This window comes from Calidris pugnax, unplaced genomic scaffold, assembly GCF_001431845.1.
Source record: "Calidris pugnax isolate Ruff unplaced genomic scaffold, ASM143184v1 scaffold28, whole genome shotgun sequence".
Lineage (NCBI taxonomy): Eukaryota > Metazoa > Chordata > Aves > Charadriiformes > Scolopacidae > Calidris > Calidris pugnax.
In genome coordinates, this window is record NW_015090842.1 from 5688815 (window position 1) to 5760903 (window position 72089).

General features: G+C 39.5%; 1 protein-coding gene across 1 annotated transcript; it reads left to right on the forward strand.

Moving 5' to 3' along the window:
- The first annotated feature begins 19458 nt into the window (after positions 1-19458).
- Positions 19459-55952, forward strand: CDYL2 (chromodomain protein, Y-like 2). The gene is made up of 8 exons (XM_014942140.1): positions 19459-19546; positions 26085-26143; positions 26628-27222; positions 36044-36261; positions 43227-43399; positions 48101-48311; positions 49051-49194; positions 51399-55952. Exons 1-8 carry the CDS (start codon positions 19459-19461, stop codon positions 51555-51557), a joined length of 1647 nt encoding a protein of 548 aa, XP_014797626.1. The 3' UTR covers positions 51558-55952.
- Positions 55953-72089: the final 16137 nt, after the last annotated feature.

Here is a 72089-nt window from a genome sequence, read left to right on the forward strand (position 1 = left end):
AATAATGCAGAGAAGGGCCACCAGGGTGTTGCACGGTACGGAACAGCTGTTGATGACAAGACCTTACAACAGCTTTCTGGCCAGCAGAAGAACTAAGAAGCACTTGAGTCTGTGCACCCAGAAGAATTAATCAAGGAAGATATGAATGCTATGGAGAAGGGGACAATTAGTTAATCCAGTGATAAACGCTATTTCTCATTGCACAAGAAAAGGCACCCAGCAAATGAAAGGATTAGGCAAATAACAGACAGAGGAGGTACTTCTTCACAGTATTTAAATCTTGGAACTCATTGCCATGGGATGTTGTAGAAGTCGGAACTCTAAATGGTTTCGAAGAACAGCTTCTTGGAGGATAGATCCCTTTATGCCTTTCAGCACACACACCTCTTAGCCTACCTGGTTCACAGAGAGGAAGCAATGAAGGGCAGTCATGGTGGAGTGTCCAAATATCAGTACTGGGACCTGGGTCCTACAACAGAATCATCACTTATTTGAAAAGAATTGCACTCCCTGCTGATAATTTATAGATTATTGTTAGCATTGTCAAGAGAAAGGTTGACAATGAAGAGCTGGATGAGAGCAGCTGAAATACAGTGTTTATAAATGCAAGGTAATGATCAAAGGAAAGATAATCCTGACTATACATGCATAACAATGAGCCCTGAAGAAGCTGTTACAATTCAGGAGAGATCTTGGAATCATTGTGGAAAGCTTTTGGGTGTGTCTACATTTGTATTTTAATTTGGATCAGGTGCATGCTTTTTAAGTGAATCTCCCTGTGATCCCCATTTACCAACCACCGTTTGCAACATGGAATTCTTGTGGAGAGCAGCGACCACCCTCCCTTCACTTGAAACTAAAGCAGAAAATGTGTTGTAGCTCCTAATGGGTGTCCGGTCCATGGGACCAGACTACTGCTTATCAGAGAGAAACCTCAAGCAAAGAGAATTTTGGATGTTATTAAAAAATGCAATTGAGAACGAAATGGAAGACGATCACCGTCATGTCACTGGGTGATACCATTGTGCTGCCACATCTACAGTCCTGCACCCACTCCAAGAAGACCACAGAACTAGAAATAATGCAGAGAAGGGCCACCAGGGTGTTGCACGGTACGGAACAGCTGTTGATGACAAGACCTTACAACAGCTTTCTGGCCAGCAGAAGAACTAAGAAGCACTTGAGTCTGTGCACCCAGAAGAATTAATCAAGGAAGATATGAATGCTATGGAGAAGGGGACAATTAGTTAATCCAGTGATAAACGCTATTTCTCATTGCACAAGAAAAGGCACCCAGCAAATGAAAGGATTAGGCAAATAACAGACAGAGGAGGTACTTCTTCACAGTATTTAAATCTTGGAACTCATTGCCATGGGATGTTGTAGAAGTCGGAACTCTAAATGGTTTCGAAGAACAGCTTCTTGGAGGATAGATCCCTTTATGCCTTTCAGCACACACACAAAAAAAAAATCTCCAGAATCTAGGAGAAGTAGGAGAGTCGAGCCAGAGCAGCACTTACTCTACAGATGCCGTTTCCTGAGCATCCGGTGCTAATTTCTATTAGAATATACAACACGTTGAGCGACATGGACCTTTAGCCTGACCCCATATGGCAGTTCTTAGTTTTGTACTTACTACTGTCATTAAACAAACATAGGTATTGACTAAGATGTTGATACGCTCTGCAGAGATCACAAACATACTTGCCTTACAAGTTGTATTTTGGTATTCTAATTGCTAATCATTGTCAATTAGTGTCCTTGCAAAGGACAAATCAGAAGAGTGGGTTCAGTTTCCGACACAGAAAAAGTCTGTTTCTGCTTTAGACACCTCACAGTCCAGACCTCCAACAAGATGCACCAGAGGTAGAAGCAACCAGAAGAGCAGAAGAAGGGAGGAGTAACATGGAATCAAACACACATAATAAAAATGACGTTTGGGCTCATTGCCATGGCTCTGGCTAGTAACTGGGGTAAAAGAGAGGGATAAACTAGTAAACATTTGAGTGAAGGCTTGGACTGAGGCAAATGGTCAACTCAGTAGTATTAGAAAGTTATATTAACGTAATAAAATGTTTCTAATGACCAGAACCAGCTTTCTCCTGCTTCTATGGGAAGAGCATTTCAGCATCTAAAAGGGTTTATCCACAACTTTTCTGTATTTACATTTTTGGATGGTCTTAGTAGCCTTCCTTATTGCTCTACAGGGTTATTAATACACATTTATCAATCTTTAAAGGACTTACCTGAGTATACATTAAAAAGCTACTAAATTTTAACAAACTCATCAAGTTGCTATTGTGTGGGGTTTTTTCCAGAAATGGTGATTATTAATATACTGAAATATAAACAGTCTAATTTTTAACTGAGCACTTCAACTTGCAAAATTCTTTCACAGATACAAAATTACCTTTTTTTTTGCCATCACTTTGCAGTCACTGCCTTGGGCAGTGATGATGTAAACTGTTCCTGGGTGTTAGGCTCACTACAGAGGAGAGAGCTTTGCTTATGTAGCTTATTCATGGGCAGTGATGATGTAAACTGTTCCCGGAGGAGAGAGCTTTGCTTATGTAGCTTATTAGTCCCAGTAATAAGGGAGATATTACAAAATAAAGTCTGACATTACATAGGTTTTTAAAAGACTACTTTGTAAAATCTGTTTGACTGTGCTGATGGACTTTCATTTCAATGTTACGCAGTTGCAATTTGCTCTAATAATATTTTTGAAGCCATTAAATCATTTCCTTTTTTGGAGAAGGGACTGTTTTGCTAATTATAAAATCACATTATCACGTTAATGCACCTGATGAATTTGTCTGGCAGAAATCTTTTTTTGCGATAGGTTTCAGGTGTTTTAGCACAGGAAATCTGACAGGAAAAGTGCTGGGGAATTCCTGCTCAATATGGGTCACGTGGAAAGGAAATACACAGTAATGGTTACCGGGCTCAGGAATGGATTCTGAGATTCTTGGACTGCAAAGATGTTGATCACAAAATTTTTTGGTAATTAAGTAATGTAAGGGAGGAATAGCAGACTCCAGTGCAAACAGGAATGCATGAATTTAGGATGACACAGCATGAGAGAACCTTCTTTGATGAGAAGGGGTTGAACTTAGCTCAGAGGAAGTAGCAACCTTTTAGGTCTCACAATGGTACAACACAACAGTGTGGCTTCAAATTAAATAGGAATATGACTCAAGTATCAAAATCCACACAGGGAGGAGGATGGAGACTATTTGGATCCCAAATTAAGTAGTAGGAATTCTAGGGAAAACTACATTTATGTACTAAAAATTCACATGATTGCAGGGGAAATAACCTGGATGTTCTTGAAGGAATAAATACTGGCTGATGAGGGGCAATTACAACTTTGTGATTTGACTGCAGTAACTGGAAGCGAGACTGTGATAGAGTCTGGGTGCACAGACTCAAGCTTTTCACAATCCAAAAATATGAATAGTTGAAAAGCAGCTTCTACTCTTGTGTAATTAAACATTACTGCTGGTTCATAGTTTTCTTCTATGCTGAAATGTCAGAACCGATGTACTGTAACAGTCAGAACAGGAGATGGTGGAGGTGATGAGGAATTTAACGATGTTTTTTCCAAGTAGTCACTGTTATATACCTGATACTCCTATATGCTGCAGATTAATACATAATAGTATACAGTATTTGCATAGTCAGCAAAATACACCATAGTATGGAAACAGTGATAAAAGTAACAGGAAACTGTAAGAAGCAATAGGTACCAGCTTCAGCTCTTTGGCAGCAGCAGAGGTGAATTATTTAAAAAAAAGAAAATTAAGTTTTTACAGTGGAAATGCAAAATGACTGCTTTTCTGTCTTTATATATAAAAGCAAAGTGTGAAACACGCAATTGAATTACAAGTTGATAATTCAGACTCCAAAACTTCGTAACACTGAATATTCCCATTAGTTACCTTTATGGGCTGATAATGTCTTAGGTAGAATCAAAGCCATCATCAGGTGTGCACTGATGATGCAGTAGATGCAACAGAAACCCCAGAAAAAGCTGTATTTGATAATGTATTTTTATACATACCAGGGAAATAGCGGCCCTTTTACTTTACACCCACAGAAACACTCGTGTTTCTTAATAAAATATAAAGGGTGGGGCCCTTGGCCAGATTTTATAGCCTTCTCACTGCCGCGTTTTATTTGCCTCTTGGTGTCAAGAATGGCAATCCTCAATTAACTGGGAATCATGGGTGTCTCAAAGTTGTTGGGCACCACAGGGCTGAGCGATGCCTTCAGAGCCCAAGTGATACGGATCAGCTCCTTCCTCTGACTTCCCTTGGGTTTGGAACCTGCTGTTTTGTCCATAGTACTGATGTGTTAGTACCTTTAAGAAGCTTGAAGTATAAATTCACCATCAGAGGCCGCGGTGGGACCTGACGGCACCTAAGGAGTATCAGAGTGCTCCACCTGTCCCATGTCCTCAAAGACCGTTTGGAGGCCGCTGGAAGGAGTTTCATCCACTGCCCTCCTGCCCTCTTCCCTGCTGCCTTCTCACCACTGCCTTTCCTTGCATGGCCATGCACCTGCATCAGGTGACAGATTAGAGCAGGAGTGCCAAGGTGGCCTTGTCATCTCTCCCTGCTGACTAAGGCCTATGCAAACAGCGTGTTGCGTGGCATTTATCAAATGGATCAAGATAACAAAAATTCCAAGCTCCAAGGAAGACACACTTTGGATTATTATTCTTATCAGTCTTTCATTACACTGAATGCACCTTCATTGAAGACCAGCGTGGCTCAGCACGTGGACTGCCTGGTGTGGTTCATAATCTTGTGTGAACTGTTGTTCCTGCTGCCTCAGAAAGCTTCAAGGAATTGCGAGAAGAATTGATGGAAGACTGCTCTTCCTCCCAGTTGAAGAACACCTCCCCTGGCTTTGTCATGAGCCCCACAAAGGACACCAGATCTTTTTCCTGCATGGTTTGACCATCCTACGCTTTGGCTTTCTGACATGACATTGCTTCTGGTATTCGTAGTGAGTGCCAGTGATACCGTGTTCCTCGCCCTTAGAAGTGGTATCAAATATTGCAGCGTGTGCCTGGTTACCACTTATTGACAACCTGCTGCGGGCTGGGATTTGAATTGTTCTGCAACTCTGCTGCTGGTATTTTTTATGCTTCATGCACTCATATCAGATACCACTGACAACCCGCCGCGTTCAGAAGACAAAGGCAGGTCTCCTTTTAACATCAACTGGACCTTCTGTGTGCACCGTGGATGATACAGTTTTCCTCCCCTGCTATTAACTGCTGCTCTTGTAGCCTGTTTAGTATACAGGGGGAAAAAAAGTCTTGGTTACTGATTAATTAAGATATCTAAGCTGCTCTTTTATTTTGGATATGGAATCTGCATTAGCATCTGCATCTTAGAGAATACACCCCTTGATTTTCTACAGTCCAAGATAGGTGTCCAGCGTACAGTTTGCAAACCAAGGACAACATTCTTTAATGCCCCAAGCCACAAGGCAGAATTCCTTAGGTGACTGAAACAATTTCTGCTTGAACTTCTGTAAAATTTCTAGATTCCTTTATTCATTCTAGATTTTTGTGCAGCTCAGAACAGCTCTAACAGAACGTTCCCTCAACATCTTTCTTACTCCATGTCCAGCTGCTGTTGCTCCCTTGGCCACCAAAAGGCACCCATTCCAAGCTCCCAAGCATCTCCCGTAATCAAAAGCCACGGTCTGGTGGCAGTTGGTATTTCAAAGCACGGGGTTACGCAGTGAGGATGTTGCTTAGTCCTGAGAATTGCCAAGGTGTGTTTTGGATGTGTATTTAAATGCATACGCTTTTACAGGCATCGAGGGGATATCTGGGGATTGCCTACAGATATTTAGTATTTGATATATCACTTATTCAAGATTTGGAAAGTGCTTGAGTAGTAAGCCTCGGGGTTAGCAGAGGAACGGCATGATAAGCCTTAGATCTCGCAGAAGAACTGATAGCAAGACCTACCTATTCATTCCCTCTCTGATTATCCAGCAGCGTAACAGGGCTTTGTGGTGACAGATAGAGTGGAACTGAGGGAGGCAGAGGATGAACCCAACCTGGTTTACAGTCAGGGTATCTTTTTTTTTTTTCTATTCTTTTGAAGTGACTAGTCTTCGGCTCCGTTTCTGAGAAGGTGACTTGAACCTCTGACTCAAACAGAGACCTCTCTGAATGGGGTAAAGCAGTAGCTGCAGCATTTCTGGGACAGGAACTGCAGCCTGTCAGGAGCACGTTCCCCTTCGCAAACGTGGTGGCAGCTGCTTTCGATCTGTGGCTTCTCACTGCTATTGTGTGAGGGAATCACACTCTCTGAGTTTCAAGGGCCACAACAGAGAGGAAGTAAAGCTGTGGCTCATTTAGGACTGGGTGTTATTTTAATGAGCTTAATGAATCCTGTATAGGACTGAGAGTTTCTTTGGAGTTCGGGGTCCTGCAAAGCAGCGCTCTCAATCTGACCTTTGAGCCTTGAACACGATGGAGCTCTCAAAAACTGCACCGCTTCAATGCCGCACCAATTTCAGCAACATCCACAGCCCCAGTGTACATAGTTCACCCGATTTAGCAGCCCTTTTCAGCATCAAGTTGATCAGACTTCTCTGAACGGAGCTTACATGACATTGTGCTGCAAATGGCTTCCAGTGCCCCAGGTCACCACATTCCCAGATGTTCACAGAAGTCCAGGAGGTCCATGCTCATGTAGAAACAAACTGCTTTGCTTTGTGAAATAAGCAGCCACAGAAGATAAGGAGTCGGCGTTTTTATTAACCAAACTCATCACATGGTTAAAGCTGAAACATCCATGAATGTTAATATTGTTCTTGTAAAACACGACTGGCAAGGATTCATTTCATGTGCAGTGTGGACACTGACCTTCAAAGGGCAAAATTCATTGCAGCACCATTTATCTCCTTTTTAGCAAAGCAGGATGGAAGGAGATCTCCTAAGTCATTAACTCTACAGTCAACTCCTCATGACAGTCAGCCATGTCTTATAACCACTCTCATCAAAAGAAGTGGAGTTTCTGGATCAGACTCTGTCTGACACCGAGCAGGGTTCTCACCCTCTCCTCCCAAAGTTAAGGTTGCTTTTGGAAAGGATTTCTAACGCCTGTGTCCCTCAGTGGTTAGGACTGAAAACGTGCTGGAGGAAAGACTCAGTCAGCCAGCAAACTCTCAGGCCTCCTCGGCAGAAAAAACATTCACCATAGAAACCTAAAAATGACTCAGGGTGATGAACTGGTATCGTTTTAAAAGAAAAGTACTATCACACCTATTTTCTGCCTACAGTACAGTTTTATTAATGGAAATGTATTGTAAATTATATATTCTTGGACAGTCTACTTTGGAACACTCAAAAACTAAGAAAATTACTGCTTTAATACCAAAAGCTGAGAAATATGGTAGATATACCGAGAAAATTAAAAGCCCTAGGGCTAAATGTTTTTATAGAAATCATTTAAAAAAGAGAACTTCAACCAGGTTGACCTTGCTTGTTCCAGTGCTGGAGCGGGTTGGTTGCAGGTAGCTGTGAGCACAGCACTGTCTCAATAACATACCAGGATCTACCTGTGGTGTAAGGCTTTGTGACTTCTGCTAAGACATCATCTCTAGCTTTTGACTCAGATGATTAGGGCAGTGTCTGATACGCTAGGTTCTACTGTCACTTACAGGAATGTAACTTATGTATATTTAAAAAATCCATGCTATTCTACTATTTGGTAAAGCTGTGTTTCCCCTCCTTTTTCATGAAGCCTTTTGAAAAGGGTTTCAGGTATCTAAAGCCAAAAGATACTTGAGGGTCTGGCTCTTCAGTCCAAATAGTCACAATTTTCCAGAGTGCTCACAGTGCAAAAGGTTGTGTCTCTCTCCCAGCAAAATAAAGGCATCCCAGGACACAACAGGACTGCTGTGCCTTTCCTCATCATAGATCTGTGCTGCTCCTTTGCGTGTGTGTGGAGCTCAATAAAGTAGTAAATGTCCTGGGTGACATATGGATAAGGCAGTCACTTTTCTTCACCAGCGGGGACATACAATTTTGGCAATATGTACTGTGTTTTCAAGATCATTCCTGATCCTAAAGGGCTTGTTCTACTCCGAAGGCTCTAAGGCTCTTCCTCTCTGCTCAGCCTTTTTCTGTGCTTTTCCCATCCCGTCTCTTTGTGCTGCTTGTGGAATTTCCCTGGATGTTCCCTTGCCTTTGGGAAGTCACCCGGCAGCCCCGCTGCCCATCTCCAGCTCTCTGACCCACCACTGCCTCTCTCTGCTGCTTCCACCCACAGGGAAGTCTTGAAAGCAGGGCAGAGAACTTAGCAACAAAATTAAGCTTAATATGTACAGCTTTCGTGTAGGCTACTAAAATATTACAAGGACAGGGAAGTGTAGGTCATGGCCTTTCATCAGTGACTGAAACTCTCATTCATACTGGGCTGCCCTGGACCAGTGAGCTCATGTACTGCTGATGCAAACTGCTGCCTGGATTTACCCCGTGGAGTTCCCTGTCTCTGAAATGCAGAACTGGCTTATTTTAGTAGAAATCGATTCACTAGTTGTGAATTTCAGTTGAGAAAATCATGTAATTTTTGGTTCGCTCTCTGCTCTGAAGTGACAGCAGTTCTTCTACGTACCCCAACAGTTTCAACAAACTATTTAATAAGTTTGAGGTTGAGAAGAAAATGCTCTTACTTCTTCATTTCCCACAACACAGCTCATGGTGAATCACTTGTGCCTGGTGAGTGGTTTCTCAAGCCAACTCAACCAACTCCTTGCTTATTTTCAGACACATGTATGCAAAGGATACTAACCCTCTTGATAAAAAGACTTGAAAAAGACTTGAAGACTTACTTTACTAGGGTAAAAATATATACAAACCAGTAAACTCAAAGTATCTAAACTCTTTCTTACATTTGATTAGTGTTTTATATGCCTGCTTTCAGAACATTCCTGAAGTGTTCTGGTTTAATTTGTTTAATTAGTATTTTTTAATTCATAGCATGTGGTTTTAAAAAACTGAAACACTGAAAAATTAATCTTTTAAAGTAGATTATTAATTTTTACAGCATGTGTAACTTTCATATATTACTTCTTCTTAAGGTTTTGCACTTACCTAGTATTATGACTCTAAATAAATTCAAGTAAATATTTAGCACGTGAATTTCTCACAAGCGAATGAGGCTGTTGTTGTCCTGTTTCAGAAGGGGCACAGATTTGTGTGGATGTAAAGCAGTTTGTAAACAGATGTGGGTAATTATATAGTCGTATGCAACGATCCAAAGAGAAGACTCTTCTCTTGTCCATATGACTGAACACGTGGGTACAGATTTAAGACAATAAGTAGTAAACTTTTTGCATGGCAGCAATAAAACTGGGGAACAGAACTGAACACTGCACGTCTTCCTTACATTTAATTATTCCTTTTTCTTTAGTCAGAATTGTGCCATCTTTAAGAGATGCATTATTTTTCTAAGTGATAAAGCAAAGGAAATAAGTGACTTGTATTGATCTGGTGAATGCAGTTCTTATAGTCCGTGCTCTTCATAAAAATGTTCTTCCTCAAAATTATATGAAATAACATGAATTTGAACTTTAAACACAAGTGATGAACCCTAACACTTATGATGAAATTTTGGAATATGGCTTCTGAAGCAGCTACAAAATTTTAGACAGAGCCATCACATTAGCACCAAAATTTTACAAAACTTAAAAGAAATATGGAGACCATCTGTTCAGTTAGCTGCAAACCACTTTGCAGGATTTAAGGTCTGGAAAATGAAATTATTTAACAGAGATATAAAAGGTGCCAGTGGCTGAAAGTTAGAAATGAGTCGCGCTTTTTAACATTAGGATGATAGCATTTTATTTATAGCACTCCAAAAGACTCACTAACAGCAATGCTGTGCTTTCTGTGAATCAGTTCAAAGGGCAGCGAAGCTGGTGAGGGGTCTGGAGAAGAAGTCTGATGAGGAGAGGCTGAGGGAGCTGGGGGTGTTCAGCCTGGAGAAAAGGAGGCTGAGGGGAGACCTTATTGCTCTCTACAACTCCCTGAAAGGAGGGTGTAGCCAGGGGGGGTCGGTCTCTTCTCCCAAGTCCCAGGCGATGGGACAAGAGGAAACAGCCTCAAGTTGCACCAGGGGAGGTTCAGATTGGAGATTAGGAAAAATTTTACACTGAAAGAGTTATTAAGCCTTGGAAAGGGCTGCCCAGGGAAGTGGTTGAGGCACCATCCCTGGAGGGATTTAAAAGCCAGGTTGACATAGTGCTTAGAGACATGGTTTAGTGATGGCTTTTATCAGAGTTAGGTTGGACTAGATGATCTTAAAGGTCCCTTCCAACCTAGACAATTCTATGATTTTCTAATAGGTGGTGTTTAACTAAATCAGAATTTGGGACCTGGTGCAGAACTGCTGAATGAAAAATGTGTCTGTGTAACCCAAGACAGGCTTGATGGATAGAATTGTCCCTTCTGGCCTTCAAATCTGTGAATCTCTAAGTAGTGCCATGGCAGACAAATAATCAAGTCTGGGCCATCACACTGAAAAGGAACATTGATTCCTCTTAAATGGAAGTGGCATCAGTACTTCTTTGGTGCCATGGTATATAAAAGTTATTCTAGATCTGTATTCTTTCAAATCTGTATTCTAGATCTGTATTCTAGGTTTTTTTCAAAATGTTATCAAGACACTACATCCCAGAACATCTGATAACCACAGACTAATCATTTGTCAAAAAAAGAAAACTTTGGTCACATTGAAAAAACTGTTGTTGTGTGGCATGTCATTCACTCTGGAAGGTCACTATTATTCTAATAGTTTCATATTTTTCATTTTTACGATTATACTACACAGTAAACACCTAAAAGACAGAAACCTCAGGCTCAAAGACGCAGAGTCGCTTTCACAATTATTATTATTAGAACATTTGATGAACAGGATATTACTAGCTTTTATTTCAGGCAGTGGTTAAAACCCTGCAGCATTAACAGAGCCTTGGTGACCGACTGTTCAAGCAGGAGGTCTAGTGTGTGAATAAACTGTAAGGTGCACGTCACTCTCATGTACCAATGTTCAGTACTTTATACTTTTAAAAATAACAAATTCTTTCAGACTCTAAGCCTTTAGAATGATAAATTTTCTCACTGTACATGCAGTATATTTAGATTATCACAGGATGCCATTCATTGAACAATGCCTCCAATTACTAACATAATTAGATCTCATATTGCTGACCTATGAGTCCTGTAACTGGACAGGCATTAGATGGGAAAGAACCTAGATCCTAAAATACAAATTCTGGGGTAAAAGACAGCTTGACAAATCTCTTTGTTCTCTAAATATCTACCATTTAAAAAATGAAGCCAAATAGATTCTCATGTTGAAGAAAAAATGCAATTATGTTCCTTACACAAAACTGAAGTGGCTTATTGATTAACTTGGACAGGACTCTCCACTGTTAATACGTATAGTATTATGAAGGGCTTAAAAAAACAAGGGAGTACATCACCAAACAATTGAAAGTGGAAAGATTTCAGACATTATGATTATCTTGACTAAAAATTATTTCATATTATATGGCCGTCAGGGGAAGTTACTAAACAGCTCACAGTGCTCCTCTGAGTAAGAAAAATTTCCAGCAAAATGTAGGAGATGTACAGGTGATTTATACACTTTGCTCTCCCTTCCTGTCACCTTCAGAAGACTCTTTCCAGCCGTTGAGGGAGAAACTGAAGGATGTTCCCCATTCGTTTTTCCCCAGTGGCTGTCACGTAAATAGTGTATATCCTTACCCATCTTGTAGAGTATCTCAGATTCCCTTTAAAAGCAGTTTGCAGGTGTGAACTCGCCTTTTAAAATCTGCGCTGCCTGTTTGTAACTGTGTGTATTAATGGAATCAACAAGGCAGAAATGGTAAAGATAATGTAGCATACGGTACCGCCTGTGTTGTATCTGCCCTGGACTCACAGCGCCTATTCCGAACGCTGCATGTGACATCCAACAGCCAAGGGCAAGGTCTTTTCCAGAATAACAGCGAATTTTTATACTGCAAAAGTAACATCTTTGTCTTTGGGGCACGCTAGGCAATCGTTAGCATGGATCTGACAGACACTCTGTACTAGATTTTGTGATTAGCATATTCTGACCATTTAATTTTCAGAACATGTAAAACATTATGGTACACTGCATATTAAAGGAAAATGCTCACTGCTCCGAGCTCCACCTGTTACACTCTTAAATAATAGTAATGATCATTAGTATCCATTTAGTAGGATAGATTTGCATGGTGCTTTGTAACTATGAAAATAACATTTTAGAGAAGTAATTGGGGAAATACATACTCTCTAGGGAAATTCTCCGATTACTTAAAGACAACTATCAGTTTGTTTAAATTCTTCTTCCATGACCACCTCAAGTTTCTTGTTTCCTTGGAATTAAACCAAAAGCCTTAACCACGTGCATATCATCTTGAATTCTTCAAAACATTAAAGAATTTCTTCTTTGTATCTAGAAGGCAAGTTTAGATGCATTCTAGATACCTTATCAAGTTTAGTCAATATCCTTAAAAATGCTCCAAAAGGATGAGGTTTATGTTTCTTCATTAGGCCACAGTTGGCAAACATAATGAAAGCAACACTCTCCCCAATATCCCCAATATTTGTCAGTATTTCTGTTGAAGTAGTAAGAATGTAAGAGTCCTCAATCATGTGTGTTACTGTTTATTTCTATGCTATTTTTTTTGTCAGGATTTCTGTTGAAGTAGTAAGAATATAAGAGTCCTCAATCATATGTGTTACTGTTTATTTCTATGCTATTTTTTCTATGTATGTCTTCCTGCACAACTGCTCTTTGGAGAAAAAGACAGGTTGATGTGTGATCAGAAATTCCTTAGGTCAATCCAGAGCCATCTAATCCAGGCGTATTCTTTTCTCCCAGCAAAAGGAAATGTGTGTTCATCTTACGAGTCTCCCGAGTGCGTTAGGAACCTTTTGGTCTCGTAAGGACATTATACTGCATGATCTACTACCAAACTGCTAAATCCAAGCAGCAGCAAACACAGATACTCAATGCGGATATTCGGCACAAGTGAATTTTGGGGTCTTTCCTATTTTTGTATCGGTCACTGGGCTCCCAAACAGGTTTCCTTCATCAAAATTTTCATTCTGTAGACTGCTGTATGTAAAAGTTATTTTAGTGCACCTTTCCCATTTTCAACCTCAGGCGGGAAATCACTTTACAGAGAGGGTGTTCTTTTCAGATAAGGCACATGAAAATGAAGGGAGCAGCTGAGGCGATGGGGAGAGTTAGAAACAGAAACTCAAGAGTTTCAAGCCCCATCTCAGCATCGTGTCCTGGGGAGCGTTCTGTTACTATCTCTGCACAAACCTCCAGGTTAGGTACAAGAACTACAAGTGTCTTTATATTAGCATGTTTCCTCTTCTCCTTGGGCTAAATGGATGGTGACTTATCCCTCTTGGCCCTGTATTTAATTCCTTCATATGAAGAGCAAGTATATAGCCACTATCACAGAGCATGTTGTATGTTCACACCCCAGCTTAGCCCATTCCTTGTTCTGCTTATACTGTAAATACTGAGTGCTCGTACAAACACTGCAAATCCACTGAATAACTACTTCACAGTGTATCTCAGTATCAAAAAATACCCATTTAATGACTAAGAAAATCTTTTTAACCTTGTGATCAGCTGACCTTGGTCCTCCACCCCATCTCTCCCGTGTACATCTCGGAGAGTAGATTGCTCTTGCTGTATGACCTGAAAGTCAACAAACCCTGGTGGTATCAGGGCAAGGAAAGAAGGAAGTTCAGAGCTGCTTGTGGAAAACTCCCAGCTGCCTCGTAAATCTCAACTCAGCTTAATTGAGTCAGCTCATATACCCACTTCCACAGATTGCACAGAACTCAGTTTTCCTATTGGAGCTGCTTTTCCAAGTGGAAAAGAATTAATGAAGAATCAGTAAATGATGAGTAAATGTTTTAGGCAAAATGTATGTATCCTAGAATCATAGAATAATTCAGGTTGGAAGGGACTTTTGGAGATCATCTGATTCAACCCCTTGCTTAAAGCGGCACCAGCTTAATTAGGTTACTCAGGGTCTTGTTCAGTCAAGTTCTGAGCATCTCCAAGGACGGACATTCCACAGCTTCTCTGAACATCTGCTCCAGCATTTGACTACAAGTTTAGTTTGTGCTAGGGATTACAGCGAGGACAGCAGAAGATTATCATGGACTCATTAGAATTAGAAGACTAATTAGGTACGAGATTCATAAGTGTCTCTAACAACTTATTAGCCATTTGTTAAAACTCCTTTTTGGTATTTCACAAACCATTTGCATGTGGGATCTTAGTATTAAATGCGACCCAGAGGTTTTTGTACTAAAGTGTGAATTTAAGCTTCCATTCCTAAAGTATCTGGAAAACAGGACGGGTGTTGGAGCACCAAAGTGTGTTGGTCTGGGCACTAACCCTCAATTAATAGCGAGCAGACAGCTGCAGCCTGCCCCAGCTTCCCTTTGTGACTGGCGGAGTGCCACGGAGAGAACATACACTGCCCTAATCCCACCGAGACAAATGTAGGGAATAAATCTCAGAAACCCTACATTTATAAAAATATAGTGCCCCATTCTCCGGAGGCGCATGGAACAAAGCCCTTTGCCACATCACTGCTGTAAATGCATCCAGGAGCAGCTGAGGTATTAACACAACCGCCAGGTTGGGAATCTGACTAACAAATACATGGAAAATTTCCTCAGTAATATATTCACTACTTACATATTCAATACTGCTTCGAGCACAGACATTTCTAAATGGTTCCTCAGCTTCATCAGAGTTCCAGTCTCACCCTGATGCTTGGTACGTCTGCATGATCTATTAACAGACGAGAAGAGAGCTGCCAGCATGGAGATGTGGCACATGCCTCCCCAGTAACCCTCGGAGTCATCTGCTGGGCATTTTGAGCGGGATGGCAAGATCTGTTCCTCTCCTCCAGAGGAACCCCAGTGGTGTTCCTGAGGACCTCCCTGAAAGGAGTAATGGATTCCAGTCTACAGCAACCCCTACGGCTGGAGCTACTGCCAACACCTGGCTGAAACCCTATCATCAGGAATAATGACAGTCTAAAAGAACTCATCATTTAACGCTTCCTTAGCTTGTGTGAATTACCAAGGCTGAAACAGGACTCACTGAGGTCAAGGAATGGGGACCAGCCGTTGCCAAAGTCAGCTTTCAAGAGGATCCTAGGGCCTGAGGACAGCAGAAGGGTAACCTGTGATTGTCTCCGCAGCACACCGCTCGGATGGCAGCTCCCGGGGGACTCAGGGTGGGATGGGGTGGTGGAGTCACTCTGACTCGCTGCCAACGCTTGTATGAGCAGAGATGTGTTAGTGCCCTTCATCCACACTGAAAGCAAACGTCCTCTTCACACAGACTCCATCGGGTTGCTCCAGAACACACCCTGATGTTAAAGCAATGAATATGTGTTTATGCCTTTGCATCTCCACTTCTAGAGCAGTATCCTCACTTTTAAAACGTAGATTTCTAACTAGCTTTGCTCTCAGACGATGAAAGTGCCTCAGTCTGATGACGCTGGCAGCTTTCCTAACCACCTTTACTGTCCCTAAGACAGTTTGTTCCTTCCAGGCACCAGTAGTAAGCTGGTTTTACACTGGGCAGAATTCAGATCCCGAACGCAAATTAAATCTGCAGCGAAAACCAATGCAATAATTGAGGCCAGAACTTGGCCTACTGACCCTGCTCATCTGAATGCTATTTCTGAGGGGATAATGATGTATTATTCTTTCTTTTTTGACAATTACTCTTTCACAGATAATTTTTGAAATTTTATGTGCCGTTTTTCTGTGATGTTGCACTGGTATCCTGGATACTTACTTGTAAAATTCTGCCTTCCTCTCACTGTTATAGTTGCCTAAAGCATGTTTCTTTATTCCTTTCTTCTGCTCTACTTTTCTTTTCGGCTCATTTCTGGGTTCTGTCATCACATTAGCTTCATTTGTGTAACCAAGAAAATGAAGAAAGCTACTGAATCCTGAAAGAAACCTTTGTGTTTCATGACTTCTCTTATTATCCCACTACTTTACAAACTGCTACTTCAGCTTTTCACTCAAAGGATTGCCCCTCAGCCTTCTATGATCTACAAAGTTATCTATTTTTAGCCCTTTCCTTCTAAAACCTATCCCTGCATGGTATTGTTCACAAATTTGACTGTTACTGCCTTTGCTGTGTGGATGCTCTAAACCAATTGCCTCAATTCTAGTTTGGATAGAAAGCACGAAATGGATTTGGGATTTATCCTTCTGACCTCTCCTTGTCCCAGTCCAGCCATTAATATAACAGGGGCTGAGTTCTTCATTTTCCTTTCCCTCCTGTCTCAGTCAGGGGGGAGAGATTACCCTTCTCCTTCACGTTTCAGACCTGTAGGCTGGGAATTCTTTCTGACTTGCTGCTCTGTCAAATGTGTATTGATCATTTCCAAACTATTTGTCTCTCTCTGTATACAGTAGGTAGAAAACAAATCTTGTCACTATGTATTCTTACACCATACCCAAATATTCTACATCCTGGATCTTGGAGTAACTACCTAATAAACGCTCTGATTGTCCAGTTGTCTAACACAGAGATTTAATTTTTACCAAGTCATCCTTTCAGTAGAGGGTGTGTTCCTTGAAAATATCTGCAAAGCTATTACATTGTCCTCTTTCAAAGATCACTGTAAAATTCACTTAAAAAGTTTTGGTAAGGAGATATGTTGTACAATGGCTGCTTGGACTGACCAGTATCACATTGTAGCCCTCCCAGTATGTTGTACCCTCCTCTTGTCTCTCATCTTCTCCCGGCGCACAAGCTTTATAAAGCCAGCGAGCTGCCCTTGGACAATTCTGCTCAGTTGTCACACACCACAAAGTTGGCAAAGCCTCTCTGAGGAGCTGAGTCATTGACTCATAGAATGGTGAGAGTTGGAAGGGACCTTAAAGATCATCATCCCATGGGCAGGGACACCTCCCACCAGACCAGGTTGCTCAAAGCCCCGTCCAACCTGGCCTTGAACCCCTCCGGGGATGGGGCAGCCACAGCTTCTCCGGGCAGCCTGGGCCAGTGTCTCACCACCCTCGCAGTAAAGAATTTCTTTCTAGTAAAGAATTTCTTCCTGTAAAGCTCATGCTCACATTGAAATCCTGTGTCCTCAGCACCTATGAAAGCCACTGAGTGACGAGCAGCTCCCCAAAACTTAGGCTTTCGTTTCTTCATGCTCCGGTTTACCACTTTGCTGTAAAAGGGCTAAGAAAATATTTTTCTACCTACCACACAAGAACATGTGGTTTATTTTATGACAGCCGTATCAGTAGCGTTTGTAAAGCAGTGAGTCACTGAGTGGTGGTACAGCAGAGTAGCTCAACTATTTATTTATCCTGTATAATAGCTGAACCTTTGTGTTTTTTTAATGTGAAATCTTCACTTCTGGCTAAACTTTGAGAGGGATGTAGACCTGTTGAACTGAAGTCCTGGCTTTGAGTGGAATCTGAAAGAAGCCCATATGGTGGAGGGAAAGACTGAGTGAGACTAAAATAAGATGGGACTGAGCGAGGTAAAGGAAAACAAACTGCAAATGAACATAAAAGAAAACAGCCTTATTTTTTTTCCTAATGATTTCAGGTACAGCTTATTTCAGGTACCGCTTTTATGTAAAACTGTACAACAGGAGACTAAAATAAGATGGGACTGAGCGAGGTAAAGGAAAACAAACTGCAAATGAACATAAAAGAAAACAGCCTTATTTTTTTTCCTAATGATTTGAGGTACAGCTTATTTCAGGTACCGCTTTTATGTAAATTAATAATTGCTTCCTGCATTTCAGGGCTTGCTTTAATGTTGGTGAAAAGCACCTTTAGTGATATTTTTCTTTTTTAACTACTGCTTACGCATTTCCACATCTGTTTGGAAACATGAGTATTTTTAACAAAACCCAGGCAGTTTTACTGAAAGAACTGTGATACGTTCACATACACACGGGTTTGTTTAGATGTCTTTTCAAGTCCTGCTCCTGTTCCTATAAACTGCCTTTAAAATAAAAGTAAAAAAAAACCTCATGGTTTAAATCCCGGCGGTTCTTACTGTGCTATGACTTGCATCTAAGTAAATTGGGAAGAACTCTGCTGATAGGCAGTGCTGTAAAGGAAGAATAGGCAGAATTGGGTCCTTTCTAGGCTGGGCTGAACTGTTCTTTTCTGGTAACCACACGCGTTTCCATACACATACTCTCAGATGGTATAAAACTGGAGAATCCCATTGAATTTGGCAGAGAACCATTGGAGGAGGTAGTTCACAGTATTAGAAAGCCGAGAGCCATACATGTGTCCAAACCCGCCAGCTCTTTGTAGAGCTTTGCAAAATATTTTGTCTCCTTGAATTTAGATTTCTCATTCATCTTTTAGTCATCTGTGCTTGTCACAGGAATCAGCTGTACAAGAACAGTTCTGCTTAAAGCAAATTTCATCCCTGTCTCAGTTCTCCGAGATTAGCAGCGTACACTCACTGTGTTTTTCAATCTCTCTTGTGATAGTAAATAGGAACAGCATTTATTTTTTCCTTTGTTGATCTACAAACCAGGAAAATATCTGTTGTTTCTAAATTTAAAGCGTGCGCTGTAATGTACAAGGCAGATTTAGCAGTACAGTAAAAATTACCAGCTGTACTTTGGTACTGAAATAAAAGTAAGCATTTGTCATCAAATTCTAACGTTCTTGGTAGCATTCTCCTAGATTTGTTCTGAAATAAATTGTGCAAGCAAGTCTGTAGGGGGTGTGTTCAGCACTGAGCACTTTTTAACATAAAGGACACCAAGGATTTGGTGTGTCCTGCTTCCTTCCTTGCCCTGAGAAACACGAACTCTGAAATACAATAATGAACTCATTTAGTGTACAAGAGAAAATAGGGATTTGATAAATGAAATGCGTAATTATGTTTTAAAATAAATGGACACCCCTGTGTTCTTTGCATTTCCACATACGTTGTATGTGTTGATTAATGTTTGCAAGTGAAAGGGTTTTAAACTGTTTCTGGAGGAACAGACCTAAGGAGGTCTCCCCGACTTTGCATAAACGGTTTGATGATTAAAGAATATCTTTTTGTTTAAAGGCACTTTTCTTAAACCTTTGAAAACTGCCTCGCTTTCCAAATGAAAACCTAAAATTGGTTTTACAAAATTATTACATCTAAGAATGACTAGTAAGCCCGGGCAGAAATGTGCTCTGTGTCATGAACATATCCAACATGAAAGGGATATCATGCAATTGCCTCCAATGACAGGGACTACACATGTTGACCAAGAATTCCTTTCCTGGTCCCTGTGTCATCTGCCAGTTTTCCTTTTCCAGCCCTTTCCCAAGAGACAATATTGATCTATACAAAAATGCCCTTCCTCCAGTGCAAGATTCTCGTGTATATTATTATTCCTGTTTGCTCCAAAAACTACAACGACTGTGGCACTTCCACCACAGGTATTGTTTACACACATACACTTAAATATCCTAATAAAAGAAAGTGATTTAGATTACATCCTTGAATTTATAGTGGGAGAAGGAAATGGCTTTAACAGGCTGGGAGACTGGAGCACTGTAAGTTCTGACCAGGAGAAAGCTGCCAAAAGTAAGAGGACACAGAAATGGGTTCTGTTATTAGAGTCAGTGAGGGGGACAGATGGCATCGAGGGGGGAACCACAGCCCCTGTGTGGGGCTGGAGATGTGGCAGTTTTCAAAAGAGTCAGAAATGAACAAGTGAGAGACCAGCCACGCAATGTCAGTTCTGGTGAGACCAAATTTCAGAGAAAGGTGGGACTTCCAAGAAAAATGTGGTAAGGTCACTAGAGATATGAGTCTCCCTGGCAGCTGGGTTGGCCGTTTTCCTGCAGGCGACCAGCCAGGGCTTCATTTCATCCAAACCGGGAATAAAAGGGAAGCTCCTTTGGCCAGGGAAGCCCTGACACAAAGAGGAAATCATGTTGCTTCCATAAGCATGGAGCGAGGCTTGTTTCAGTGTCTTTAAAATACCTGGGTGCCAGGGAAGCTAACGGTGCACTTATGCAGTCCAGAAAAGTCTTAAGAATGTGAAAACACCACTTTTAGCAGTAATTTCTAATCGCCGCATCACTACTGTAAAATACAATTAACTTGTCATGAACTTCTGGTTTTCTATACGAAGCTGGTGTAGAACCTGGTGTAGAACCATGGTTCTATATGGCTGTGGAGTCACGTAGCAGGAACCCCCTACGATGTTTCTGACCACGGGGAGAGGGAGATCAAGGATAGAGGGAGCAGCAGGAGTTCATACAGCATTTATTCCTTCTCTCAAAAGTCTTCATACGTGTATGTTGGAGGACACCTAGACCTAACGCGGTGGTTTGCAACCGTGTTCAATATGAGGCTGATGGACTTTTCCCAGTGAAAATGCAGGAATTTCAGGATTCCCCTGCGAAGTTTAACACCTTTTCTACGAAGACTGTAGAAAATTAAAAAACTATATGCTAAAAAAGAACTTGCTGGGAAGATGTCATTTGATGTTTTCCCTGTGAATAATTCAGATGAGAAACATCTTCCCTTTCATTTTTATAACCATTTAGCCCTTTCACTTTCACTTTGACCTTGCAGATAACTACACACATTTACTACTGGGGGGGGTTCATAGCTGGGACATTGATTTGATCTACTCTGTTTTTAAACTATGGGTCACATTCTGAAGAAAGACCCAGCGAGATCCATTCCACTATTATTTTTCTAACACGAATACTGACTGCTTCAGAAGATACGGTGCTGTATTTTTTGTACATCTGGAACAAATGCTCCAATTACCAGATTTTGAGAAATTAAGTACAAATAGAAGAGAAACACAAATAAGTTACAAATGGAAGCAAGCAAGAGATTTACCACTAATGAAATACATTAATTCTTAAAGCAAAGGTAACAAAAAGGAAGAAGTTAGGGCAATCATGAATTTGAAAAAGACAAACACGTTGAATCAGATGGTCTTTATCTCTCTCAGAAATCTTACTGCCTTTCTTCCCTTGGCACTTACTTCAAATACCCTTCTAACACCCTGAGGCACAACAGGGGACAAAGACCTCCAATGAAAAAAACACATAAAACACTACAAGTCCTGTAATTTATAGTCATGAAAAGCAGTTTTTCTAGTCTATGTCATGAAATGGCTCTGCTGCTCTGTACCATGCACTAACAGAGACCAACTGAGCATCACAGTTTCCAGTTGAAATCGGTTACATAGATATGCATAGTCAGGGAAGTGGAGATGGCAGGTACTTACTTTGGGAATCCCTAAGCAGATATGCAATATTCCAAACCTTTCCGGGACCTTACTGATCTCCTGGAAGGTGTTTTCTGGGAGCATAAGGATTTTTATTTATGCTCTGTAGAGCTCCTGTGAACTGTGAGATGAGTATATCGTGCTCCGACTTTACAATTATATCCATAGAAATAATTCAGTAGGAATGACCCTTTTTTAACTTAGCCTAGATTTTAGTTTTTATAAGTGGACAATAACACAGCTTTGTTAAATGAGTGGTTTTGACCCTTTGAAGGAGGAGGTGTGTGTGTTGTGCTCTGCATATATCAGCACTTGACTGCCGATCACAACTCTAAGTTTATGAAGCTCTATGTATTTGTACTAGAATTGAATAGTATTTTTTATTTCACACTAAGTTTAGAATACAAACTTTTTTTAAAGGCTTTAATTATGACTTTCATCCTAGTTTGCACAGCTGTGTACAGAGCTAGGTTTAAGGCTAGTTGGAAGCTAAAGTGTTGCAAATGCAGTTGCGCAGAGTCATGGTCTCATTCTGTTTATTCTCTTTAAACATATTTATATGCTAACACATCAGCACCTCAGTTTATCCAGAATTAACCAGGAGGGGCAGGGAGAGAGAGAATCCAGGCAAGTAATGGTAAATGTCAATTCCAGCACTCCAATATCCACTGTGATACCCCTGAAAACTTTGCAGTCATGTCACCTTTATTAAATTTAACTGCATAGTTTTCCAAACCAAATATAGTGAATTCAAGGATTTGGCAAACTGTAACTACCGAGGTCACTTTTGGGAAGGTGTTATTCAGTTCTCATTAAAGACAGAACTGAGGAGGGAAATGGAAAATCAGACACTGAATATGTTTTCTGCATATTCTCAGAACTGTGTATTGCTTGTTCTAGGGAAGGAATGAAGGTATTATTTCTATTAATCACTAGCTGTCACAGAATTATTTCTCATTAAGAAAACTCATATGATTCCGTAAAACCTTAAGTAAATGCAGAAAGTTCATTACTTTATATACTACCTGTTAAAACAAATATACATCATTTAAAAAAAAAAAAAAAGAAGAAATAGTGATGTTTGTTATTACTGTGGACTGTGGATCAAAGAAAAATGGGACAGAGAGTACCAGGTGTGGGTAAAAAACTTAAATTGATGCCTACTGAAGCACTTCAGTGCAGGCAGTGAAGGAACACAGTGACACTCCAAAGGGGACAAATACCATTGCAGAACTTAAAGCCCCAAGAAAGAAAAGGGACCGTGTTGAGAGGTCAAGTATGTTTGATGCTACCCTCAAATGCATTCAGATGACCAACAAGGCAGTAACAAGGATGAGGCAAGTATCTACTCAGGCTTTTTATGCATCATTTGTCAAGCCAGCGAGTATGATGGCTGAACCAAAAAATCTCAAGGAAAACAACTAATTTTGGATCAACCCACATTTTTTTCATTTTCTCCCCAGCAAAACAATAAACTGAAAGGGGATTTGACCAGAAACAGAACATTTTGTCTTCAGTTTATTTAGTCCCTCTTTATTTTAATTTTGTTAGTTAAATTTGAAGTGAAACATTAAAAATGCTATAATGAAATACTTAGTCTTTCCCAAATATGTTTGCTTTCTGAATATTTCCTCTGAAACCATTTATTAAATTTGACCCAATTTCTTAAATACTTTTATTCTCCCTTCATGATGTGTTGAACTGGTTAATCACATTCTCCATTGCCAGTATTTTGTTTCCCAGGAACAAAGGACACTCGTGTTTTCTCCTTTTATCCTCTTAATTGAAATGCATAATGCCTCATCACCAAAATACTTGAGTGTTTTCCATATTTAAAAATGCTCTCCAAGAAACCTCTTCCCATCACTTTTCCTCCGCGTGGTAGAGGCACAGTGTGAAAATGAGAAGTTGGTAAAGTTTAAATTTAAAGACATGTGCATGAGTGAAAGAAGGTGAGGTCGAAGTGGAGCTTTTTGTACGCGATTCTGAAAATGTCACGGTTATTTGTCCTTCCTTTCTGGAGATGGAGGGATGGGATGGCATAACCCCTCAAGAGAAAGAAGTTACTCCAAGGTAGCATCAACCTGACACAAGAGTTTCTGTTCCAAGCCCAAAGACTTGAGTTAAAAAGGGAGGGGGATGCATGGATGCTCAGCTGGTACAGACAGAGTAACACTAAACCAAAATCTCTTCAGTAAATCATAGCTGTGGTCTACCGAGTTGTCCTGAGTTAAAAAGGGAGGGGGATGCATGTATTGCTCAGCTGGTACAGACAGAATAACACTAAACCAAAATCTCTACAGTAAATCATAGCTGTGGTCTACCGAGTTTAGAGGTGCTTTTTGTACGCGATTCTGAAAATGTCAAGGTATTTGTCCATCTTTTCTGGAGATGGAGGGATGGGATGGCATAAGGTCGAAGTGGAGCTTTTTGTACGCGATTCTGAAAATGTCACGGTTATTTGTCCTTCCTTTCTGGAGATGGAGGGATGGGATGGCATAACCCCTCAAGAGAAAGAAGTTACTCCAAGGTAGCATCAACCTGACACAAGAGTTTCTGTTCCAAGCCCAAAGACTTGAGTTAAAAAGGGAGGGGGATGCATGGATGCTCAGCTGGTACAGACAGAGTAACACTAAACCAAAATCTCTTCAGTAAATCATAGCTGTGGTCTACCGAGTTTAGCAGCAATTTAATTTTTTCCCCAGGACATATGTATCTATATGTTTTGCTCCTTGGTATAGTGAGCTGCATTAATTAAAGTAACAAATCCACAGACAACCAGGGGCCACTACAGAATCCCATGCTTCAATGTACAGTCCTTCTGGCTAGGCCGGGATAGGAGGATGAGAAGTATTTTAAAGCTGGGGATAATTTGGACAGCTGCTCTCTATAAAGTCAACAAGATCATAATAAGTCTATTAGTTTGACAATTGAAAGCCACACATCCCAAATGAGGACCCAAAAAAAACCCCCAAAAAACAACCCAGTTCTTTTTTTTTTTTTTTGTGAGGGCTTTTCCTCTTTTCAGACAAATGATCTCAAACTTGCTTAGACTGAGCTTCAGTTAATCGTGTTGCCACGCTGAGCAATCCTGGAGGGGACGGTGCTAAATTCAGAGTAAAGGAGATGCTTCTGCCGTGGTTCTGTGCAGATATTTGGTAAGAGAGAGCACAGGAAGGAGCTGTTTGGGATCTGCAGCTGAGCGCCCTGGAGATGGAGGAAAGCTGTCCACCATGACTCAGACACAGATATCTTAGCACACTTCCCATGTAAATGAATTGAGATAGAAGTATAATGTTTAGCTGCTAATTACATTTAGACTCCTTTGGGGAACCCACCAAGATTTCTATGAATGTACAGTTCCAGCCTGTGAACAGACAGAATTAATCCATTGGTTTGCTCTAACAGGGGACCTAAAAAGAACAATTACTTACACTGCTGTGATTGCCCTTCTTCAAGGTTAAATTCTCCATACAGATCCCACTCTTGTTCCTCACATGAGATGATTTTTCTTTGAAGAGCAATGAAAGCTGTCACTTTAGCTATCCACTTATTTATTTTGTTAAATTAACAATAGTGCTTTTGGTTGAAGATAATGGGTTTTTTTTCCATTAGTGGTTATCCCTCATCGTTAAATTAACAACAGTGCTTTTGGTTAAAGAGAATGTTGGTTTTTTTTCCATTAGTGGTTATCCCTCATAAGATATATTTTTTTAAAAAAATTAAAGAATCAGAAAATAAAACCTGGGAAGAGACTTCAAAAGGGTTTCTCATCATAACCCGATTTTCCAGCAGATGTTTGTCTTAACAAAACCTGTTTGCAAAAAAAAATTTAAAAATTAAAGAATCAGAAAACCTGGGGAGAGACTTTGAAAGGGTTTCTCATCATAATCTGATTTTCCAGCAATGACTTTTCGTTGCAGATGTTTGTCTTAACAAAACCTGTTTGCTCTAAAAACCCTCCATACCTTCCCCACGTTACCTCTTCCAGTGCTTCATCCTTCCTACCCTTACAACATTTTTGCTAATGACCTGATCTAAATTGCACTCGATGCAATTTAAACCCCTGACTCGCTGCCCACTGATGGTGCCCGGGTTTTCAGATGTTCTCTCCCTCCAGTTGAGATGTTGCCAGCGCTGAGACAGCACCAGGATTTCTTCAGTTGTACAGTCCCTTTTCCACAACAGCGTGATGCTGTTAATGCACATCCAGCTCGCAGCCCCAATATAGTCCTTTATCCCTTGGTGCAGAAACGTTCCTTGAGCTGATGCTCTCCAGCAGAGCTTCATGAAATTCATTACTTCTACATAAAAATCCTGCCTTTATGCCTTTCATTTGCTGCTTTTTTTTTCCCTAAATTGGTGCACTCACAATTTTTGTGTATTTACTCAAATGTTGCATTCATAAAAAATACAAATTTTTATAAGTTGGATGTAGCAAAGTGGATGTACACCACTGCAAATAAGCTCTTTGGTGTAAGATATTGGAAGTTGTTAAGCAGTTCTCTGTTCAAGATAGTTCCAAGACAGGAAGAAGAATGGGGATGTTTGTAGGCACATACTGCACGTGTGGATTCAGGAGAATGATCAGTAGCTGACAATAAAGCAAAAGATATTTATTCAGCTCCTTCAAACAGGACGTAGCTGAGGAATGTAATAGTAATAGTCTCATTTTACAACCAGATTTTTTAAGAAATCATGCTTTCATTGACGATCTTCAGGCTCTCCCTTGTTTCTCCACATCGTGGCTATTGCGGGTCCCCAGATCAGGTTTGATCAGGTGTTTACATCTCTTATTAATGTTTTCTGGAGGGGAAAAGGCTTTGCTGTCAGAGTGCTGCTGGGGCTACTGCATCCTCCTCCTCTGCTGCCAGCTCTGCTGGTGGGAATCCTTTCTGGAACAGGAAGATGTAACACTGATTCCCCTAAAGGTTAATTCAGGTGGTTTATAGACGCAGCGAGTAGGTTCTGGTCAGCAGACAGCATGGTCTGTACAGGATCCAACAGGAATATGGGGTTGGAATGCATCCTGTGAAATTAAGGTAAGTTTTAACCTGCGAAATGGGGTTCTGCATTTTGTCAGCTTTCCATGTCAGACTCATTTCATGTTTTAGGCACTGCATTTTAGGTGAATCTCACGAATACTAAAAGCACCTTTACAGTGCCAGGGAGGCCTTCCCAGCTGTCAATGAAGAACATACGGTTTTCATGACCAAACTATTTTCCTTTCTAGTATGATACATTTGTGGTTTTTTTTCTTTTAGGTGGAGAGGATTGTAGACAAAAGGAAGAACAAGAAGGGCAAATGGGAATATCTCATCAGGTGGAAAGGCTACGGAAGCAACGAAGACACCTGGGAACCTGAACATCATTTGCTACATTGTGAGGAATTTATCGATGAGTTCAATGGACTACACGTGACTCGGGAAAAGCGGTCGAGACACGGGAAACAGGCCGGAGCCCCCAAATTTTTAAGGGAAAGCCGAGGGTCATCTCTTGAGAAAATATCACATAGACCTTCTGAAACTGGGAAGTCTAAAGGGTCAACACACAAAAGGAAGAGAATTAATCCGTCTCTTCAAAAACAGAAAAGAGGATATGCAGCAAAGCCAGCATCTGCTAATGACAGGGCTGCTAAAACTGTGACTTACCGAACTACTCCCAGCGGTTTACAGATCATGCCACTGAAAAAGCCACATAATGGTCTGCAGAATGGAGATGGCAGTCATGAAAAGGATTCTAGACATTTTGGGAATGGTTCACAACAGCAAAACATGGATTTAAACGATCACGAAGGAGAACAAAATTTGCCCAGCGTGTTGGAAGTTAGTACCGATACACCTGTTGTGAATGGAATTGGTATGTCATTTAAACTCCAGTCTTGGGAGGGGGGCGGGGGTTAATTGCAGCAACTGCAGAGAGTCCACTCATGGAAATCATTGTCATGTTACACCAGTGATACGGTGAGAGGCACATAAACAAGTTTCACGCTCTTTCCCCGTACATTATACCATTTTTTTGTCAGTTGGCTTCTCTCTGCTTCTCATGGGGCGACGTTAAGCAGCCTGGGCTTTGTTACTTGCCTTTGCAGCCTAAAGTCCTTGTGGGAAATGACAACAAGGCGGCGGAGGTACGTACAATCCTGCAGTGTTGGTGTGTCAGCAGGCACAGCTCATTTCTCAGTTATGTGTGCTCAGACCCATGGTCTAGAAAGATCAGGATTATGTTAGAAACAGAATTAAAACCCTCTTGGTAAAGCGTCCTGGTAAGTATGGCTGAGTAACAGCCAAGTGCCTCAGTATTAACGCTTGTCATACTCAGGAGTACTCGGGACTGCCCGGTCCTTGTCTCTGACGGTGACTGGATACATCAGGAGTCACAAGACATGCTGTATGGGAAGGTACAAACAGCCTTGAGGTGAATGAGAAGAGACAAGAGAAATTTCTTTCTAATCCTCATAGTTACTGGCTGGCTTAGTTCTCAACGAATAAAGGTTTGTGGGTTTGTGTTCTCTATAAATACTATTCGGCTTAATGCAATGAAGTAGCTTCTCACTATCCATGCATGTCCAATCTGTGGGGTTTGTTTCATCCAAACAAATGTAAAGCCTTGATGGTTCTTTGTGGCAGTAATTTCCAGGGGTTAACAATGAGATGCACATTTTATTTGGTCAGGTTTTTGGGTTTGGGGTTTTGTTTGGGTTTTTTTGACCTTTACTTTCATGGAAGAAGCTCCTGTCCTTATATGAAGAGATAAAGCAGAAAACGTCCTGGCAATCCGTGGGCAGCCCCAGCCTTTTCAGCCTTGCTGCCACACAGCCTTTCCAGATTCCTGGTAGTTTTCAGTATCCTCTTGTGCCTTTGGTGTGTGGGGGTTTTTTTAATACCTTTTAAAAACAGCAGGAGCGGTTCCAAATGATTTCCTACTGCTTACTGATATAGTGCCCATACAACCTTGTGAGAATTATTTTTTCTGCTGTTACACACTGCATAAAGGTTTTCATTGAGTGATACACAGTTGTGCATGGGTTTCTTTTTCCTTGTTGGTTACAGTTAATTTAGAACACAGCTATATGCATGATTCTTTTCATTATTCATTTAATCTGCTTTACTGTTGCCAATTCACCTTTTTCTTATGACTCAGTGAAGCTCTTCAAAATCTTTCTGAGTTTTTACTCTACTTATTTTGTATTCCCTTCAAATTTTCCTCTCATACTTCTCTTCCCAGTTCATTAATACATACATTAAATAAACTAATCCTTCTGCAGGTCCTTGGGGCAGCCAACTACTAATCATTCGACATGATGAAAAGTAACCATTTGTTCCAATTATTTATTTTTATTAGCCACTTTCTATAGCCCATGATAGCGCTCATTTCCTTAACAGCTTCTTGTGAATTGCCCTGCCAGAAACTTTTCAAAAGTCAACATAAATTATACCACCCTGCTTTGCATTTTCCACCCTCCTGGCAAATGCTACTGGATTTGGGAAGTAGGACTGACCTTGCCTGGTCTTACTGGTTACATCCTGTAACTATTGGGATCTATCAATCCAGGCATTAAATACCTTGTCAAAGACTCCCAAACCAGCAAAATGTGTGGTTCAGCTCTAAATGCATAAGTAGCCCAGATGATGTCAATGACACGTAAAATTGAGAGTACAGGCTTTGGTATTTTGATGAGTTTGAGCTCATATAAGACTGCTTCAAAAGTTATTTGCTTCTTTAGAAAGACTCACATATCTAATTACAGATGCATATAAAGTTATTTTTCTTTGCTTTCTTACTGTTTCTAATGAAGTTTTTTTTAATTATTTGTTTTATGTTATTCATTGTGGAAGTTGTGGTAAAAAATGCATCTTTAAAATACATTAATTCCCATATTTTAGAATTATTATTTTTTTTAACAAAGAGCTAAAGGGCCACAAAGAACTGTAAGGTCAGATGAGCCTTTAATTTGTCCCCACAAGAGCTAATGAATGGCATCCACCAGCCCATTTGAATAATCCCTGTAAGAGAGCTCTATTTCTGTAGAAAGCTGCTTTGCCTGAGCAGCCAGGTGTTCTGCCATGGGCTCCTGCCCCAACATCTGATGTATCCAGCTCCTGTAAAACACTTCTTTAGGATGGTTTTTGCATTCTCTGCATCCATCACTTCTGTTCTGTACTTTGCTCTCCTTTCTCCCTTGCATTCTGACCTCCCTGTAGGCAAAAGCGAGAGATCTTTAAATCTCTACCTGGTTCTCCTCTGAAAAACCCATACTCTGCAGCACTCCAAGGTCAGAAATCCCTCCAGTCTTGCTGTGGGGGACCCAGCACATACATGGTGGAGAAAACTACAGAGAGGAGAGTTGAGACTACCAAAGTAAGAGATGACAGAAACTGCTGGAGAAGGGTCAAAAAAAAAAACCTAGCTTTTTTTTTAATATTGCCCTACAAGCTTGAGAGAAATCACATTTCCTGATACAGGATGTTGCATCATTTGAAATGTCAAATCGAAGAAACTTGTGCTACTCTTCAACAAGTCCAACAATTTACTGAGCTCCCTCGGTGTTCACACTCATGGGGAAGTAGCAGAGATGGTGCCAGGGTGATTCTGCCGGGTGTCCTGTTAGTACCACACACTCATTTTAACGGGGACAGATGTCACTCTAAAACTGCTCTGAAATTTTACAAGTTACAAATGAAGAAAAGTTTCAGAGGAAAAATACCAATTTGCTGAATAACAGAAGTTTTGTTCCAAACATCTTGGGTTTCAAAACTTTCTCCAAATCTGAGCCAAGGTCCCAAGGCTGTGTCCCCTGGGATCGGGAGCGATGTGGCAGTCCCCTTGGCAGGAGTCCCCCGTTTCGGTCGGAGGCAGCCAGCTATGCCAGAGGTTTCAGGCAGTCTGCCACGGAGTCTGGAAGTCGAAAGCCCGACATGCCCCATCAGCGCTCGCAGGGCTCCCAGGCACTGTCTGGAGAACAAAGAGGGAGCCTGGAGGACCTGGGTTTGGCTCCCAGAAGCTGTGGCTCCCGGGCAGAATCCAATGAAGCAGAGATTTGTGTCAGCTTTGAGATTGCCTCTGTGGAGCCCAGATGAATGTCAGGCTCATTTCACAGCTAAGTGTAAGATTGCACAGAAAGCGTATGTAGAAATTTTAAGTTGGTCTTGAGATGAAGCCTAGACTTGAAAAACTCAAACTTTCCCCACAATTCAAAAACCCAGCTCTGCTACCAGTGTTGGCCTATAGTTGAAGGCCTCCAAAACCCATCACCTTGATCCAGTTTTCTTTCATATCATGATAATGTTTAACTACCAGTTTATCGAACCAAGCAATACAATTAGTAATTTATAAACTGTAACTAGTCAAAAATATCTATTTTGTTTGTCTGTGGTATACCAGTTCTGTTCAAAGAAATAATAGCTATTTGAAAACTAGTTTTTGTTGGCTCCTTGAATGGACTTCCACCAGCCTGTGTTTGGTTTTGTCTACAAGGTTGTGTACTTGGGTACAATTGTTTCCTGCTCAACCTATAGATAGAACTTTCACCAGTAAGCTCTTTACCCCAGAAAGATGACTGTCTATCTACAGATGTATGCACAAAATCATATATGCGCCCTAGTGGAGGCCTGGAACCTTGCTGACATTGACACAGACCTTTCTTACCAAAAACTGTCTTCTGCCTTTTACACATCCTGTCATAAGGAGAGTAGAGTCATCTTTATTGAGTTATTTAAGAGTCTGCAAATTGGGAAATGTTGAAAAACTCTGGGAGAAGATCCACTGATGCTCCCAGGAGCTAACAGTACTGTTCTGATATTTGTTGTCTTCTGTTACCACATTTCTGTTTCTCTCCAGATATTGTAATTGAGAGTGATTGTTTTGTCAAGTTTCTTGACAGCATCAAAAAACATCCCCTTTTCATTTTCTCTTTCCTTTTTCTACATTGCTCTATTTCTGTACCATCTGCTGAAGAATTTTTGCTTGTCATGTATCACTAACCACTGTTTTTCTCCATTACAAAAATCTTTGTAGTCTTGTGGTGCCCTTAATTTAAATACTCTCTATGAACTTAGTCACTGCTTCCTTTTGTTTTTTTAGCTTGTTCTGTTTTATTTATTCTGGAGCAATACTGGCAGCAAAAGACAACCAAATATGCTTGCTTTCTCAGTTTGGATAAAAACTCATTACTTTTAGATATCTTACAGATGCTCTCTTAACTGGAGAAGTCTGAAATTATTAGTAAATTATCAACAGAACACTGCTTTTAAGTATGTACAGTTACCCACAAGAAAGACAGAAAGGAGACAGAGAAAGGCTATGGGAAGGCTGAGGAATGCCAAGCTGTTTTACCAGGGAGCATGGTTTATTTCACCTAGAAAAATCAAAGCCCTACCTCCATTATCCTTTTCATCCAGCCTAAATGCACACTGCTAACAAAAGGAACAGCCCAGTCCTCCTTCCCATCACATCCTGATCATTCTTCCCATGCCTTCCCCTGCACCAGTTGTAGTACTTTTGAGGATATGGGGTGAACCTGATCTGTTTGAAAATTAACCATGGTTTTGCAGGGTGAGTTTGCAGCCAGAACAATTCGTCAGGTCCATTCACAGTATGGCTCCCTACCTGCACACTGGTTCCAGCAACAAAGATCACTGCGTAGGGTGGTGACACAGAGACTGCTCCATTAAACTGGCTGTGATGAAATGCTAAGAAAAGACGTGTCTGAAAATAACAGTAGCTTGAGTTGTCTTTTGCTAGCAGATAGAAGCAGTGGAAGGAGATGGGAGATCCAAGTCCTCTAAAGCATGGAGTGGTCTGAGGCTCATTGCAATCTTTTCTCTCTCTGTCTGCCTCCACTTCTTAGACTCTTAATTTCCAACGTGTCTGCAATGTGTCTGCCCCCGTCTCAGACTCAATCTGGAGTCTTTAGGCAGTTTCTAGTACCAACAGCAGCAGCAGTAACATCGTTACATGTTGTTGTTCCCTTTGACAGTAGTGGAGTGTTAGAGAAGATACAGGGGCAGGCAACTAAAACGATGAAGAGGATTATAAGAATAAAAGAGGCTTCAGTTAGGAGAGGGGGAGGCTGAGGGTGAATATGATCAAAGTTTACAAAATCATCAAGGCCTCAGCTGAAGTAGACGCAGAACTGTTGTTCACTAAATCCCTCAACAGCAGAACTAGGGACCCCTCACCGAAACTGGTAGAACATCAGATAAAGGATGAAAGACATTTTTTCTCTGTGTAGTGGCTACACAACTTCTCAAACCCATACCGCAGGAGACAGACAGCATCAACAGGCTCAAAAGGGGATTAGAGGAATCCATGAAAAGGTCCATGAGCAAATACTGAAGGAAACAGGAAGGATGAGTCCTCTCATTGTGCTACGCAACCTTTAGGGATGGTAGTGGGGAAAGGACTGCAGAAAGTGGCCAAGCTTGTGTTTTGTTTTCTCCTTAAATAGCATCCTTTACTGCCATTCTCGGAGGAGGATTACTAGATGCACCAGAGGTCTGGGAATATTGGAAGTTCCCTTTAAAAATATTGAAACTTTGTCTAAACGTGTGGTTTTAGGTATTTCACAGTTCTACAGCTGATTAAAAACAAGGCAATAATTAGATTAAACTCCCACTAAAGGAAGGAATGTTTTCTCCTGTTCTGTTTTCTTTTTGTACTTAGACGGAGCATTAAATCCTCACTACAAACCAGTAAACCACATTGAGAGGTACCTAAAGCTTCCTTAGTTAATTTGCAACATCCTTAATTTGTTTCACGTGCAGTATAGATTGCTTTGAGAATGCCTCTTTTTTCCTACGTCACAGTCATTTTTCATTGTGACACACTAAGGTACCATTACCATTGTGGGTGTTAAGCAGGTGCTGTTCCCCCTCACGCAGGGGACAGTCCGGATGCGTGAGTGGCTCCAGATCAAACTCTCCACAGCTCCATCACATCCATCCAACTCTCCATAGCTCCATCACATCCACCCACAGACGTGCTAAATTGGCCTGATACAACTTAGAGTGTTGACTTCAGATTTTGCTGGTCATTTTCTCCAGTTTATCAGATTCAATCAAGATCACAGGGATGCACTGAAACAATTTACTCACTGTATATTGTTCTGTTAATCATCCATTCTTGGAATTTCCACTTTTCCATTTATGTTTCTCTCCTATTTAATTTAGATCTTTCTTTCCTCTGGTTAAATTTCCTTCAGCTGGTGTGCAGTCAGTTAAAATATTTTTACAAGAACTATAGTTTCTTACCATATCTATTTAATTTACAAACAATACATTACTCAAAGAAGAATACAACAAAAAATTAAAATAAAATTACTACCAGGAGGCTTTTTGTTGAGCTGGATTATCTGTGTGAGTTAATCTTCTACCATTCTCTTACCTTCTGTATTTAAAATAGATGTGGTGTAATCTTCAACGCCAGGTAGATAATTAGTACAGTTGGTCTGACACATCTTCCATTCAATGGTCATTTGTGCCTCTGATTTTAGAAGTTCTGTACACTTTTTTGAGACCTTTAAGTGTTCACATTTTACTAGTTTATTGCTGGGTCAAGCAGCATAGTAAGGATTGAATAGATAAAAATGCAATATTTAAAAGTCTGCCTGAGTCAAATAATTGATTTGTTTCAGTATATTATTCCCAATGCTATTACTTTTCTATTAGTAATTTCACAAGTTGATTTTGTTTGTAAGAATACATGTCAAAATATATGCAGTAGCAAAGCCTTATGAAAAAGTAGAACTGTGCCATAAGAAATTATTCGTAATTTTTAAAATTCAAGCACATGGTGATTTCTACACTAGTAGATAATTCTCGTCAAGAGAACAAATTTCAAATTCTGCTGGCTTCAAATGCTTTTTTTCCAAACTGATCATCTAGGATTGCACCAGTTGAATCCCCTGTTTGGTATGATATAAGCAATACTTTAGATGGTATCTCTTAATGAAATAGAGTTTTATGATTGACTGAAATACCAGACTGTTTAACAAATATGCATTTCTGTGTATAGACATATTTGTACACACATGCACACATTACATGGTGAGGCCAAATGATGCACCAGTTAAATACTATTACACACTCTATATATTTTTAACATCAGATATTGTAACTGCAGTGTATATACAGGCATTTCACAGGCTGTGAACAATTCCATAGGCCATTGCCAACAGAGGTCTCAGACAGTTTAGGTGCCTACATAAACGTCGAGTTGAAACACAGCCAATCCAAAATGAGGGTGACTTTGGTCCTGAGTGTAATCTGTTATGAATTCACCACTCAGTTCTCTTCCAACAGAGTATTTTTAATGGGACAGGGGTCATTTAAACTACAAAAATTAAATCTATGTTCTAATATTCGTGTCATCTGCCCTTTAAAAATTCCTGGCTATTTGACACCAGAAGCTGGAACAGGTCAGCTTTGGCAGGAGTAAAGAACGGAACAAACAAAAGTGTTTTCATTCAGCTCTTTCTTAAATATGGCGCATTGTGGGCTCATGTATATTTAAACAAAAAACAGATTTGGAAACTATTTCAATGAGCAGAGTGACTTTAATCTGTGTTCCTCAACAACCTGTCTCTGCTGTACTTTTAATGGCAATAGTGTAAAACATCCATTATTAAGAAAGGAGTATTGCATAAAAAGCTTGTAAAGTTATTTTCAACATTCCAACTCAGCATCGTTATCAATCATAATATATTGCTTATTATAGAGGAACTATAAACATCAACAAAGTGAGAGTTTACAGTTCATATCATTATCAATCATAATATATTGCTTATTACAGAGGAACTGTAAACATCAACAAAGTGAGAGTTTACAGTTCATACACAGTGGAAGTCAGGATAAACTGTCTTTTAAAATTGATGTACTATTACTCTCATTTGTTTTTAAGGAGGAGCTGTATCTTTCTTGTCATGGTTCCCTTTTTGCCCTACTGCTGGATACCCTCCAAAATGTCATCAGCATTAATATTTTCTATCTACAAAGTCCAATATTAATATCCTATCTGTTAGTCAAAAGTCACTAATCATTGTTACTGTAAAATGTAATGAGCAGCAGTTTGGGATGAGAGCACAGAGGCTGGCTGACTGTGCTCCTAATGCCAGCCACAAGGATACGTGGAAGAGGACGGCGGTTGTGTCACCTTAGTAAGACATCCCTTACCTTACTGTCACCTGTCAGTGTGGAACAACTGTCTGTTCAGGTTGTCGTTTGAAACTGGTAATGACTTTTTGGTCACCATAGAAGGAAGACAACGTAGCTCTGAAAGGTGGGATTTGGACTAAACCTGTCGTGTCAAGTTCTTCCAAAGCTGAAGTAGAGTTTGCCTAAGAATTCAAGGATCAGCCCAAATCCATATGAAAGACTATGATACAATTGGTTTCGTCGTCAAAGCAGAACTGAATCCCATTAAGAGCACCAGTCCTACATCCTATATAATTCCTGGATCTAGAGGTTGTCTGATCAGAGAACAAAAGTACTGAATGTTGGAATACAGAATAATAAGAATGGCTTGAGGCCACGTTGGACTAGCCAGGCAGATTTTTGATTTATCAGATTTATCATGTAGAGCCTACTGTAAATACCGAGCTATGTTTAAGCTAATAGAAATTATCACTCCATATCTTTGAAGGTACAGACATAATTATGCTTTGATTCTTTCCATCTGAAAGGTTCTTCTCTGGCCAATGGAAGCTTGAATCTACACAGCACTGTGAAAAGGAAACTAGATGGGGAGAAAGATTATGTCTTCGATAAGAGACTAAGATACAGCGTACGTCAGAATGAAAGTAACTGCCGGTTCAGGGACATTGTAGTCCGGAAAGAAGATGGTTTCACACATATTTTGCTGTCGAGTCAGACTTCAGATAACAATGCACTGACCCCAGAGGTAAGCGTGTAGCATAAAAGCCAAAGAAAGGCACCCTAATGTGTGCGTTATCTTGAAAACACTGCACTTGAATTGGATTTCATTAATTTTTATCCTAATAGATTATCTTAAAAAAGAAATATGGAATTCAGATATATCTAACTTTTTCACACTTGGGATTCCTATCAAAAAGAATGCAATGGAAATTAATTTTTAATTTACATGTCTGAAACTGAAAATTAGAAGTAAAGAAAGGAATGGCAGAAGCAGCATTTCCAAAACAGGGTTGTATGAAGCAGTTGTTCACATGTTGAAGTTACTCATAGTTACTGTCCTTAGAGAAATCTGGTCTCTTTCATTTTATTAATTTAAATAGTGCTCCAGGTGTTGCATACGGAGGAATTTCAGACTATAGACTGAGACAGTAATTCTAAAAGTATACCTTGATCCCTAATTGCTTTTTCTGTAAATCACTTTATGAATCCTTATTTGTGAAATCTTAACTAATTAGGGGGTCTAGTCTCAGCTGAAATGCATGAAGTTATGATATACTGAGTGGTGATTATTATTGTACACTTAGAGTCAGACTTGGCCTCGTAGCTCGTACTACTGCAGTACAAATATTGCTGACTGGAAGGGCTGAGAAGCTTTTCCTCCCGTTCCCTGTGATCCCAGCACAGTGAGCAGTGATGCCCTGGGACACCTTTGCCATGTCAGAACAAAAGAGGTGTCAATAAATGCCTCCATCAGGATGCTCCTCCTGGAGAGCCAAGAACATGCTTGAGCCCTGCTCCACCTGGGCATTAATGGCCTGATGGAAAGGGGTCACCACGGATCAGAGAGGAAACAACAGGAGGTGCCTCCCAGCACCAGTCTGGTCTGTCTGAGAGTTCTGCAGGCAGAGCTTCACGAGCTGCCCGCGGATCTCTACCTTCTATGCCCTCCAGACACACCAGTGCAGCTCTGTCTTGTACAGTAACTTCAAGATAAGAGCATATAAAATACCAGTTTGAGCACCATTTGAGAGAAAAGTAGATTGTAGCTTTGATTAATTATTTTATTCATTAAGAAACTGAATGACTTTGAAATGAATTACTTCAGATAAAACCACTGACAGCTATCATGGGCCCTAAATTTGACTCCCCTTCCCAAACGCACACCTGCACATGGACATTAATACACAGAATGATACTAAATAGTTAAAGCTGTTGTAACATACATTTATCATACTTAGTTTTTAAACTATATGATATTTAAAAGGACTATCTTGGTAAATAACACGGAACGCCAAACACCTGTTTTTAATACTAATTCCTTAAAACGCATTAGATTGTATCAAATCCATCATTCCATCCATGTATTAATTGCCACTAATTGACACTGCAGGTAATTTAAACACAGAGATCAAGGGCCTGAAAAAGTATGAAACGAAGGATTTACTATGTTCAGGATGAACAGACATACCTTTACTCTGCTGGCTGGGCTGTTCCGCATCAGCAGTGTTCAAATGCTTGAGCCAGTGCATTCACTGGGGCTCTCCAGGTCTCCCAAACCAATCCCTTTCATTCTCCAAAATTTTTATATGCCAGGAACCCACCTCTGTGGAAAAATAAATGATAAGCATATAATAGTCCTCCTCTTGCATCACCAGCATAGACTATTTCTAGAACCTTTATTGAAGCTCACTCGAAAACCAGGAAATACATTTTAGAAAACTGCGTTACTGACCAGGATCTGGCTGGTCAGGAATTAATCAAGGTAATGAGTTCTCCACATTGAGATTGTCTGTTTAAAACTCATCCAGGCTGAGAGCAATTGAACGCTCTTGCTCTCTGAAGGCAGCTTTGCTGGCAAACATGAAAAGACTTCTCTGGCCTCAGTCCAGGCTGCAGCCCATGATTGTTCACACCACGAAATCCAGCACCTCCAATATTGGCAATTCCACACCCTTCCTGGCAATCGCAGCAAAAAGCCAGGAACTGCAAGGAGGAATATGCTGAATGCCTTGTCCCTACAGTTTGTCACCCACAGCCATAGCTGAGACAAACTGACAAGAGTATTTTAGGGACGTTTACAATATTTTCAATTTTGACACCTTTTATCACCAGTGACTAAAAAGTACAAACACAAAATTCCTACCAAATTTTAAAAGTGTGTTTCATTTTGTCAAAAGAAACATTACGTTCAGGCTTTATTAGACATTCAGTAAATTATGTTTGCCAAATAGTAAATGATTAATTTACTCAGAGCAGGTCTACTTGGTGTGGTTAAAATAGTGGTCTGGTTATTCCCGGCCATCTATGTTAGGAAAAAAAGAAAAGATGTGTGCACTGCCCACAATCATTATAAAATTAAGCTTATACAAAATCACTCTTACCCCTAAACAGCCCCGCTTCCCTTTGTGCTTTATTTTCATCTTCAGATGAAATTTAATAGTTTTGTTCAACCATTGGCCTCTGCTACTTGTGCCAGTTAAATTGAAATAACAAAGAACTTATTTATAAAAAAAATAAAAGAAAGAAATGCTTAGAGAAGTCTGTCTGAATCCTCATCCTATGTTTTTGGTACCCACATCACACCTGTGGGTTTGTGCAGGTGATTTTAGCAAGAAATCTGCTGATGCTCCTTCCGGCAGCATTTGCACTGATTGAAGTTGGCTCGGTGCCACTGTAGTAATTGAGGTTTTTTCTCCAAAATGTTGAGGGCACTATAGAAATTCTTTTTTATGTTTTACAAGACCTTGTAAAACTTCCAAGCCACTGTCATGGGACAGCATTGCTTGTTTTTATTTCAGGGGCTTAGGCTTGTTAGTTTTAAAATTCATTTTTAAAACAGATATGTAAAATATTTCATCTTTATGAATTCCATTAGGGCATTTTCTCTCATGGGTCTTTTGCTGCTTCTCAAGTTCTTTCTCCAATGATGATGTTGCTGTTTTAACTCAGCACATTTCAAGGACCCAAATTCTGATCAAACTTAAGATTAAATGGATCCATCCACTGTTTTTACTTTACACTATTAATAGAGCTAGGAATTAATATTCCCCTGAATTAAAAGCAAAACATACCCTGAACAGCTAATGTTTCCATTGAAGACTGATAGAACTGCCTCAAGTGCACTGCTACAAAAGCATCCAGTTTCAGACTTCTAGCCATGAAAATTACAGGGTTTGAAGTTCTACCAGGTGCATTTTGGAGCACTGGTTTGCCTTCACTTTACTTTTCCCAACTTTAAATAATTAATTTACAAATAAATAAATAAGGTACAAGTTTACTGTTATCTGTACTTCTGCTCTCATACAAAGACAAACTGTGGGGTTTGGCCAATATTTCAGCCTTGTAAGTTCCTAAGTCCTTTATTTATCAAACAGAAAGGACTCGGAATCTTTTTGCACGGAGTCAGTAAGTAACAAAAAGTGTATTTATGTAAAAAGGTACAAATGTGGAATACATTCTAAGAACAACTAAATGGCTTTAAATTTTTGTTTTACTATAATATTTACAGATTGTTTACCTTTAAGAATATCAACAGCAAATCTTTAGAGATTCAGAAGTTAACCTTTTACACTAGTATTGCTGTTTATATGAACAAGAGACTTCTGTTCAAGATACTTTGTGTAATTACAGTGATAAATTCCCAGCTCTGATTCCCCCAGAATGGAAGCAATATTGAAAGCAAAGGGCACCAAATGCCTTTTAAAATTTCCTACATCCAGTGAAATGCATTAAAATTAAGCTCTTAGAAGTTTAATGAAGTTTTAAAACATTTTATGTTTATTTTGCAATATAAGGTGTCCTGTTAAAGAAGTAACCAGCTGATTTTCTTGACAGGATTAAAAAAATAAGGAACTTTGGAGAAAGTGATAATTTTACCGTATATTTGGGTTTCCATAAAAGAGTAAGTGAAGCATTAGCCCTGGTTAGATTTATAATCCTATAAATTATCATAAGCTAAATAACTGGCCCATACTTTGGCTTTTTTTTTTGCAATTACTTCCTTGGAAATTTTAGTCAAATGTATATGAATAGAAATGCTGCCCCTACAACTGAAAATTAACTAAAAGACCATAAAAAAGCTAATTAAAACAAATGCATGGAACTGGAGAATACTGCTATGGAGTCCTGCAAATGGTAATATTAGATCAGATCCACTAAAGAAAGTAAAATTTAATTGAACAAATGCCACATTTATACCAAAATGAGGGAATGCTTAAGGACTATGGAAGAGAGAAAAATAATATGGAATAAACAAAGAAATGTAACTAAAGACATATAGTTTCTCTATATTGGCAAGCTGAATCCACTACCACATTAAATGGAAATTTGTGCTTAAAACCAGACAGCAGTTCTGGACTAAAATTATATTTACAGTACTGCAGCTCAATACACAGTTCTGCAACCCTACAGACAAACCATCTTTCTTATCTTTATTTTTTTGCTAGTAGCTGCTCTAGAATCATATAAATCTGTAGATCAGTCCCCATCCCCAGATAATCAATGAGGAAAGTGACGGTGGGCAGCAGGTTGGCTGTAACTACCCTGAGTGACAAGGTGACCAGCTGGATGTTGGGCAGCACCAGCAAAGGAATCATGGCATAAAACAAGGGAGCCAGAATTGACTTTCCTGGCAGTGATGTATTCCAATGAGCCTTTTGATGATAAAGTTAATGACAAACTTACAGATATTACAAATAAAACATAAAGAATACTTTTTTGGAGCCTGAAAACAGTGATATGTTATAGTTTCCTGCTTTCTGATACTGTTTTCTTTTGCTAGAAACTAGCGGATCAGTGGAACTAAATTTCCACTCCTGCTCAAAAATACCATCCAAAATACTCTCAAAGCCTCCCCATTTTCAACCATATCTGACAAATCAATTCTTAATAACAGGCTCTTAATATTACCCTCTCCAAAGCATTGAAAAAACAGTGGTAACACAATTTTTTGTTTCCTCCAAGTAGTATAACCTCTGCTCAAAAGTGTGTTGTTCTTTTAGATGGCTTTAGCTATCCAAATCGATGAGGGGTAAGATAAAAAAGAGATGGTTTTGTCACAAAAGCAGTGGTCACATCAAAGAAATGGTACCTATGTAAATATCACTGCAGGAGGGGGAATGGTAAAGCACCTTGCTGAATGGAGAACCCTATCCTGGCATCATGTTTAAAGCAACGCTCCTCATTGTGTATAAAAATGTTTGACTTTTATCCTCTGATATTATTTATACATCCTTCCTAAAAAAGAGCAGATTTTGAGAACATTTAAAATAAACTAAGAGGACAATCTGGCATTCACATGGAACTAGGAAAATAAAAATATGTATCTTTTTTTTATTCCAACATCTACCACCTTCTAAAGTTTCTTTTTTAACTTTGAACAGAGGTTTTAGGATTTTTTTTTCTTTTGTTTCCCTTTACAAAATGTGCAGTTTTGCTCTGTTTTTACCCACTGAAGGCTGAGACAGCCTCTGAGACTCTGAGAATAAACAGTTCTTGTAAAATCACTGAAGACATTTTTGTACCTGCACAAGAATTTCAAATACACTTCTGAATTCTGCTGCTTCTAATTACTTCACTTGCACCCACTGTCACATACTGGGTTACTCAGGCATTCTGAAGTGAAGCACCTAGAAGTTCCCCGCCTGCTTTCTGGTGTCCTGGTCTCAGCAGCCAGTGACAATCATGTTTATGCAAAGGTATGGAAAGCAGGCAGGCAGCATCACGCTCCCTGCTTTGAATATACAACTTCAAGCTTGGTCTCACAAACCACAGGATTTCTAATAAAAGGCTACCTAGAGCAATACAAACAAAACTTCTGTTCTGTGTTTAGGGACATTTCTTAAATAATGCACTTGAGAGATCTAAAGAATTTTTGGAAACAGAAAATAGTGAACAAAAATAATCACGAGCTAAAAATCATGGTTTTCTCTCACGTGGAAACCATACTTAATCCCTCAACCACATTTTGCTATCTTTTAGTTAAATTTACACTAACAGGAAATCATTCAATGCAGAAGAGAAAAATTTGACTCAACAGGACCCTGTATAAGAGGTACTTGGGCACATCAGTATGTGTAAGCATCAGAAAGGTCACACCAGGTGAAATCACAGCCCTACTTCAGTAGGAGCAAATCACTAAAGAGAAGAGGGGAATCTGAAATGCCTGAAATCAATTACAACTTACAAACTATGCTGAATTGTGACCAAACAAGAAGTTACCCATCAGAAGTTTATGAAATAATATTTCCTTTTAAAAATCATCAGGAAAGACAATTCTGCTCAGACGAAAGGCCATTTTCTGACAATAAGAGCAGCTCAATTCTATCCAGATTTTGATTAGGTTTGATTTATGGTGCAATTAATCACTTGATCCAGTTGTAAATCAGAGTGTAAAAATGTTTCTCTGTCAAGTGGCTTTTTTCTCTAACTTTTGTAGACTAACAATATCACTGACCACAGAAAAATGAGTAATGTATTTGTCATGTTGATGTATATGATGTCCTCTTGTTCTGCCTTGCTCTGGTTCAAGTCATATAAACCAAAGCAGTTGAAGAACTGAAAACTGGGGTTTCTAGATTTTGCTGACAAGCTGTTGAGGTTGAGAGGCTATTGTTGTGATAACAGTGTTACTGAGGGTACAGTGATGGACACTGAATATACACGATGAAAATAAAAAAGTGTTATTTGACATTATTCAATTGCAGTCAAATAGCATAAGCTAGCTAGAAATTCCCATAGAAAAAGCAAAGAATAGCCAAATCCTAAAACCTCTTTGAATTAGTAAGCATCTACAAAGCACTTCCAAATATAAAATATTCTGTAAACTCGCAGTGTTATCATTCTATTAAAATTATATTAATATATATAATTGATGTAAGTATTAATAGTGCCCAAAATGTAAGTCTCTCAAAATCACTAAGGTTTGTAAAAGTAGGGAAATGATATTGCAACGGCATGCATGTCGAATTGTTTACTTTTCTTTATCCACAGATCATGAAGGAAGTTCGGAGAGCATTGTGCAATGCATCAGCTGATGACAGTAAACTCTTACTTCTCAGCGCAGTGGGAAGTGTATTCTGTAGTGGCCTAGATTACTCATATTTAATTGGCAGGTTATCCAATGACAGAAGAAAGGAAAGCACTAGGATTGCAGAAGCTATAAGGTGACCCAAGCTTACCTATGATCTCTAAATTATGAAATGCAGTGTGTGATTATAAAGATATTTATCAGGTCCAAAAATGTTGTATATTTAAGTGTTGATTGCATTCTAATTATAATCCTACAAATTTGTTCAGTAAGAAGAACCTTGGACCTTTCCTTATTAGAAAAGAAAGCACATTTATTCCAGTGCTAATATCCACAGGGATTTATTTTATTCCACTTCTCTGTATTTAATATTTCAAATCATTCCTCCAAATTCGAATACAACTTTGTTGTTGTTTTTCCAAATTAGCTGTTGCTTCATGTTCTAAAGTGGTTCCTGAAAGGCAGATATTTTACTTGGTTTAATCTTCATCATTTTAATGAATTTCAGTACAAATGGGAATCCATGGCTTACTCATATTCTGTTGAAATAGCGATCTGCCGCAGTATTTCAGAACCTTATTAGAAGGGTCTCCACTCTTTTTCTTAAACTTAAATTACTTAATATATATGTAAATGGAGTTTTATTTTCATAACTAAAATGTGACTTTCCTTATATATATCACATTACCGTAATAGAAATCCAGGGTTTATGACATGCAGTCTACAAATCAATCTGCACAATACATCACCAAATATTCCTATTATCCACAAGGTAGACTTTATACATATTTAGCAGATCTTCCAGTATAAATTGACATTACTCCACTAAAGCCAATGGTATTTCACCAGTCTGTACCAGGAGAGAGTTTGGTCCCTTGTTTTCCCCCCACTTTCTACAAATAAAAATTATTCTTCTGAGAGCTTTAAAACTTTATGCAACAATTCTATGAAGGAATATTAAAGAATTTGCTTTACAACAGATCTATATTTTGGATATATTAGTATAACACAAGATGAGGTTGTTACATGACATGTATTAACCACCAATTATCTTGGTTACAACTACTGCAGATCAGTTTGGATTCTCAGTTTAATACTCTTGAAATTCTCAAAGCAGTAATTATTTTGAAAGAATTTAAAATTTACTTCTTAAGTATAAGAAATTATGATCTGTTTTTAAGACCTTAGCTATGCTTGAATATCATGTAGTGATATTTAAAAAAGAAAAACCCTTTTGAAGGACACATCCTAATTTATATTTTTTTTAATGTGAGGGATTTTTAATAATGTGGAACTGAAAAAAACATGAGGGAACAAAATCACTCTTCTTGTTTGAAAACACAGGCACACTTACACTTCATTAGAAGATAAATATTTAATATTATTCATGTAAATATTGTGTAGATAGGTATTGTTATATATGTATACATTTATCTACACACATTTAATATACAGGTGTATTTATCAATTCAACAATTAAATTCGTATAAGCCAGACTATAATACTCAGTTTTTCCATCCTTGGAGTCCCAGAACACTCTTGAAATCCTGGGACAATGTACTGCTCCTTGTCAAGAATGTCGGCTTCAGGCCCACTGGAAATAGATTTTTATTGTACTTCTGGAAACAATACACTACGTTTTCCATTTAGCACTCTCTGTGCTTTCTTTGAACAAAGGACTCAACTCATGGAAAATATATTGTAATAAGAGGAGAAAAAAAATGTACACTTTGCTTTTTCAGTGGTTAGGATGTCCCAAAACACATTAAGGGATCTCTGCCTCCACTGCTTTACATCGAGTTGACTTGGATCAAAATGAAGTTAAAATCTTGATGCCGTGTGTTTCCACTTGCTGAAGTGTGGATCTCAGATACTGACCACAACTTCAAACTGAAGTTTAAATACCCGTCAAGTCTCATCTCACATGAATGCCTTATTCCTTTAGCCCCTCTCCTCATCCACTGCCTTTGGGCCGTGCAGCTCACAGATGTGTGGTGCTGTAGCTTCTCTCCAAGTCCTCAAAACACATCCATTAGACGTGTGTCTGGCATTGCACTCCTGGAGCAGGGAGAAGACAGACAGACAGACTGCACTGCAACTGTGCATTTGTGTCCCACAGAGACCTGCGATTGAAAGACTCACTGGAAGGCATTCCCAGCATCAGTCTTCCTTGTCACATCATCCGTCAGGCATCGTTGTGTGACCAGAAGAATAAAATTCTGGGTGTGCTCAGAAGAAAACAAGGAAGGACAACTTGACTTGCTCAACTTCTTTATAGCCTTCAACATGCTTATGAGCCCTGACCTGCAACAAGACTTCTGCAACGATGCAGAGGTGTCTGAGCATCCCAAAGTGTATTCGATGGTCAACCTCCCACATACCCTCTGGCAAAACCAAAAGCCTTCTGCATGTGACACTTTTTCCTCTCTTTGAGCTTCTGGCCCTACTGTGCAACAATGATTACAATTCTAAGTCCTTTTCAAAGACTGCCTTGAATCGAAACAAGGATCTTCTAGACCAGAAACTCCATGTGTGAACTTCCAGTTCGGTGACAGGGAAACATGCCAGGTTCTGGGTGGGAAGACGGCCGAAGACAGCTCACTGAAACAAATAACGTACCAAACAGGGAACACAGATAAGTGGAGAGCTGGACACTGCAGCTGCTGTAGACCAAATGCAGGCATTTGTTTCCCTCGTAAGCTTCCAATATTTTATCCTTCCACTCCATCCTATAGGTGGCATGTTCCATACCCACCCATTGCACAACCCTCTGAGCTCCTCATTCTTCCCTCATGACAGAGGCTTATTGAGTCTTCTTAATGTTCTGTTCCACTCTCTTCCCATCACCAGGTGATTTGTCCTTTGCTCACTAATATGAAGATTTCCCATTTTCTTCAAACCTTCCCCTCCATTAATGTGTTCTGCTTTGTTCTTCTTCCCCATCATCTAACCCTTTCCTCTCTACGTCCCTTTTTTTTTCCATATTCATCCTTTTCCATATTCACTTCCAGTCCCATTTATTACCATGTGCTTCCAGCTTTTCTCCACACCACCATTTTCTTCTGCCTCCATGTGGTCCTCAGATCTGCTGCCACCATTTATCCATAGTTTGTTGTTTTTACCTATTGTTCATCATATCGCTGTTCCCGTCTGTAGTCCTGTGTTGAAGGCTTACTTGCTTAACTACTCAGGTTCTTAAAATTTTGAAATTAATCAGGTGCAGTGATCCACGGTCATCACTCAACCATAAACAACTGAAGAAATAACAAGATAAGGGAACAGCATTGCTTCTGCAAACAAAAATGAACCACAATTCTGCTTGACCCTGCTATCCTCTAGAAAGAAATGGTCTTGAACAGACAAATCCCTCATTTCACTCTCTTTGTCTTGCCTCTGATCTTCTGTTTTATTACTCACTGTGTAAGCAGAGCTGCATCAATTCCTGCGAGTCCCTATTTTCCCATGGTCAAAAATCAACTAATGACTAGATAGCCTGAAAAAAAGAACTCCTTCATTGAACATTTAATGCTGGGTCACCTCAGACTCTTCATTTTCATTTGAAATATAGCCAATGCCCTTGCACTTCAGTCCAATAAAATACTTCTCTTCGGTCTATTTGCCATTTTTTGCCGCGTCGGCACTCTAACCTGCAGGGCACACCTCCTGTTCCCAGAGCACAAGTCTAGGTCTTTTTGACCTCACTGGGAGAGCTGCAACTCATCAAAGGGCACATTTGACAAAATGTTCTTTCCTAAAATCTGTTAGCAAAGATGCACTCTGGACCTAGTAAATACCCAGTGCAGGAACAGAATCTCCTCTTCTGTTTTGAATTTGATTTATACATGTCTCTTTTCTAAAGTAATTGAGTGTCTCGTTTGCCTCCATATACCTGCTGTGCACTGAGCTGCTGGAGCCCATAATTTGCCCACAATTACACTCATGTTTTTCCTAATTGGTGCATAGACTGTTGTATTCAACAGATGTCTTTCCACAGTTGCTGGTAGGCAACTTATTTAAAATACCTCCTCATTGCACAGAATTTAACATGTTCTAGTTCGTTCATCCAGATAAATCTGATGACATTTACTTCTCCATTATTTCCCATCGTTTCCCATTTACTGTTGCAGGCAGCCAAGGGCATCTACTTGTTACGTCTTTGCCAAAGACATTTGCAATGAAGACCCAAGAGATCACTCATCTAATTCTTTCCCTGTTCCAACATCTCTTTCTCTCTCTGACTCCCCTTTGTGGGTCTTGTTCTTTCCACTTGTCTACCATAAACGTTACTGTCTCCCAATCCCTTGATGGGACTCGCAGCAAGCTTTGACAACCTTTTGATCTTAAGAGAATTTCTTGAAAAAAATAAATATTCAGCAATCCACCTTTGAGTTTCCTGTTTTTCACACTATAATATGTTCCTCAAGTTAGCCAAACCAGATCATCAGAATCCACAGTAGCCATTGTGGAACAACCTGAGAAGTGCTATGTGTACAAACTCATGAGTTTCCAGTCCAGAAGTAAAACTAAACCTAATCAAACCATTCTGCAAAAAGTACAACAGTCAGTGCATTCCAGTTAATCAACTCATATGTAACACATATAAAACTAATTAATATGTCAGAGAATCAGAAAAATTAAATAACTAAATAAGAGCAAAATTTTCCGTGTGCAAGCTATAAAGTATCTTTCAATTGTGACCTCATAAAACTGGGCCATGGCATTTATTGTGTTCATCTGTGGTTCTAATTTGCTTTCAGATTAAGTACTTTAAGCTTGGGTATTTATCTAAGTGTTACTTCTGTATTCAAGATCTTTCTTTTATTTTTTTTTATTTTAGGGATTTTGTAAAAGCTTTTATTCAATTTAAGAAGCCAATTGTGGTTGCTATCAACGGCCCTGCTCTTGGGTTAGGAGCTTCTATTTTACCACTCTGTGATATCGTTTGGGCAAGCGAGAAGGCCTGGTTTCAGACACCATACGCAACAATCCGACTCACCCCCGCTGGCTGCTCCTCATACACATTCCCACAAATTCTGGGTGTCGCACTGGTAAGGTTTTTCCACCTCAAATTCCTGAAGAACCTCTCTTAAATTCATGCTCTTCTTTCTGTTTGTAAAAAATAAAACAGAAAATAACTGTTCCTTTCAAGTATCATGAATAACAATGAAATCTGCTGAAAGTTCATCTAATCCCTAGCAATTTCTTATCACAAAATGACTTCAGAATGCAATATATTGCACATCCTGTACACAAGAAAGATTGAACACAGGTTGAAAAAGCCAAGATTGTCAAGATCATTGTAGGAAAAGGAAGAAATGCCTTAGCAGAATAATGTTGCAGAGTACTCATCTGCATTGTGTTAGGATTGTGCAGGAACAGAGCAAGATTCTGCTCTCTAAAGACAAGCCATAATAATTCCAGTAAGGATGTTTAGTATAACAAAGTATAACCAGTATAACAAAGTAGAATTTGCCCCACAGAGTACTGCAAACTGGGTTCCATGACTCTTGGCACAGCATCACTGTATCACTGACAGTTACTCCTGTAAAATCAGCACCACAGATCCGTCCTGCGTGCCAGCACATTTCTCCTAAATGAACCCCATGCTGTGCTCTGGCCACCTGCACAATCCTGAAATAGCTACCGAAACTCCTCCTAAAGTATTTTGCAGTATGGAAAGATACAGGAGACCATTTGTAAATTTAATCTTGAAAAAAGCAGGCAAGTCTGGAAAATTTTTTAAGGTAATTATAACCCAAGATCACAAGTAATCTTTTGGTTTCACAGGCAAATGAAATGTTGTTCTGTGGGAGAAAGCTGACAGCACAGGAAGCCTGCAGCAGAGGACTAGTGTCACAAGTATTTTGGCCGACAACATTTAGTCAAGAAGTGATGCTACGAGTGAAAGAAATGGCATCCTGCAGTGCAGTGGTAAGAAATCACACTCCTTTGTGATTAAATTACATTTCACAGAGCGGAGGTGTGCTCCCAAGGCACATGGTGGGTCCTCAGTTTCCACAACCATACCTGTGAAAGGAGGTTAACAACAGAAAATCTGGATAGAGATCAGTAAGCTCCTGGAGTTTCTCATTTTCCCCATCTTTACATTTGTTCAATATGAATGGAACCTCCTTGCCCCAGGTTTTGAAAGGGGATTTTAGAATAGGTTTCCTTCACGAAGGTGGAAGAGTCTGAAACTATACAACAGTACTGGGAAATCTCCGTGAGGCCAGTAAGAAAATGTATTTGCCTTTCACGTTGTCCTGGCCTACTATGTTTCAGCTGAGTCTGCCTTCTTTTCTGCACCTGCACAGTTCCTGATTCTGCAGAGCGTCCTACACATGGCACCAGAAGGGGAGGATAGTGCCAGCCACCCTCTGCTGTGAAGGAGAGGCGAGATCCAGACACACAGGGATTTGAACACAGTCTGGTCACAGTGTTTCCTTTTGTGTACATAAAAGTCGAAAGAAAATCCTTTCCTTTTTTTTACTTCCTAAGGTGTTTTTTTCCCTTCAGGCAGATCTACTTCTATTCTGGGCACATCCTTGTTTTTAAAAAAACGCACTGAAGAAATTGATACTGGCTGCAATAAAGCGGCACTAACTAAAGTGCAAATTGTTGCCGTTTCTTGCTACACTTCCTGTGCCTGAAACCGTCTTAGCATCCCTCAGCTTCATTTAAAAGATCCCTTGTAAAAGAGAAGGTAGAGACACAGGAGATTTTTAATTAAATGAAGTGCAGATTAGATCTCACAAAAGACATTCAGAATGAAACTCTCTGGAAATGCAGCATAAGCTTATTTGATCCTACTGATATAATGTGCATTATATGAGTTGGGAAAACCTCTGGGCCTTACTGTGAATCCTTCCTTCCTTCACTGTTATCAGCTGTCAATGAAGTTTTCTCTGGAGACCTGTTAGAAGGTCTGGTGCTAACACTTGCAGACAAAGATGAGAGTTAAAACTGTCAAAGACTCGATTTACTCTCCGAGATCCGAAATGCAAATCAGGCTGAAGTCACAAAAACAATGGATATGATGAGCTCATCCAAGTTCTCTGTGGATACTTGTTCACAAACAGACAGAAAAATACACAGGGCCCACAATTTACAATTAACACCATTTACTTGATTTAAAGAGAAATACTACTTTGGAATAGCAGTGTTGTAACCTGAACTGGATAGGAACTGAGCTTAACATGGAACTGTTGACAAAGCTGAGTGGAGAGTACGCGTCTCCCTTACCATAAACACTGGATTAGTTTACATTCAATCTTCTGCCCTCAAAAAAATCAGTAAAGTATGAATTATTAATGGGTTTTTTTGACTAATTGGCTTGTGAGATACCTAAAGGTGTTACATATTTCAAAAAGAATTTTAAAGGATGTAGTCTCAATGTATTTAGAAAGGGGTGTGGGAACTATGGGCACAACCATAGACCGGCTGTTCGTGCCTGTAAGAACTGGCAGCAATTCCTCAGGGCTTGGGATTGGGCTTTCCATGGCAAACCCCCGAGGTGGTTTGTTCCGATGGCTTGTATGAGCTAAGCCAGTCTAACTCCAGAACAGAGTCAGAGGGTGCTTGTTTTGCTTCACACCCTTCTTTTGTAAAATATTTCACTTTTATAAAAATGGAAGTAAATAAACTTTAAAAGGTATTTGCAGTAAAGGCCTTTTCCTATTAAATTCTGTTTTGATAAGGATGCATGAGGGAAAATTGATAAAGATGATGGACATCCACTTTTGGATTTCCAACCTCTGTAACCCTAAGGACCACCTTCCAGAAAACAGGTAGCCAGTGTATTGTGCCTCACACGTTTTCATTTCAAGGGGTCACATTTTCAACAGGAGGGAGTTCAGCTCCTTCTAGTGCGGACTTTCAATAAACTAAGGAACTTCAGAATCCCTCATTCCTTTTAAAAATGTTGGCACTAAGAAACCTCAGAGGTCCTTAAATCTTAAAGATGCTGACTATCAGCAAGTGGAGTTATGGCTGTAAATCAAATCTAATTTCTGTGCCCAAAGAAGTTATTTAGATTGTAAATCAGAGTCAGTAGTGTAAAAATGCTCTTCAATTATGTTACCCATAATAATTTTTTCAGATTCAAAATAAAATACTGAGTGATATTTTGGTTTTAGGTATTGGAAGAGTCCAAATGTCTTATGCGGAGCTTCCTGAAATCCGGACTTGAAGATGTGAATGAGAAAGAGTGTCAGATGTTAAAACAGCTGTGGAGTTCTTCCAAAGGACTGGATTCATTATTCAGCTACTTGCAAGACAAAATTTACGAAGTCTGATGTCTTGGGCCAACTTAATGAGAAAATGCTCCACTTCTGAACAGAGTCGAACATTACCTGTGTTTGAAAAGCAAAGGCAATGCATCATTGAGGAATTTGTGACCGTGTACCCTAATACCTATGGTTGTGTCGATTCCCTTGTGAGCTACACAGCTGCTTGTAGCTGGTTTGATTTTGTGTAACCGAGACGTAGGCAGGCTTGTTCTGTGCACATAATCTCTACAGAGGGCTGCATCTTTCACATGCTCATCCAGATAAAAGTATACATTCCATGTGCTGAGAAGCACCACCGGGGCCCAGCGAGGCACACCATCGGCAGTGATTGATTTTGTCTGTCCTTCTTAACTTATTCTTGCTGTTGCAACACATCTGGGCTGACACAGAGGGCTCGATCGAAAAACTGGGTCAGCACAATATTTTGTAGACCCAAACACCATACTTTAGAAATATTTTAATTATTTTTTTTTCTAAGTTCTAACAGTATAATGGAAAAATCTGATAATTTATATGTATAATATGTAAAGTTAGTTTTACAAAAACTACTAGGATTTTTTTCTTTGTTGAATTTATTTAACTTATTTATTTTTTGTTCATATTCAGCTGTTTATTGATCACAGATCTTATTTTCATACTTCCCTTGACTGAAATAACGGCATCGCATGAGAATGCAAAGACATTTTTAGCAGCAAATTGTGTAGAAAAATAAAGAATATAGAGAAAACACACAGAATGCTGTGGGCAGTAAAAGAAACAGCCACGTGCATGCTCCTCTATGTGCAAAATCGTACAAAAAAATGTACGAACGGGATTCATTTGCCAGGGTTAAGGGAAAAAAGAGGATTCTGAAACAGTGAGTCCCCCCTAAGTCGCTTTTCACTTTCTGCCTTCTTGAGGAGCACTGAAGGGCTTGCCAACAAGATGCTTTATTTAAGTTTACTATATTCCTGTTAGCCGGCTGTCAGTAACAGGGTGAGTGGTGCCGTTATGTGGCATCGTACTGTTTTTCAGGTTTAAACATCCCCTTTTGGTCTGAAGTCTAAAAGCAAATCCTTATGAGCCTTAGTCTAGTTGCCTGATTCCTCAGGTGTGAGATAATTTCTGCTCTGGAGGCCTTTGGGTGTGGGCCAACAGTTTATACAAGGTGCTAGGTATTGAACTAAGTGGAGGGAGAGGTTTTGTTTTGCTTTTCCCGCCTCTCCACATCTGGCCACCCCACCATGTGTTACAAGAACTTCTGGCTATCCATAAAAGCAGTCCACGAGAAACGACAAAAAATCCAATCTGCTATTTTAGAATGTGATCCTAGTACTTTTCAGTGACACTGACTGACTTGTGAACACTGGATCTCTCTCATTTCTTTCTCGCTAGTAAAGCAATTAATATGGAAATAACACAAGCATGCTCTGTGACTTCACCTGCCATTTTAGTATGCCCAAATTAAAACCTCTTGAAGCAAAAGCTTTGCACATTTGTTTGCTTTGTAATTTGTGCACTTGCTCTCCCTCCTCGAGCTCAGTCACTTGGTTATGGTATAAACCTCTGCAAATGAGGCTGCTACATTTTCTCCCTCCTCGTATTTCCATGAAGAGTTTCAACAAAGCCTTTTGTAAAGTTAACGAACAGGTGACTGTAGTAAACAGTAGCCTTCGACACATTAACATAACATTTCTTTTTCCACAGATAATTAAAAGTGCTGTTTCTATGGCCTAATTGCACCACTGAATTTTAAGGAAATCATTGCTCTGAAGGCAGATGTTTTCATGGAAATTCTTCATTAAAAAGTCGAGTTAGCCTGTTTTAAATGGTTTCAAAACAACTTATCCAATCAAGTAACATTTTTAAATGCCTGAAAGAGAACTCTTTTGATACCTATTTGAAGCGACAGATGCGCCACGTCTTTCCTACTAACACTTGCTTATTCCCCCAACCTGCCAGCACCGGCACCGGGCGCGTGCGCAGAGACTTGCTTGGATCCAGGCCCCCCTGCCATGCCCGGGTGGGCACCCCAGTCACCTGTGGGGCAGCCCCATTCAAACCAGGGGGAGCGCTGGAGTGAAAACCACTCACACGCACACGTGTTTGCACAATCAGGCCTCCAGCATATAGGACTTCAGAAAAAAATAAAGAAAAAAGAAAAAAAGCAATGGAAAGTACCATGATTCCTCAATTTCCTTTCTTTCCTTTCTTCCCATCCAGAGAGCCATAACCCCTAGTCATGTGTTAATAAGAGATGAGGAAGTTTATTTCAATACTATGCTTGTTTTTTGTAGATAAATATAGAGAAATTGCTCAGCAATGCGAAGGTATGCTTTCCCTATGAGATTTTCAAACAGAGAAGAATCATAAGTTGTTAGACCTTTAAACTGCATCATTTCATCTGAATTTTCAGATATCTGTATCTTAGCTTTTTTTATGACAAAAGAATGGTTGAAATACATTTTCTATAATTATTTTTCCATTAAAGCAAGCGCTAACCATAGTTAACATTTTTAATTATTCATATCTATACAGTTACAATCTAGTTTTCATGGAATCTATTTTCCCTTCCAAAAAAGAGTAATAACAATGTCAAAAGCTTCTTTTTCCATTATTTAAAGATCAGAATCAATTTTCTCTTGTGTTTCTGTCCTTACTGGGTATTCAGATATCTAGATGTACTGTACATATAAGTCTGGGTACCTTTACTAATATTCACAGTATTTAAGATTATAAATGCAATTTGTTGTTAAGTATGTTATTTTATTCTTGTGTAAATTGTTTTGTACAATCTTTAAAAATCTACAGTTTTGCATTTGTAGATATTAAAGGTAAGCAATTTATTTTGTGTTGTCCTGCATGTATATTTTTGCTGTAGATAAGTGTTGCTTAGTTTACTATTTCAGTACATTTCTGTTTAAATGAATAAGCTTACAAACTTTAATACAGTATATATTTTCAGAATATAAACTTTTATATTTCTGTGGTAGGTTAGGGTATGCGTTTTAGGCAATCTTTTTCACTACTCTTAACTGTTCTTTTAATCTATAATATAATGGTTTTGTGCCAATAGTTTTTCATTAGAATAAAATGCTCTTTTAACGTTAGGGATAAACAGACAATTTTGGTTGGGGTTTGTTTGATTTTATTTTTTTTATTATTATTTTGCCAGCCTTTACAGTTTTAAATGTAATTTATAAATGTATTGCATTTGTGAATAAGCCTTACCATTAGGTACAAGAAATCTTTAAAGCTACATAATTGCTTATGTAGTACTAAGGACTTCCCCAAATAATTGCTGTAAGAAAGTTAGCAAATCAGAGTACAGGGCCTTAAGTTTTTCTTGTGAAAAGGGTAATACGGGTTGTTTCTTTCGAACAACATAGGTAGACTTGTCAGCATGGGCTTTGTTATATATAAACTGTGCATTTGTGCTCCCAACCACAGTAGTTTAATCTCAGGCTTTGTGTGGCTGGGTCTATAAAAGTCAAATCTGGCTAAAGCCAGCACTCTTTAGGAGACACTAAAGAAGTTTACATAAGAGACTTATAGACAATCTTAATCATAGTACATTTGGGTACTCGGTATCCTAGATGTGTTATCTGTGTCTGCCCAATTAACCGTATGTTTTAAGCCATATTAAATCTCTTTACTGCTACTTTAAATACTACACTGAAAGTCATTCACTAGCTTGCTTACTCACAGACAGGATTTAAATTTTTAGTGAATAAAAATGTTATGCCTTCCATAAAAACAAAGGACCAAAGAATTGCATTCTTCTAACAAAGCATTAGTTCCTTCGCCAGTGAACTAGTTTGACATTTGTACTGAAGATCAAATAGTCTCTTTCTGCTACAAACACTGCATTCTCATCCACCTCAAGTGTAAGGGGAAAAGATGTATCCACTGACCTATTGGGACAGGAGTGACGTTCAGCGAGGATGGCATGTCTATTGGTAAGGCTTATTACCAAACCTCTGAGATGAAGCAAAGAACCAAAAATTCACAAATTATGTCAATGTAAATTTATTTTCAGAACTTGCACAAATAATTAATTGTAGAACTTTGCAAATTAGGCCCTTAAGTTATTTTGTCAGAACGCCATGGAACAGACTAAAACAGTTTCTAATATTTGTAATGATGAGTACATATTATAATATTATAAGGGTACAGGCACCCCTATATCACAGTGTTGTAAATATTTTCTGAAACTGGTACAGTACTGAGGGACTTGTATCTTCTGATATATCAAATATTGACTGTCTAGATCAAATTGTACACAATTTATTTGTTGATGGTCCTGTAACTAGTGTATGGACACATTTCTGGGTGCCTTAGAAGTTGTATTTTTCATGTGTGTTAATATGCAGTATTTATACATTGTGAGAAGCTGCTTTGAATAAAAACATTGAAACTTCATTTCAATGCAGTGATTTTCAGTATTACATAACCAGAAGGGATGTGAGAAGCAGTAGCCACAGACCCTTGTATTTTATATGATAAAGCTATTCATGGACTCCTGCCTTTTAAAAGGAAGCAGGAATACAGCAGGCTTTTTAAAAGAGAAATTAAACTTGAAACCTTTTTCTTCAAATGGCAAAAACCAGGGCACTAAAAGATGCTGCAGTAAGAACCCTGAAATCATTCATCATCATCCATCTCATTTATCATTTCACCATCAAATCCAAGAAAACCTCCGAGAACTGTTTTATAAATGCATTTTTAGGACGTCTTCTCCCCCATTATCACTTCCACTATTTGATACGTGCACAGCACCTAAAGCAAATCTGCTCAGAACCAACTACTGCATACAGTATTTGAGCTCCACATGAGGGAATTTGATTTTTGAAGTGGTATTTGCCAGGGAGGCCAAGATTCAGCCCACAACCCCCTTGGGTGTGAAGCTGGATCACCCTCTGGACTTCCTGTATGGTTATAGATGGCAATCCTTCCATGGGGTCTCTTGTATAAAAAGTGATCATTAAGCTGTCACATCCATGAATACTGTTTCCAGTCATGTATCTCCCATGATTAGAAGAGTAACTGCAAATTATTTCTGCCTGGGGCAGAAAAGGAAGGATATTTTTACAGGGAGCCAGTGTTACCCAAACCACCTGTACAACACAGGCTGAAAAAGTGACCTACACTTGATTAAAAGGACAAGAATTATGTCCTAGCAATTATATTGGTCAGCTTTAAACTGACAGACACTGTTAGTATGAACTGCGGTCACCTATTTAGAGCAGAGGATTGAGCAATTTAGTCTTGCTTCACCATCAATAAATCCAATTATTTATTATAGTGACTCTTGTCGGGAATTAACTTATCGCAGCTTGCTCTGGACTGTGAGCAATGCACACATGATGAACAGAGCGTGGCACTTTTCTTGTCTAACTGTTTTATTAATAACTTTTGATCTTAACAGATTGCCAACATTTGAATTTTATTTTAAATAACTCATTTTTAAAGGAAAGCAAAAATTATTTAAAATTTTCAAATCCATCCAAATATTATAAGTTAATGTTTTTTTAAAGCAAGAGCTTTTTAGTCCTTGTTGCTGTAAATTAATATATCAACGAAGTATATGGAAGAGGAACCCATTAAGTATGTAGAAAGAAGGTCTACAAATTTAAGCAGACAAAAGAGTAGCATATGAATCGCATGTAGAATGGCTTTCTGGCACTGCTGTCACTAATAACAAATTCAGTGTATCTAAGTCAAAACACACCAACATCAATAGAGATCCTCCTCCTGACTTCAGCTGCTTCTAGATCAACCCTGGGGGTTGACAGATACAGAGTCACAGAGTCACAGAACAACAAACTCCTTCACCATAATAGTACAGGGAATATCTGCTTCGAAAAGTAATGTAGCACTGATCAGAAAGACCTAATTAGCATGGGAGGCAGGGTTCCATGTCTTTAGGTCAAAATTTAACAGCAGTGTCTAAAAAAATTTGAAAAAATTCAACATTTTCAATTAAATCACTGACTCTCATCTTTTAACCTTGTTTTAACTTTCTTCAACTCTTCACTCACATTTATCCACTTGGATTCTGGATGAGTATGTAAGATCTGCGACACTCATTTTATACGTTGGTCACAGACAGAAATATGTTGGTGAACAACTATAAAGAGAAACGTGAAAATGCTCTTTGCAACTAAGAGTCGTGCTTCAAACAGGGGCTATTTAGACAGGAATATGTTGATGAACTATAAAGAGAAACGTGAAAATGCTCTTTGCAACTAAGAGTCGTGCTTCAAACAGGGGCTATTGAAGTGCCACCGCCTCCTAAGCCGTTAGCTAAAAAGCTGCATCCAACATTAGAGTTTCTATAACGAAAAATTATTTAAACACTAAGCGGCAATCTTGACTTGTTAGGATTAAGTTAATTACTATAATCTAGAAGTAAGTTATTCACAGTCATCCAGAAATGTGTTTCTGATGTGTCTGTACATAAGTGCTACAATTTCTATTACTCCAAAAGGATCAGCAATTTCATCCTGCTGTCCTTCCAGCTCCTGGTTAGTGCTTACATATGCTGCCTACCAGGCTCTAGTGTATTCACTTTCTACAAGAGGTTCATTAAATGGATAAAGGCATTCACATAAAACTCTTCCCATGCCTAATTATTCAAGATCTGCATTATCTTAGCCTCTCTCTTGTTTATTTTGTATGCAGCTGCAGCGAGTTGTTTGTCAGGGACTCCAGACTCCAGCAAACAATTCCCTCCAAGTCCACTTCTTGCCCATTAGGCTCATAATGAGCAACAACTCCAACCTCCTGCCAGCTGAGCTGCCGAGGGATTCCCTGCTGTTTGCAGGGCAAAGGTCAGCTGAGCACGGCGCTGCTGATGGGCAGCAGGATGCCCACGGGTTGGAGTGCTGCCTTTGGAGTCCACAATTGCTCGACCCTGCTCCTCCCTTTATCTCTGAAAGCAAGCCTTAATAATATCAGTGGTCCAGCCCTCGGCGGGTTTTCCTGCCGTAATGACCTTTCATCACTCCTTCGCACAGGGCTGCTCCCTGGAATGACATCTGAAGCAATGCAAGTTATTAACTATAAAGGAACTAGATAGTTCTTTATGCCAGTGACCAGCCCCATCTGAAAAAAGCAATGGACAAGGTGATGGTTAATACCCAGACCATACCCAGCACCACAGTGTGCTGTGCTTAATCAGACCAGAAAAACAGGACATCATATTTTCTATGTATTTACATGTAACAGGATAAAACAGAGTTATTTTCCCGCATGCTAATGTGATGCCAGTTGGAAAGAAGTATCCCAAAACACGTTAGACCTGGTAGGATTCATCTTGCATACATGGCTGTAACTAGCTAGAACACAAAGACACCGTCCCTCTCTAAATGATGTTTCTTAAATAAATCCACTTTCGCTAAAAATTTATTGGAAGATTAAACGGAGCTTTAAGGAAGTGGGTTGTGATATAGCTGATTTGAAAGGCTCAAACTTTTCCCCAACAGTTTCAAGCACGAGAAAACCCAACAGCACTCCATTTGCGCTTCAAGCACTTGGTAAACACACTCCACAACTGTACCGTGGCCCTGTGCCAGCCAAATGGTGAGTCAGCAGCCAGGGGAGGGAATCAAGTGTCAAGAATGCAGTTAACCCTCACTCCAGAGAACGCTTTTCTGATGAACAAAACGAATACACTCCATAAAAAGAAAAAAAAAAATACTGGATTTTTTTCTCTATTAGTACAGGCAACCATCTCAATTCTCCTCCAACTTACAGAAGCTCTCAAATTTTAAATTGGGAGAAACGCTTAACAATCAGCAAATTGAGAAAGAGGTTCGTGAACATGTTATCGGTCCCGTCCTACAGTCCTTACCCTGACAAAATCCTGGCATGGCTGAGCACAGAAGGATTTCATGAGAGCATTAGAATCTATAATACTAAATACTTGCACAGATATAAAAAGGAGTACATTTTCTTAATGAAAATGCAGTTCAAATGATCTGTCATATCCCCAAAGGAGTAGCTGTGCATGCTACTTGGCTTCACAGTGTTCTTGCAGAGCATTTGATGAAATCATGAGATTTCCTAAATCATTTTTAAATTAATCCTTCTTAAGAAATTCCCTACTGAAGCATCATTTTGCATGAACACCCTAGATATTCTATTCAGGATAGCAGAAAAGGATAAAAAGATTGAGGATTAAAAATATTCATAAAGATTTGAAAGGGGACCCAATCTTCCACCTGCAAATTTGAACCTCGTTTACAAGGTTGTTAAACACTGCCAAACCAGAACGACAGCATTTTATACCTACTTTCTTACTCACTCTTCACAGGTGTAAATAACCACATTGGACACCTCTGGGGGAGGGGAAAGGGGAAAAAAAAAAAGAAAAAAGACTCTAGTTATTACCTTCACAGTGTTAGTTAAGGGTAATTATAGACCATCTGTGAACTTAAAGCTTACCCCCATTATTGAACAGATAGAGCTTCCAGTTAGAGGCTGAGACCAGCCAGCTCTGCTGTACCTCACACTGCTCAATCCTACAAACACCTACACAAACGAATAATTTTTTTCACACTTTGCCCCACTGAACTCCAGGGCCTGACCCGTCTTCTAGAGGAACTTGAGTCCCAGCCAGTGACATCCATTTAATGCTATTTTTTGTCCTGCCCTGGATTAAGCTTGGACTGTGAAACTACAGAGATAAGCATTCGTTTGTATGGACATCTAATGTATGACCAGGGTGGAAGTATTCATAGTTAGTTTCCCTGCAGAGATCTATGAAATAGTTTTTCTCCCAGGTAACAGCCCTCATAAATCACAAGCCCAAAGTTTAGACAAACCCATCACCTACGGCATTGAGACAAGTCCTGCCAAACAATGCCAGAGTGGTCAAAAATACTTTTACCTCAACCTTCAGCCCTGTCTTTCTGCCAGTTGTTAGCAACTGTGGCAGGGGCTGCAGATTAGACAGCCACATCTGCACAAAGAAGATAAATTTGAGCTGACTACGAGCTCCAACGGGTGACAAAAATCTAGGACACTTGAGAGATGGCAACCTCCCACAGAGGAACACAGAGGCAAGAAGGAGGTTACCTCTTCAAACATGGCATTCCCCTCCACCATGATCTTATGGACTGGAAATACAGAAGTATGACCAAAGAATAACTTTGATAAGAAACCGATGCCACTGTGAATGATTCTGTCACGGCTCGCACTTGGCTTACACAAGTGTGAGAACAGAATCAAGTCCTGCAGAACTTGAGTTTTGAAAGCACATTTCCCATGTATGCTGCTAAATTCCTCCATCTGAAATTCATAAAGAAAGAGGAATGTAAAAGATTGTCAGCTTGCAGTATTAAGCTTGCAGTTTATGGAAGGAAATCATGACACATCTTTCCTGTACGCCGAAAGCTCTAAGTGATCTTCTATCATCATCCCAGCACTACTTCCAGAAATCCTGCAGAGCTCCAGAACTCTCTAGAGCACTATTTCATATTTTCAGCACTTCTCCAGCAAAAATGTCTTTAAAAAAAAAAAAAACAAACCCAGCTACAAATAGAAAATTATTTGTCCATCTTGCACTTCCATACCCAAACACCTTTTTGGTCTTCTGTGTGTACACACCTGGGAAACACTAACATCTACAGGCTCTACCAGTTTACACTGTTTGCAACATATTGAACATATCAGGAGAGTAAGAGACCAAATGAAATGGCACAGACCGCGGCACCACAAGACTAACAGAGCTCTTGACTCAGCAGCAGAAAAACCTGAACGCTTTACCACTTGGTGTCCTGCTGGATGGAGACTCTTCACCCAAGTAAGAATGTCAATTACTGTTGAGGATTTTATTTATACAGTCTCTGCAATTTTTATGCAGCAAGGATAAGCAAAGACTGTTTTAAATAATTTCAGATACTCAGCACTAAATAAGTGGCTCACTTTCAAGAAACAACCAAAAAAAACATTCCACAGAATGTCATATGTTCCTTCAAATGGAGAGCTACATTTCATCAGGATGCTTGCTTAAGTGGAAGTAAGTCTCAGTACAGGGACTGTTTTCAGCAATAGTTGTTAATTAAGTAGTAAAGTACTGATAAAATGTTTAATCAAGTTGCATTTAAACAGCACTGTAATGATATGTAATTACTAAAGAAGACTGCAAAAACCATTCTGCAATAGACTGCATTCAGTTTTCATGCAATGTGCTAATCCATTTAAAAACAGAAAGGATTCCAATGTCCACTGTACAGTGGCCAACGTACAGGCGAGCTATGAAACTTATGCTCCAAGTCACAGAGGACAGGCATTTATTTAAAAGTACACTTGAAGTTTCTCTAAAAGGAGCTACAGAAGTTAAAAGAAAAAAAAATTACAAAAAATTTGAAATATCCAAAGCACCGAAAAAGACCAACACAAGCACAAAGATATGCCATTGCAAATGAAAAAAAAATCATACTCTTAACAGAGACAGGAACAAATAAACACACAGTAGCAGTGAGGCCAGCAGCTCCTCTGCACAGTCATAATGAAAAACCACCACAAAACAAAGGAGGAGCCTGTCAGGAAGGACACGATACACACGGAACACACCATGTTCAGCACAAACTTGTCCCCACGAGTACACGGCAAAGGGTCAGGCATTCAATCCAAAAGTGAACTCGGTGGAAGAGGCACCAAAATGTTTTGCTGTGGCAAGGTACGGTGAGATGAGTACCACTCTGTGTGGGTAAGCAAAAAGTGAGGAGGCAAAAGAAACTCAGCACAGCCAGGATGAATTTCAATCAAAAGAAAATGCAAATATTTAAAACTGAAAAATGTGTCAATGAAGATAAAGACTCGGGGGGAAAAAAAGGATAAGGATGAAGATGAAATGCAGTCCCACAAAACTGCCACTACAGCAGTAATTAAATAAAATGTACCAGAGAGAAAAATGTTTATAACTTAGATATAATTTATATTATTATCTTTAGAAGATAACAACCAATAAAACCAACAACAGAGAAATTTTGATTTTCTAACAGCTCCTCTTACTGATGACTGCAGTTCTCTACTTGTGGTATAAATGCACTAAGTAGCTGACAGTCTAACATGTCCCAGAGTTGCTCACACAATCTTAATATTCTCTATAAATCTTTATATTCCTCAGTATTAGCCATTGGTGTCTTTTAGACTAATTAATGACAGGCTGCGGCAAACATGGGTCCCAGTTCCCGAAATTTTCCAGAATTCCATTCACATAATTACTGTCATGACAAATAGTTTATAAATATACATAATAATTTTTTAAACTTAATTTTATTTTTATTCTATAACTGTTAAACTACAGTTTGGCACACCCTTCCAACCTAAAATACTTTATAATTTGCAAACTAACATGGTACATCTCTGCACCATTAAAACTCTGATTTCCTGAGGCCATAGCTTCACTTGTTTCTAAGACAACCTGTGAAATCATAGAATGGTCAGAGTTGGAAGGGACCTTAAAGATCATCCAGTTCCAACCCCCTGCCCTGGGCAGGGACACCTCCCACCAGACCAGGTTGCTCCAAGCCCCATCCAACCTGGCCTTCAACCCCTCCAGGGATGGGGCAGCCACGGCTTCTCTGGGCAACCTGTTCCAGTGTCTCACCACCCTCACAGTGAAGAATTTCTTTCTAGTATCTAATCTAAATCTCTCCTCTTTCAATTTAAAACTGTCACCGCTCATCCTACTACTCCACTCCCTGATCAAGAGTCCCTCCCCATCTCTCCTGTAGCCCCCTTTAGGTACTGGAAGGGGCTATAAGATCTCCCTGGAGCCTTCTCTTCTCCAGGCTGGACAACCCCATGTCTCTCAGCCTCTCCTCACAGCAGAAGTGCTCCAGCCCTCTGAGCATCTTTGTTGCCTCCTCTGGACAGGAGCCCCAGAGCTGGATACTGTAATCCAGGTGAAGTCTGCCCAGGATGCAGTTGGGAATGACTGAGCCATACGTTGTGGCAGCAACAGGGTTCCTTCCAAATCAAAGAAAACAGGGCATCTCCTCATGCATTTTTTTTTTTAATTTGCATCAATGGAAATTAGGTACCAAATTTACATAGCTGCTTTTGAAAACCTGTCTGTTGTGTCTTCACTGGCAGAGCTTTCTCTGAGTGTTTAGGCAAAGTCTTTGTTCATTTAGAATTGTGCCAATAATCCTTTTTAAAATACAGAAGCGTCTGCTTTTGTGAGCGCTGGCTGACTCTGCTCTGCCCACCACCGAGGTAGCATTTTGAGCATACGCTCAGTACCTCAGCTTTCAGAGAGTCATATTCTTAACATGTGTAACTGCCGCATGTTTAAAAACATTCCTTCTTGAAAACAGCCCTTCATATCACTTTACAAAACAGAGGTAGGCTGAGATACTGGATTTGCAGAGGCTTGGATTATTTTTGCCTTGGCATTACTTGCATGTGATCTACAAAAACACTAAATCACAATTCTGTGTTTTTAATTAGAGCTGCTGACCACAGGTTATACTCACAAAAAAATCTTTTTAAAACAGGAAGAAGGTCTTGTTCATCTGACAAGAATGGTACATTTTTTAGAGATTCAAATCTTACCACTAGAAAAATAGGTCATCTTCAACTGATATAAAAAGAATTATAACCAACCAAGAACAAAAAGCCAAACCCACATGCTTGGGGTGAGGTTCTCACCCTGTAAGTCAATTAGTGCTCTGAAATGTTCTCATTTCTATTCTGCAAGACCTCCCAATTTTCACTGTGTAAAACCTGTGCTTTGAACATTCAGGAAGATGACATTTATATTATGGGAGTATGATTTGCAGCAGGTTAATGTTCTACTTGTGAACAGATTACCAAGAAAGATCCTTCCCTTGTCATAAAAGCCACTTTTTTTCCTTTGGATTCAGAAAGCTGATTTCACCATGCAACTGAGTCATCAAGGAGACCGCTGAGCAGCAGCACGAGCCAAGAAATAAAGATTAGATTGCATCTGCTGCTGCTCAGTTCTGCACCTTGCTGTTGCTCAAACTCATTTGTCCTTAGCCACAATCTATTCAGGATTCCCCGTGTACAATATGTGCAGCAGAACAGGAACCTCACTCCCACCCTCCCAGACAAGTGCCCTGACCAGTAAGGCACAGCAATATGTTTTTGTTCTTTCTCCCTGCCCTGCTGAATGTTCAACTGCTCTTTGCAAAGCAGAAGAGTTTCCATGGGGGACACTGAGAAAGTCCTGCTTCACTTCTGATTGTCCTGTTCATCACCCAGGATGTAATTTTGGATGTTGCAGGAGGTAGACCCAAACCCATTAAGTAGATGAGGACATTACAGCTACACCTCCCACATTGCATAGTCTAGAAAAAAGCTACACTATCAGATAGAAGTAGATAGTATCTCTTCATTGGCCGCCTTATATTTTTCTTGAGTTTCCTGCTTGGTTATGTATCCTCTGCTCTAACATGTTTAGATACCTTGGCACCTAACTTGCTGTGGATCACAAGATGCAGGCACTGCCATGCTGCCCAGTGCAAACCGAAGTGAACTATGTGTAGATTTAGTCCACAGACTCAGTTCTTCAAGTTTTACAGAAGGAAGCTTTGATTTGAGACAATGTTGCAAGACAGGCCCCTAGAATCCAGATGTTCATTTCCTGCAGAATTGTGCTACGTTTTTAGGAGAATTATGTCTTCCTTTATCTCATGTGTTATTATATATCCATTGCTGAGCTACAAAGCAGGATGCTACATGTCATGCAGAAGTGTAAGTTAAATTCAAGGAACCTTCCTTGACTGATTAGTAAATAACACGAAGTCATGTAAATAAAACAAAACCAAAACAGTAGGAGCATTATGATACTGCACTGTCACTGCAAACTGTCCAAGGGATCATGATAATATGTATAGACACAGTCAGAGATCAGACAGTGCTTGTATATATATAATACAGCCAAGCAAAAAGGAAAACTCTCACTGAATAATTCATAAAACTGAACACAGAGTGGAAAATTTTACTGGTTCCTGTGTGGCCACAAGGTGATCAGTAACACCCAAATCCTTCTCCCTTCTCTTTTTTTTTCCCAGTCTTTGATGTTGGTATTACAATAAAAATGAGATCCCAAACCCAGATTTGGCTCAGATGCCAAGATGCTGTGGTAACACAGACAAAGGCATAGCTCCTGTCCCAGGAGGAGGAAAATCCACCATCAGAAATGCAGAGTTATAAATACAGATACATACAAATGTAATATTGACCTTGCTTTACTAAAATCAATGAGAGATTTTTCACCAACTTGAATGGAAATAGGATCAAGTCCAGAGATGGGAGATACGCCAGTTTTGCTCATCAGACTCTACCTAGCCTTTGCACAGTCTCATTTATTACAATCATCACATTAGAGGGAGGTCTTCAGGATCAATATGAAGCAGAAAGAGACACAATAAGTTTGTATGAGATTTAAAAATGGGTTTTGAGGCTGGGGATTGAGAGGCAATGAGACAAAAGACAAGAAGGAAGAAGCACAGGTTAGCAGCTGATACAAATCGTTACAATGCCAAGAGATCTGTGAAACAAAGTCATGAATGTTGACTTAGAAACTGACAGGGTAAGCCCAAAAAATGAAAAAGTTCAAAATGGGGCTTTACTACAAGAAAAGAGGACTGCTGAGATCATTTATTTATAAAGGTAATTAGGAAAAATAAAATGTTTCTCTCAAAATCGAGACTTGGAATTAGTCAATGCATCTATGGATTTGTTGTCAGCCCGCCCAGTGAAAGGTATTAGCTAATAAGAGAGCTTTTAGTGATTTCAAGGGAGGAAGGAACTCGCCTAAATATGTGGGATGGAGTAATGCACTGATTGTTTACATAGCATTTCAAAGTCTGGAAACAACAATTGTTAAAACAACACCAGAAATGTAAGGATACTGAGAACTGAGTGTTCTCAGAGTGCACAATGACATTAACAAGCAAACCAGCAGTTAGTGGTTATCATGATTGATTTTCAAGTTCATTGTTATGAACATTTGATTCAAAAATTATAAAGATACTTCCACTGTGCCTGAGAGCAAGACAAATGAATTAGGGACTGCAAGCCAAAGAGTCTATTTTATCTCAAGAGAAGGGTTGCCTACTCATCTCTAGTCAACAGCCCCTTTTAAAAATCCTGGAATTAATTTTAAACCCCCAAGGAATGATGTAATTTAAACGATTTGTGAGGGTGGAAGACTGAGAGGTTTTTGTACATGACCACTCATTTACCAGAAAAATATCAGATGCTCTATTGCATTGTTTAATCATGTTTATGAGAAATTTATTTTTGCCACAAATTAAACTCCAGCCAAGACAGCTGAACTCAGACACATCATGCACAGAATTCGCTCTCCTTTCTTTGCAATGTAAGTTTGTTGCAATCTATTTACTTTTCTCATGGTCATATGTGCATTTCTAAATGAATCAGTACATTCAAATCATTCAAATGAATCAGTTTGTACTTCCCATGAAGTTCTAATGAATTCAAAGGAACCAGCCAGCTTATAGAAAGAAAACAAGTAAGTAGGTTAAGGTGGTAGGTTTAGCCGTACAAAATTCAGGTTCAATTCTCTGCTCCAGCAAAATTTGCACTGTGACTTATGAACTGCTTTTGGTCTCAACCTGCAAAGATACATTGGGGAGGGACTCTTTATCAGGGAAATGTAGTAACAGGATGAGGGGTAATGGTTTTAAACTGAAAGAGGATAAATTTAGATTAGATACAAGGAAGAAATTCTTTACTGTGAGGGTGGTGAGACACTGGCACAGGTTGCCCAGAGAAGCTGTGGATGCCCCATCCCTGGAGGTGTTCAAGGCCAGGCTGGATGGGGCTTTTATCAATCTGGTCTGGTGGGAGGTGTCCCCGCCCAGGGGAGGGGGGTTGGAACTCGATGATCTTTAAGGTCCCTTCCAACTCTCACCATTCCTATAATTCTATGACAGGTACTTTTCACTGAAATCCCCTAAACCAGATAGTATCAATGAAGAACCTCACTCCACCATCAGTTTCCCCTTCCCTCCAAATTACCACACTAATCTCCAAAACTGGGCTCAACTGATCGAGTCAAAAGAGCGACAATAAAAAACCAAGTTTTTAAAAGCTCAGATATCAGAGGAGAATTGAGACATATTTTTATTCTGCATGTGCACATCACTCTACACTTGTGTTGTGTCTTTTTCTGAGACACTAAGGTTTCTCTGAAAAATAAACAACACACAGACTAACCGCTCATCCACAAGATAAACTCAAATTTCCAGCTCCACAGTTATGTAAATGCAAAATAAAGTGACTAAGAAAAAAGTCACTGAACAAGTATATTTGTAAATAAATAATACATATTGCATGAACGGTGTCAAAAAAACCTTGTCTTTGGAAAGGGCATAAAATATGATAAATATGATAAAATATAGGTTAATTTCCACAGGTCAGGGTTAGAGCCTTGGACCTCCCTCTGAGAACCTAGACATTTTAACTCACACTGGACCAGCCCCTCAGCAGATATCAGTTATGTAATCCCTACAGGAAATCTACCAAGGATATACAAAAATTAAAAAGAAGTTTCAAAAGTCCTTTACTGTAAAGTCAGAAACTATTTGTGGATGGTGGGTGAACCTCAGCATTTACCTCCAATATAAGGCAGATAGCTGCAAGGGAGTATATATTTCCATCTGGGCACAACTCCAATTTTATATTAATAAACTGGCTCTTTTTTTTGTAAACAGAATCAATATCCTGTTTAAAAGTGATTCTTAGAAAAGCAGGAAATTAGAAAATATTAGTATTAAATTAATCAAAATTCTGTTCATGAAATATTGTTAATGTGAATGGATAAATTTCTTTTTCTTTTTTCAAGGGATATACACATGTACATTGATATCATTACCCTTAAACATATGAACTATGTGCTCATTTAAGATATATAAAAACAACATACTTTCTTGTTATTAATGGTGATTCCATGAACACTAAATGACTGAAATCTCTACTTTCAGGGATTATGAATTTAAAATATGATACAATTTTTCAAGTTGCATCACAATAAATTTCTTTTTGCTCTTTAGTATTTCTCTACAATATTGGAGGTGCCTCTAAAAATAAGGAGGGGGAAAAAAAAAAGGCATACGGGAAGCAGAGATTTCCTAAACTATTTTATTTTACTATTGGCATACCAAGCCCCCATTTCCCTGTCCTTATCAGGAAACTTCAGAGAATCAAATGACATTAGATACATCACTGAAGGCGTTCTAGAGCTTGGCTTGCATTTTTACACAGCTAAGAAATTTCTAAGCTCTCTACAGTTTTTCTTTTGTGGAAGGGTAAAAACAGTTCCCAGTTTAGAAGAAATGTATCCAAGACAGAGGCCTCCCCAGGGGAAAGAACAACAAAAGCAGGGACAAGGAAGGAGGCCACAAGAGTGAAAGGGGGTGAAGTCTGGGGGAACAAGATGTCCAAAGAGATCAGTAATGTGGTTTAGCTTGTGACCCTGATGAATATCAAAAACACTCAGAAATTATTATATGGTCTGAATATAGATAAGAAGCTTGGACAGAAGAGAGGAAAAGAAAGATTTTGCAGTCCTTCTCAAAATCTAAAATCATACAAAATCATCTTCTAAGATGAGAAAAAAAATGAGAAAAGAAATGAGTGTATGAAACAGGCTTACTGTGCAAGTCTAAATTTAACTATAGCATTCATTACCAAACACACTTTAAAATACATCACACTCAGGGAAGGTTACTTTTAGAAGAAATTACTCCATCCTGGCTGTCATTCTAAACCTCCAAACTTTGCTTCCTTTCTGCGTCAAGCTATTTTAACACTTGAACTGAAGAGTTTCAGGTTTTTTTCCGTGAAAGAAGTTTCACTTGAGAAGAATACACCTGAAAATATCAACTGCATAAACTAAACACGGAGTATCTCAAGAATTACTTGCAAGACTGAAGTGCCATTTCATTTACTGAGCCTTTTCCCTTTTGTGTTTGCACATTCACGAACAGTAACTTTTATGAGGTCTACTGGAATCCCAGTGTGAGAGTTCACAGTGATGCCTTTGAAGCAATAAGCAAACATTTTTAACTGTGAGCGTGCTAGATTAGCTGTGAACTTCACATCTACTGCCCTGCAGCTGAGATCTCCGCTAACGGTCCCTAACTGTGGATTCCACAAGCTGGTGAGTGGGAGAGAGATATGACAGTTCATTCAATTACCCATTCATCCCAACATACACTTGGTCTTTTATTACAACATACATAATTCACAGGGGGGGGAAGGAAAGTAAATCTATGAACAGCCTTCCACATTTCTACCCTTCCAATAACATATTTCAACAACTTCAAATCATCCCTCTTCCCTCTGTTACCTTTAAAAAGTACAAGTGTTTCTACCATCAAAACCGCATAAATGTCTTCAAAACTGGGCACATGAAATCTCTGAGTTTTAGTTCTTAGCTCCCAGCTCATGCACACAAGCAGAAATAGCCACAAATTAAAACACGAGGACTACAGATGCTTAACTGTACTTGCACATTTTGCAAGTGCTCAAGTAAAGGCAATTTGTTCTAGAAAAGAGAAACACAAATTACAGACTGTTTGGCAAATACACTGCAAACAAAACCACAGATCATGGGTGAGGTTCTCTTCTATTGTGCTCTACCTTTCATAAGTGTTTTAAAATAAGCACTAAATAGTTCTTGCTTAATGCACCTTAAATATGCCTTTGGGATGCTCTGTGGACAACTGCAGAAAGTCACTAGTGCCACAATATACTCAATACATTTGAAATATTAACTTCCATTAAAATATCATTATTTTCTATTGTTACATTTGTCAGCAATAATTGCCAAAGGACATTTGTATAGAAAATTTCTCTCCTCTGTGTCACTGAATAAGGCCTCAATACAGCTCTTCCACCGATGCTAGACGGTAGCCACAGACACACTGTATTTTTTTCTACAGTCACAACCTACAGTAAAACCTCTGAAAGGGTAGGGAACTTGCTGTTAAGTAATAAAATGACAGGATGCCTCGTTATTCTTACGCACTGAAGAAAGTAGAGGGATATAGTCAAACCTTAGACTGAACTGTCTTATTTAAAACACATATGCAGAGTCGACATGGTAGGATGTTTTTTTCTATGAGACTATGTACAACAAGAGGTTTTATCACAAAAAGTGGTAGGAGGTTACACAAGGTTACTCTGATTCCATTTAGGAATGATACTAAGCCTGACTATTTGCTTTATAGTTTAAGTCAACAAACCATTACACACGAAGCCTAAAAAGCCCCTCTCACAAACCCATGCTTGGGTATTGCACGGCAGGAGCTCAGTAAGCTATAGCTGGACTGCAGTGATCTTCCTGGCCTGGCAGCCCCACCAAAGTAAAGCCCAGCACAACGGGCTTTACAGCTTTGCCAGACTTTAAACATTCACGCCAAGTAACCTGTCTAGATGGAGGAGAACAGCAGATAAATAGGGAAGAGACCTAAGACACATTTGGCAGAATAGAATCATAGAATGGTGAGAGCTGGAAGGGATCTTATAGATCATCAAATTCCAACTCCCCTCCTGTGGGCAGGGACACCTCCCACTAGACCAGGTTGCTCAAAGCCCCATCCAGCCTGGCCTTGAACCCCTCCAGGGATGGGACATGATAAGACTTACCAGGGGGAAAGGAAAGGAAAGAACTCAGAAGGTGCTGTGCAAAGTACCAGCAGAACTGGTATTTGAGAGCCATCCCATATGGCCCTACATTGTGTAATTCCATATTATTCTTTTCCACACTCCCTGCTATTGCTCAGGATGGACACATGCTGGGCTTGGTTTGTTTAGAGAAAAACTTCCCATGTTATTGCTAAGTTCACAACCACACTTGAACACAATGGCAGCAGTGGGAAGAGAAAGGCAAGCAAGAAGACAGTGTCACAGCAGGACACCTGAATATTGCAGAGTGGAATGGGATTTCATCCCTATCTCTGCTTTACTTTCCCATAGCTGGAAAATCTTAGGAATCAAACTTGTTCCACAATTTCAGAGCTTCTGACTGGAGATCCTTGGGTGTGACATTTCTGAGTACTGACCAGCTGCAGTGGAAGCTGGTCAGGTAGTGTATGTACCTCATGGTGGTTGAAGAAAGGTAACTTAGGTCCTAGGTGTCTCCATTTAGGTAACCAGCATTAGTATAAACTGTCATTCACTTGCCATTGCTTCAGCTTATTACCTGTAACATGTGGACAGTACTCACACATCTCTCAGACTGTTTTGGAAAACCCTTATAATTACAGGACAAACACATTATACAAGAGAGCCTCTGAAGGAGTCAGTCTTCTTGTCTACATGGATGAGTACAAATGTTGGGCGTAAGGCACTTGAAAAATCAGAAAAGAACAAAATAACAAGCTGCCGACCATTTTAATGTACAGGGACTTCACTCACAAATTTCACTGTTGAAATTGCCACCTTTCCAGCAAATCTGACAATATGCTTTCAGCAATTTGCATAAAACATTTATGGAAGGGATAACGTGTACAATATTAAACTCAGCTGACATAAAAACCTACA

What these genes read in the sequence shown, in the direction of transcription:
- CDYL2 (XM_014942140.1), top strand. Translation starts at nt 19,459, where the DNA reads ATGCCCTTCCTCCAGTGCAAGATTCTCGTGTATATTATTATTCCTGTT. An exon ending in CTGTGGCACTTCCACCACAG is followed by an intron (nt 19,547 to 26,084) that starts GTATTGTTTACA and finishes GACGATCTTCAG; the next exon opens with GCTCTCCCTTGTTTCTCCAC. An exon ending in ACAATGCACTGACCCCAGAG is followed by an intron (nt 36,262 to 43,226) that starts GTAAGCGTGTAG and finishes CTTTATCCACAG; the next exon opens with ATCATGAAGGAAGTTCGGAG.